This window comes from Neomonachus schauinslandi, unplaced genomic scaffold, assembly GCF_002201575.2.
Source record: "Neomonachus schauinslandi unplaced genomic scaffold, ASM220157v2 HiC_scaffold_568, whole genome shotgun sequence".
Taxonomy (NCBI): Eukaryota; Metazoa; Chordata; class Mammalia; order Carnivora; family Phocidae; genus Neomonachus; species Neomonachus schauinslandi.
The window spans coordinates 1-61687 of NW_025409258.1; the positions used below are offsets into that span (position 1 = coordinate 1).

At 50.7% G+C, this 61687-nt stretch overlaps 2 protein-coding genes and 1 non-coding gene across 4 annotated transcripts; all 3 read left to right on the forward strand.

Annotated features, from left to right (window-relative positions):
* Nucleotides 1–29826: 29826 nt before the first annotated feature.
* Nucleotides 29827–35930, forward strand: LOC123323732 (kallikrein-15-like). 2 transcript variants are annotated; one of them, XM_044912204.1, is made up of 5 exons: nt 29827–29869; nt 33093–33243; nt 33543–33826; nt 33947–34083; nt 35557–35930. In XM_044912204.1, the coding sequence occupies exons 1-5, from the start codon at nt 29827–29829 to the stop codon at nt 35707–35709; spliced, it is 768 nt and encodes a 255-aa protein (XP_044768139.1). In that variant the 3' UTR covers nt 35710–35930. The 2 variants fall into 2 exon arrangements, with proteins under 2 accessions (XP_044768139.1, XP_044768140.1); XM_044912205.1 differs by having other exon boundaries at nt 33096–33243.
* Nucleotides 35931–37647: 1717 nt separating this feature from the next.
* LOC110572972 (kallikrein-1) lies at nt 37648–41981 on the forward strand. The gene is made up of 5 exons (XM_021681426.2): nt 37648–37712; nt 39439–39598; nt 40820–41106; nt 41256–41392; nt 41781–41981. The coding sequence occupies exons 1-5, from the start codon at nt 37667–37669 to the stop codon at nt 41934–41936; spliced, it is 786 nt and encodes a 261-aa protein (XP_021537101.1). The 5' UTR covers nt 37648–37666; the 3' UTR covers nt 41937–41981.
* An 18716-nt stretch (nt 41982–60697) lies between these two features.
* On the forward strand, nt 60698–60789 carry LOC123323733. The gene has a single exon (XR_006539521.1). It is a non-coding gene; the product is annotated as a small nucleolar RNA SNORD88 (small nucleolar RNA).
* Nucleotides 60790–61687: the final 898 nt, after the last annotated feature.

The following is a 61687-nucleotide window of genomic DNA, read 5'->3' on the forward strand; positions in this document are numbered from 1 at the left end:
CATTGACTGAAAGGAAAGAATTTGGGGGCCTTTAAGAATTTGGGGGCCTTTATAGATATCTTCTATGCCTGAGGTGGCATTTGAGGTTCTGAGAAGGTTTCAGTGTTTAGGGGATGGGGCTGAGAGATGACAGCTGGATGGGAAAGGTCACCTGGGGGCTCAGGAGCCAGAGCACTGGACCCTGGAGAACTAGGAGGTAGGACAGGAGGATCAGGGTCCCTGGATCCAGTGAGGAGGGGATGCTGCTTGGAAGAGTTGGGGAACCCCAAAGAGAGAGACAGAGATGGCCCCAGGCTGTGTCTGTCTGGAAACTGCCTGGGGGTCACTGGGAGGAAGCAGGTACCTACTGTGGCAGTGACGACTGTGAGGAAGATGGCAGGGTGAAGAGCTAAAGAAGGTTTTGTGGTGGGGGTGGGAGAGGTAGGAAGAGACTGGGTACCCTGCCCGGGCTGGATTGCGGCCTGGAGGAATAGGGCTGCACAGATGGGGAGAAGGGATGGCCTTGTAGGGGCGGCAGGGTCAGAGCACCATGGGAGTCAGGGTCCCTCTCCCTCTCTCAGATCCACTCTACTCACCAGTCCACCCCAGGGACATTGCCAGGCACAGGACCAGGAACCACATGGTGACAGAGTGTCCAGGAGCTGGCACACAGTGAACTAGGAGCTGGGGAGCAACCCTGGGGAGCCTTTAAAGCCTACAACCCCCATGGCCATGCCCCTGATCTGCTGCCACCAAGAAGCTGGCCAAGGCCTGGTCCTGCTTCTGGATGTGGACAGCCCCCAACCCCCACCCCAGGGCTATGGGAGGGATGGAAGAACAAGCACCTGTTGTTCTTAGGCCCTTAATCATGCTGGATATATTCCGGGGTCTGAGGCCAAATGGGCCAGGGCCTACAGCTCTGTTGCCTTGCTCTTGGTGACACAGGCAGTGAGGGGAAGCCCAAGAATGACAGAATCAACAGCTCTGGAGAATCAGGACGCCTATTACAAAGCCTCCAATGCCTACACTCCAAGAGAGATTTCACACCCCAAAGCCCATCGGACCCTCAAATACATGCACTATGTCCCTGAAGCTCTCTGATCTCTGCACCTCCCTGAGCCAAGATGCCTGTCCCCCAACTTCCAACATCCCTGAAATATGTGAGCTTGGCTTTCAGAACTCCGAGATTCCTGTATTTCCAGATGCAGGAATGAGTTCCCCTACTATAAAGTTCCCATCAAAATGAATTCTTGCGGTGCCAGAACTCCACAAGCCCAGCACTACTGGACCCAGAGATACGAAATTCCAAAGGTATCCTGGAGCGAGTCTCCTAGCATCCCCAAATCCAATGTTCTCCAAAAGTGCAGGGGTCCTGACATAGAGCCTCTCCCAACTCCTCATTCCTCAACCGGGGCATGTGATGACCCAAGACACCCAGATGACCTGCCCTTCCAGGTCAAGAGAATCCTCAACAAATCCAGTGGTCCCACTCCAATGAACATTTAGATCTCGGGGGCCTCGTTAATGCACCTCAGGATTAAGTGGCATTAAGTATCACGTTTTGGACTCCCAGAAGAGATTCAAGAACTAGAGCTTTCGGGCCTCCAGTGTTGACCCACAACGTGTCCTACATGCTGTAGACAGAATGTCTGTGTTCCCCCCAAATTCATATGTTGAACTCCTCTCCCCAGTGTGATGGTTTGGAGGGGTGGGGCCTTTGGGAAGTGATTATGTCACAAAGATGGAGCTCTCATGAATGGAAGGAGTGCACTTAAAAGGGATCCCTTGCCCCTTCTGCCATGTTAAGACACAGAGAGAAAAAAGCCATCTATGAGCCAGGAAGGGGGCTCTCACTTGTGGGAGACATGTCGGTCCAGCCCCTCTCATGTCAAGCACTTGATCAAATCTTTCCCCTCTCTGAGCTGAGCAACATGAGAAGCTCCCAACATAGGAAGTGAGAGAAGTGGTCACAGACACTCACAGTGAAGACCATAAAGACTGGGGTACAAGAATACATTCAGTCAGTGATCTGACCTCCCCCACACACAGATCAGTGTCACCCTGTGGGAGAAATGTGCCTCAGCGTGAGAGGGGAACCCCTGGATACAGTGCCCAATCCCCATTCTAATCCCCATACACAACCTCAACCAAAACCCAGTACAACCCAACCCAACCAACCCAAACCCCAACCCCACACATGTCCAACCCAAGGCATTCAGGTGTGGACCCAGTGGATCCGACTCCAGTACAACACCTGGACATAGAGCTGGCACTGAAGATGACAGAGACATAGCTGGAGATCCAGGCTTCAGGACAGGACATATTTATCCATCTCTACATCAGTCCCCAAGTCAGATGCTTGATGTTCAAGGTCTCTCACTGCATTTCACATATGATGACAAGGTTCACAAGTGCAGGCAAATAGGAGACAGGTAAGGCCTTGCACACTTGCCACACACACACATACACACACACACAGAGCTGCACTGTGCACAAGTACCAAACATGCAGATTTCAAGGTCAAAGAACTGTGAACCTCTACGCTGGGAAACACAGATATCCCCTCAAGGTCAAGCCACATAGACACACACACAGACAGGAGCCAACACTAGGGCAGGATTTGACACAGATCCCACAGATCAAATGACCACACTCTTCCCACTGTTGTTGGGAATTGGGCTGGAACTCTGGTGAGCAGAGGGCATGCAGTTGTGGTGGAGGAAGAGCATGAGGAAAACTGAGTGATGTTACCTTTCCCTTTCTTGGGGGGAAAGGTAGAGGGTGAGTCTGGACTCATGTTGTTAGAAATTCTCCATGGGCATGTCACATGTCTTCAGAGCAAAGGAATTGATACATTTTTTACTCTGGACTGTCTTCCAAGATGTTTGTCTATCATGCAGCCTTTCAAGATGGTATCTCCCTCAGAGAAAGTTTGTTTACTGTCCATGATTTAATAAAAGATAGTATTTGTTTACTGCCAAGGACAATAAAAATTATATGTCCCTCCAGAGCAATTTTGTTTGCAATCCAGAATTATAAAGATCATATCTCAGCCAGAGACTAACTTTGGGCAAACTTGCCAGCAGCCCCCTTATAAGATTAAAGATTCCTAAACTCAGATCCTCAGCTATGGCACAAACCGCTGTGTGCACAGAATCCATCTCTGCTCCTCTGATCACCCCCAGAGGCCTTGGGGAGCCAGGTGAACTGGTGTGGATATAAAACCTATACTGCCTGCTCTGCCATGAGTAGTAAAATCCTGCCTCTGACCCAGGATCTGGTGTGTTCTGCCAGTACCCATGAAACTGGCCAGCTAACATTTGTTTGCAAGGTGGTAAAATCTTAGACTCTTCAGAGTTCTTGACAAATAGCTAGGCACTGAGGCAACACCTGGCCAGATGGAGCTGAGAGTGGGCAGGGGACCCGCTGGGTTCAGCCACATGGTGGAGGACAGACCAGAACTGAGCTGAAGCCTAGGGGAGAGGTGTAAGCAGTGGAGACGCTGGATCCTTCTCCCCCATGGATCCCTCCAGACACAAAGTCATCCCACCTGCTCCTTGAGAAACTTCCTTTTACCACTCATGTCCCTCCCCCTGGCCAACACACTCTTCCTCTTAGGCTCTCCCTCTGGGGAGAGTATACTGTTCCCTGAGGCACCAGGACTGACCCCAGGTGCCTCACAGCCTTTCAGACACGAGCCACTGCATACTTGCTCCCTGGATCTTCTCCATCCCCTAGACCCTGGCTCAGACCACATCTGTATTTGGACCATCTCCACATCATCCTCCCTCTCTTCAGGGACTTCCCATATATCTCCTTTCAAACTGCCAGATGCTCTTCTTTCCCAATCATGCCTTCATTTTAACAGCAGACACCAGCATGTCTGGAAACTCATTTTGCATTGTAATTCAGCCACTCAGAGTGTAAGACTCTAGGTTTGGATTTCAGAAATCTCAGTTCTGTGGCTATAAAAGGTAAATGGTTCTTTCAGGACAGACATAGAATGGTGAAGACTACCAGGAGCAGTTTGCTTGCAGTTCCTAAAGCCAGAAATACACTATACACCAGAAATACATCTTACCTCAGGGATATATGAACTCTCCACTCTTTTTTTTAGATTTTTTTTTTTCTTAGAGAGAGTGCTCATGAGCAGTGGGGCTCTGAGGGTCTAGGCTAAAAGTTGGAGCTGTGCTGTGGAGTTGGAAGGACATGGGGGCACAGGAGCACAGCTCTGGGTCCGGAGAGATGGACAAGCAGTTTGGGAAGGTTCTGGAATTCTGGAGCCATCCCTGGGGTTGTAGATTGGTGGCAGAGACTGGGTGGGGAGACTATGCTGAGAGTAGAGCCAACCACAGGGATCAGGCAGGAGACAAGAAGGCAGCATCTGCAGTAGCATGTGGTGTGGGGGCCAGGTGATTTGAGGAATCACACTGGGGGAAGAGGCTGTGTGGTCTGGGATGTTAAGAGTTTCCAGAACCCCAGCATAAGGATCCCAGAGGGACAGAGGCTGAGAGAGAGAAGTTTTAGTGAGTCCCATGCTGGAGAACCTTCTTAGACCTGTGGTGAGCTTTTGAGGTTGTAAAACATCACTGATTTAGGTAATAGTTCTGGTGGGCTAAGTAGAGCATCTTGGATGGGTTTAGGGTGTTTGGGAGTGAGGGATCCCAGAACTGTGGCTGGAAGCTTTCAGTTTGGCTGAGAGTTGGGAGAACTGGATATTTCCCTGTCACACGGTGACAGAAAGGATGAAGGCCAATGCTAGAAGTGGTCTCTTATGAGCTGTTGGCATTCGAAGAAAGTGGGAGGTCCAGGAACAAGTTTGGGGTCATGGTGGAATGCAAGCAGGGAGAGAGGGGTGAGTGATAGTCATCCTGGGGTGGGGTAAGGGATGGCTCTTTCTGTCTGAAGAGCATGGAAATTATGGTGTGAGGTAACGAGGGGACTTTGGATTCTCTTAGGTGTGGTCTCAGAACCAGAAGGGAAAAGGCAGCAAAGCACTTGAAGGTCTAGGGATCCTGGTTCATCTGACCACCCAAATCAGGAGCATCCTCATGCAAAATCCAGTACTTCCTGCAATGGACTATGTAGGTGTCAGGAGGTAGATTCATGCATCTCAAGTTTCATCTTTGGGGGTCTCAGAGGAGAAAGAGAATGGTTTTCTAGGTTTCCACCATTTTGATTACCAAGGCTGTTCTGAAAAATCAGAGCAACTCATGATGGTCCAGCCTGAGATATGTGTTATAAACTTGATAAGAAATCCTCCTCCTTTCCTATTTGAGTAACTAAAGAAGCTCTTGGTGTATTGAGGGGCACCTGGCTGGGACAGTTGGTAGAGCATGGGACTCTTAATCTCATGGTGGTGGGGTAGGTGAGTTCGAGCCCCACACTGGGGATAGAGTTTACTTTTAAAAAATAATGAAATGTCCTCTTTTAAAAAATAAAATAAGTAAGTAGACATTGTACAACTGAAACTAAAATAGCACAGCATGTTAACTATACAGTAATTTTTTAAAAAGTGGGCAGACGTAAACCCATTTTAAGATCATAAGAACTGGAGTAGAGGAATATAGTCAGTCAGGGGCCAGAAAACCCACATGCAGATCGGGGGTCCCCCAAGTCACCCTGTGGAGAGACCTTCTGGATCCAGCACCCCATCTCCATCCTGACCCTCATCTACAACCCCCCCCAAAAAATACCACCTGACCCACCCAACTCAATCCTAACCCAACCCCATACAACCCCAATTCACTCATTTCAAACCAAACCAATTTCTGGACAATGGCCCTTCCACAATGGAGCCTTGGAGTCCAGGATTCCTGGAGAGATGACATCCAACCTTGCTCATCCGTCTTTCCACCATGGCGGCTCCCTGTGGTCTTGGGCTCCTTATCAGACACCAGGACTCAGCCAGATGCCACCCAGACCCCACCCACAAGGGGGCAGGCGTGGGCAGCACTCTGGGTCGTGCAAGTGGTGGGTGAAGTCACACAGGTGGGGCTAGTTTCAACAACATGACCTCATGGTGATTACCTCGTGTCTCACAGCACTTGCTGGATGATGCCTGAAACAGCCCACAGTTGCCCTTGGGCATTGTGTTTATGCAGACTGTACTCACACCCACATGGAGCTGTGTAGGCAGATGGCTATGCACAGGTTGGGTGTGGGGTAGACAAAAAGACCGAAGTGTAAACAAGGGGGGCTCTCTCAACCCTATGGGATGCTGGAGTTCCACTTACCTGCTCTTAACATCCTAGGGCCCTGCCTCTCAGATTCCTTGCAGTCCTGAGGCAAACACACAGGGGCTCTAGCCCCATGACTCCAGTGCATCCTTCCACATAGGATGGGAGTTGGGGGCGCCTGGGTGGCTCAGTCGGTTAAGCGTCTGCCTTCGGCTCAGGTCATGATCCTGGAGTCCCGGGATCAAGTCCCGCATCGGGCTCCCTGCTCAGCAGGGGGTCTGCTTCTCCCTCTGCCTCAGCCTCTCTCTCTCTGTCTCTCATGAATAAATAAATGAATAAAATCTTTAAAAAAAAAGATAAGTAAGAAGAATAAAAGTCTTCATTCAAATCTACAAGATTGTATATGTAGATAAACTTAAAGCAACAAAAAGATGAGTTTATCAAGATCAATACACACAAATCAGTTGTACCTCAGTATACTAAACAATGAAGAATTATAATTAAAGTTTAAGGATATTATTTATAATAGAATATAAAACATGAAATCATTAGGGATAAACTTTACAAAATATGTACAAGACATTTTATATGCCAAAACTTACAAAGTATTGCTGTGAGAAATTAAAGAACATGTAAATAACACAGAGATGGGGCGCCTGGGTGGTTCAGTCAGTTAAGCGTCTGCCTTCGGCTCAGGTCATGATCCCAGGGTCCTGGGATCGAGCCCCACATCGGGCTCCCTGCTCTACAGGGAGTCTGCTTCTCCCTCTCCCACTCCCCCTGCTTGTGTTCCCTCTCTTGCTGTGTCTCTCTCTGTCAAAATAAATATAATCTTTAAAAAAAAAAAAAAAGAATGGGAGTTGGGAAAGGTCCCTTACCCTGTTCCCCAAACTAGAAGTTCAGGTCCCCTATCTCCCACAACATCCAGGAGCCAACCCCCAGACTTCTCCATCCCCAGATCCAGCTTCATGCCGTTCTGACCTCCCCAGTCAGGCCTCCTCAGGACCCTAAGTCCTGCACCTGACACAGCCTTTGGCAGTGGGCCCCATGCAGCACATCATGTGGGGAGATGAGGGAAGCAACACAGTTAAATGTCCACACATTGAGGGTCATTTGCCAGAGCTGGGAGTGGAGCTCACACTCCTCACCTTCCAGGACCTTGTCACCATCCTGGGTCTCTGGGAAAGTGAGTGGAAAATCCCTCAGGACAGGAGCATTTTCCTATATCGTTACCACTTCCCTGTGCCCTGCTCTACCTACATATTATTCATATATGCTCTTCCTGCAACTTCTCCAGAAGTCTTTTTTTTTTTAAGATTTTATTTATTTATTTGACAGACAGGGCACAAGCACAAGCAGGGGGAGCAGCAGACAGAGGGAGAAGGAGAAGCAGGCTCCCTGCTAGCAAGGAGCCTGATGAGGGGCTCCATCCCAGGACCCTGGGATCATGACCTGAGCCAAAGGCAGACGCTTACCCCACTGAGCCACCCAGGTGCCCCCAGACATCCTTGGTTTTTTTTTTTTTTTTAAGATTTTATTTATTTATTTGAGAGAGAGAGAGAGTGAGAGACAGAGAGCATGAGAGGGGGGAGGGTCAGAGGGAGAAGCAGACTCCCTACCGAGCAGGGAGCCAGATGCGGGACTCGATCCCGGGACTCCAGGATCATGACCTGAGCCAAAGGCAGACGCTTAACCCACTGAGCCACCCACGTGCCCCCAGACATCCTTGGTTTTTTTAAGCAATGCTCTTTCTCTAGGTTGTACAACTGCTGCCTATTTTTCCAGAAATTTCCCCACCTCCTTTGACCTCATTAGCTACAGACTCCTGTGTGTGTGTCTGTGTGTACACGTGGGTGCGTGCACATGTTCAGGTCTTAACTGTCCACATATATGTTGCTAAGGTCAGAGCCATACACACACAGACATGTATGTTAGGGCAGGATTTGCATATCCAGGTCAAATGATCACGTTCTGCCTGGCCAGGCTGGGGAAACATGGATGTGGTCAGCAAGATTTATATGGAAGGAGGAAAAGCTTGTCCTGCAGAAAATGATGGAGGGTATGTTGTAAACAGTGTTGGAATAGAATTCTCCATGGACTCCCATGTTTCTGCATGTTTTCTGAGCGAAGGAATTAACATATTTTGCCTACATAGGAGTTTTGTCTAGCAACCAGTCTTGCAAGATGGTTATTTCCCTCAGAGCAGTTTGTTTACTGTCCAGGACAATAAAGATGTCTCTCAGAAAAAAAAAAATCTGTTTCTTGTCCTAGCTAATAAAGATAACATTCTGCTCTCATAAAGATTTATCTGTTGTCCAAAAAATAAATATGCCTCCAGGACAGATCTGCTTATAGCTCAGATTAATAAAGATAATATCTCTCTCCTGAGCAAGGATTGTGCAGATTTCCTGCTGCCTCTGATGAGATTGTGGATTTCTAAGCTTGTTTTCCTCCATTGAGGTAAAAAAAACACTGTGTCTGCAGCATAAACCTAGAAATGGGGACTCCCTCAACTCCATAAAGAACCTATACAAAAATCTTGCAGATCACATTGGTTAATAGTGAGAAACTAGATTCTTTCCCCCTGTGACTGCAAACAGGGAAAGGGTGTTTTTTCTCATGTCTCTTATTCAACATTACACTGGAAGTCCTAGCTAATGCAATAAGAACCCACCACCAAAAAAAGTAAATTAAAGGTATACTAACTAGAAAGGAAAAACTAAGACGGTCTTTGCTCCCAGATGACATGATTGTCTATCTATAAAGTCACAGAAAAAATTGACAAATGGAATTTGTCATGGAATTAATAAGCAATTACAGCAAGGTTCTATTAACCCTAAAAATAAAACTGTAAATTATTTTACCAGCAACATGGGTTTATTTAGGAATACCAGAGAATTGCAATTTGAGACAAGCAACCTATGGCAAAACCATAGGCAAGTCCAGAGAACACAGGGTAGGAATGCTCTTTTATAGAGGAAAGGAAAGAGTTGGAGGGGCTGTTACGAACAAAAAGTCCACTGGAGTAACTGGGAGTTTGCAGGGCAGTGGCTTCTCATTGGCTGAGTTGTGATGGTCCTTCACTGGTGGGGGTGTTGCCCAGAAAGGAGAAAATCTTTCTTTTTCCTGCTGGGTTAGTAAAATATATGCTTCTTCTTATTGAAAATGTAAGGTATGTCTCTTCTTGTTGGTGTCTGCAACTGACAAATGTTAGAGCATCAGAGCTCCCCCTTCTGGCCCCAGACTCCATTTTAAATTGCCTTTTATTAATTTCTCAGTTGCAAAATGCAAGGCTAGTATCTAGAAGTCAACTGTCTTTTTACATAACAGCAATGAACAGTAGGAATTTGGAATTAAAAACACAATGCCATTTACATTAACACTCACAAAAATGAGATCTTAGGAACTAATCTAATAAAATGTAAGATCTATATAAGGAAACTACCAAACTTGATGAATGAAATCAGAGAAGGTCTAAATAACTGGAGAGAGATTCTATGTTCATGGATAGGGACACTCAATATTTTGAGATGTCAGTTCTTCCCAACTTGATTTATAGATTCAATGAAATCCCAATCAACATCCCAGAAAGTTACCTTATGGACACTGACAAACTGATTTTAAACCTTATATGGAAAGGCAAAAGTCCCAGGACAGCCAGCAAAATCAGGAAAAGAAGAAGAAAGTTGGAGAACTGACACCATGTCAAGACTTACTATAAAACTACAACTATCAAGAGAGAGTTGTGTTAGTGAAAAAATAGATCAGTAGAATGGAATAAAGAGTCAAAAAAAAAAAAAAAGATCCACACAAATATAGTCAGCAGACTTTTGACAAAGGAGCAATGGCAATTCAATGCTGAAAGTCATAGTCCTTTCAACAAATAATTGTGGAAACGTATTAGACATCCACAGGCAAAAAAAAAAAAAGAATCCAGACTAAGATTTTACCTTTTCACAAAAACTGATGCAGAATGGATTATAAATGTAAAACAAAACCATAAAACTGCTAGAAGCTAACACAGAAGAAAATCAAGGTGACTTGGGGGTTTGTGATAAGTTTTCAGATACAATAACGAAACATGTTCCAGGAAAAAAAACCATGATTAAGTTGGACTTTAGGAAAAGTAAAACTTCTGCTCTATGAAAGACACTATCAAGAAAATAAAAAGACAGGGGCGCCAGGGTGGCTCAATCGTTAAGAGTCTGCCTTCGGCTCAGGTCATTGTCCCAGGGTCCTGGGATCGAGCCCCACATCAGGCTCCCAGTTCAGTGGGGAGCCTGCTTCTCCCTCTCCCTCAGCTGCTCCCCCTGCTTGTGTTCCCTCTCTAGCTGTGTCTCTCTCTGTCAATAAATAAATAAAATCTTAAAAAAAAAAAAAAAGACAAACCACAGACAGGGAGAAAATATTTGCAAAACACATATCCGATAAAGGACCTGTATCCAAAATATAGAAAGAACTCTTAAAATATCAACAATAAGAAACAAACAGTCCATTAACAAACAACCAGAAGATCTGAATAGACACCTAACCAAAGAAGATAGAAGACAAATGACAGATACCATATAAGCAAACAAAAAGTTGTTCAATATCATCTGTGTACAGGGTCGAATTGTGTCCCCAAAACAACATGTGTGTAAATTGTAACCCCAGGTACCTGTGAATGTAACCTTATTTGGAAATAGAATCTTGAGACAAAATCAAAGAATACTAAGGATTGCAATCACAAAAAGCTAGGAAGAGACAAGGAAGGATTCTTTCCAGGAGCCTTCAGAGGATCGTGGCCCTGCCAGCAACTTGATTTAAGTCTTCTAACATCCAAACTATGAAAGGAGAAATTTCTGCTGTTTGAAGCCACCCAATTTTTGGTCCTTTCTTATGGCAGCTCCAGGAAACAAACACAAGACTTACTTTGCCTTTCAGTCCTCCTCCATCACCACTGGGAGATTCACTCACTGCAGCAATGGGGCTTCATGGTCTGGGACACAGAACAGAGAGCTCAGAGAAGGCAAATAGAGATAAGATGTTCAGAGGCAGACCCATGGGAGGTCACCCTCCAGCATCTGACCCCATCCATCTGACCATGGATGGATGTCCCAGGGGTCAAACACCAGGAGTTTGTCACGGAAGGTGTTTGACTCTGTGGCTGATGTTTTTGGCTTCATGAGCATGAGAGTGTTGGCTTTTCTAATTCCCCAATTTGTGCACACATGCATGTGTGTGAGCATGCGCGCACACACACACACATATCAGTTATCTCTAACATGGGAAGGTCAGAAGCCAGGCACCAGACCCAAGGCATTCTGTACGTGGTCATCATGTAGGTACCCTGCTAGAAAGATGGGGACTCACCCAAGGACTTTTAGCCCAGGTTCCACAAGTTCTCCTTCTCTCCCCATTCTCCTTCCTCCAGGAAGTCACTGGGCAGGGAGGGTTGTCTGACATTGAAATCATGGCCCAAAGACATGGAATGTAGGAGAACAGCAAGTCAGAGTGTGAGAGGGAGAGAGAGAAAAGGAGAAGAAGCTGGAGAGAGTGACTTCGGCAAGACAGAGCTGGGCACTGGCTCCATTCAGCTCCACATCCAGAATTAGAAGGAGGGGGAGAGATGGACTCAAAAACGGACAGACACAGAGAGAAACAGAGTCAGACATGGAGTCAGAGAGATAGAGAGACTGAGTTAGAGGTGGACACACACAGAGGACCACAGTCCAGGAGGCAGAGAGGGAGGGAAACCTCCAGAGGGTGATGGAGGCACAGGACCTGAGAGACAGAAAGTCCAGTAGATGCACCACAGGGCTGTTCATGGGGCCACCTCTGGACTCCTGGGTCCTATTCTTGGCTGAGCCCCTGCCTTCTGCCTCCTTGGTGGGGCGAGGATTCATTGATGAGCATCTTGGATTGGATATGTCCCCATGGCCAGCAGACACATTCAAGGTGCCATGATTTTTAAGCTAAAGTCTGGGGCTGCTCTGATCCCAGACCCAGGTGAAGGAGCCAGGAGAGAGGTCAAGAGTAGGAACACAAAGAGAGACCCCTGAACCAGTCCCTAAGGCCACTGATCTCTCTCTCTCTCTCTATCATCTATCAATCAATCTATCTTTATCTCTCTTATCTCTTGTTTTCAGTGTCTCTGTTTCTGATCGATTACTTTTGACCTTACAGGAGGGTCATTCCTGCCTCCTCTGCCCTTACCTGCACAGTCCCCCAGTGAGGTGCCAATGCTGCTGAGTGCCCTACTCCCCAGCACCACAGTAGAGAGTGGACATCTTTTACAGATGTAAACTGCGAGAATCATTCTGGGGTATTTGCCTATGATCAGAACCTGTGGCTCTTAGGGCATATGGATACTCAACTTGACTAGTTCTCCAGGTTAGTCTCTACCATGACTGTCCTGGTCCACAGGCTCACTAGCAGCAGATGGAAGGTTCTCTCCATCAGTTCCTGGGGTTACTTAGCTTCTAATGTTGGCAGTCTGTGAGGTGTGAGAGTATGTCTCCCTGTTTTACCTTGCACTTATCTTATGAGTGATTTCGAGCATCTCTCAAATGATTGTTAGCTCTTTCATTTTCCCTCTGTGCACCACTTGTTCATACTGCTGCTCGTTTCTCTATAGGACAAGCCATCCCTTTTCTTGCCCATGTGCAGGAGAGTCTGGTATATTCTAGATATTGATCTCTCATGTGTTGGGGACATAATCACTCTTTCCTTTCATTCTGCCAGCTGCTTATTTACTTAGCCCACCACGTCCTTCCGTGAACAGAAGTTTTTAATTTCAAGATAATGAAATCCATAATGTTTTTGCCTTAAGTCTGTGTCTTTGGCATCATGGCTAATATCCTCCCTTGTCCCTCCTTTACAAAGATATTCCTCTACATTTTCATGCCCTTGCCCTATGTTTGTTTCTGTCTCTTCTGTGTCTCCTGTAAATATCTTTCTCTTTATTTTTTTAAGGATTTTATTTATTTGTTTGAGAGAGAGAGAGAATGAGAGAGAGAGAGAGAGCATGAGAGGGGGGAGGGTCAGAGGGAGAAGCAGACTCCCGGCTGAGCAGGGTGCCCTATGCGGGACTCGATCCTGGGACTCCAGGATCATGACCTGAGCCCAAGGCGGTCGCTTAACAAACCGAGCCACCCAGGCGCCCTATCTTTCTCTTTATGATCTCATTCTCCCTCTTTCCCTCCATGCCTCCCTCATGCCTCTTCTTTCTGCTCATTTCTCCATCTCTTCCTCTCTCTCTTTCTGGGCTTTTTTCCCCCCTTCACTCTTCAATGGTATTGTAGTAAACAGTATGTGATCTGGATTCAGGCTCCCTGGATTCAGCTTGCCACCTGTGTGGTTTGGGATAATATGAAATATTCATGGGAGCCTGCAAAGTTCTAGCACACTGCTTGGCACATACTGGGTGCTTAATAAACAGGAGCTGTGATATGAACCATCAGGGAAGACTCTCTTCCTGTTTCCCTCCATGTCCCCTCTCTCTGTGTCTCTACTGTCTTGTTTAGTCTCTCTCCATCTTTGTTACTTGTATCTCTAACTCAGCTTCTATTTTCCCCTGTGTCCCTGTTTTCTCTGTGTGTGCCTGTTGCTGTCTCTTTTTCTTTCACTGTCTTGCATGAGTTATAATCCTTATTTATTAAACACTTTCCCCATTGGTACGAATATAACCATTATTTATTTTTCCATTCTCCCGGAAATAAGCATGAGTGGCTTCTAGTTTGGGGCCATAATGAATATGCTGCTGTGAACCTTTATGTACAAGATATTTTATGAAAATAGGTAAGTATTTCTGTTGAGTGTATACCTAGGATTGAAATTGACATGGTGTGGCATGTGAATATTTTCAGCTTTAATATATATATAGACATTGCCAAAAAGTTTTCTAAAGTGGTAGAACCAATTTACACTCCCTCCATCACTATATGGAATGGCATATTGTCTAAGAAAGATTTTGGTGCATACGGCCAAATTGTTCACATAAATTAATGTTCTAGGTTCTCAATTCTTTCCCTCCTTTATTTCTGTCATTTGTGTTGCTCTTGAGATATCTGATGCCAGTCAGATCTTATTTCTTTCTATGTGATCTGCTCTTTCTCTCTGGGATATTAAGTACTTATTCTGTGTCAATGATATTTTTAACTTTTTGTTTCTAAGCTTTTCTGTCTGTCTTCTCATTGGTACACTATGGATCCTACCGATCTGAGGTCTTTCAACCATTTTATTTATTTATTTTTTAAGACTTTATTTTTACGCAATCTCTACACCCAGCCTGGGGCTCAAATATACAACCCCGAGATCTAGGGTACCACATGTCACCCACTAAGCCAGCCAGGTGCCCCTCTCTCAACCATTTTAAACCTTATAAACCCTATGTCCCACATTTTCCCACATATTTCCTCTTTTTTATTTCTCTCTTTCTCAGACCTTAATTCAGCATCTGTACTTCCAGTATCCAACTCTCTTAGAATTTCTTTAAACTTTTTCCTTCTCCTTCATTCTACTCTCATAAGTCATTTTTGTGTTCTTCAGTCTAATCAGTTCATTATTGTGTATTCCACGCTGCTACTTTTCTGTAATGATTTTTCACTTTTTACAATGATTACATTTCTCCTACCTAATATTTCTCTTTGGTTTTATTTTATGTTTTCTTGTTCTCCTTCAATATCCTTAATATCTTCTCTTATCTCCAGCAATGTTTGTTAGGCTAATTTTTAATTCAATCTAAAATCCACTGGCTTTTACATTTTTGTAATGATCATGCTCATCAAATGTCCCTTCATGTACATGAAAGTCCTGAAAACAAGATGCAATAGTATGTGCTGTCTTGATATCTTATCACTGCAAGGGCCTCAGAAGATCTAAGCACAGGATCCCCTGCTCTTGCCAGATACGACTCCCACCCAACGGGAAAAGCTGTTCCCCTGGCCAGCTCCTCCGTGTGCTGCATGAGCTGCATTCTAGAAGGTCTTCACCCTAACGTCTTTTACTTCTCTGCCAGCCTGCAACATTAGGAAGTGAGACAATAACATCCTCCCAGGATAACCAGAGTTCACATCACCCTCTTGTTACTACAATGTCTGCTTCCCACAGTCCCTGCTTCTTCCTGCTGATCCTGAGAACAGCACCATGTCACCTGCATGATGTGCAGTGCCCTCTTTCTCCAGGCTGTGAATATATATGGCTGATAAACTACCAACCATCTCATCTGTCCAGTGCTGTGTGTGGTGTGTTCAGCTATCCTCATAACCCTAGGGTAGGAATCTCTCCCTTATCAATGGTGTGAAGAGGAAGTGAAGAGAACAATCACGGTGTCCCCATTGAGCTTGGTGTCTTTCCTCACACCTCCTCCTACTTCTGGCTCCCCATCCTAGGGATGGTTCTACTATGCATTCAATCACCAGTCCAAATGAGATCTCCAAGTGCTTTCCTCACCCCTCCATTTCCTCACCATCTGTGCAGTAAAAGGTTAATTCAGCAGACCTGTGGTGCTCAAACCATGCATAGTCCGAAGAAAGGACTTGCCCTTGAGTGGCTTCTGGAAGATAACATCTGATGTCTTGGAATATTCCACCTGATAAGAGTGCCTTAGCATACCTGGTGTCTTGAGCCATGCCAGATAGTTTATGCTACCAACGTGATTTATGGTGAATGCCTGTTTTTGTACACCTGGGCCTGGGCCATGCTGTATCACTTGGACCTCTGGAGAGACGGGAGATTGAGTGGTCAGGGTCCATCATGCAGGCACTCCATGCCAATTATACTGACCCCCTCTATAACTCTGGACACCAAGGCTGGGATGAGCTTCCCTGGTTAGAAATACTTTGTACTTGTCACACATTGTTGCTGGCAGAATCAAGTGCTGTCCATGCAACTCCACTGGGAGAGACAACTGCAGATTTGTCCCTGAGTTCTCCACATTTCGATTGTTGATTCCTTTGTTGATTTTGATGTGTATCGTCATTGTAATAAAACATATAAACCACAGTATAACATATAAAACACAGTATGACAGTCACTCTAAAAAAACATATAAACCACAGTATAACAGCCTTTCTGAGTTCCTTGAATACTCTAGGAAATCATTGAATCTGAGGGTGTTTGAGGGCACCTCTAACATACCCCCCATAGTAATTCAGCTTCCAGGGACTTCAGTCTCTTCCCTTAGTCTGTCCGCCCACAACACAAAGCTGACCCTACTGCTCCTCTACTAACAATTTCTCTAGGGCTTCCCACGGCCTCCAGGACAAAGTGGGTTGTTCTAAGTTTCATCCTTGCTGTGTTTGTCTGGTATGCCCTGCTTCCAACTTCTGTTCCTTGCTCTGTGGACAGCATCTACCACCTGTCACTGTCCCCTCTCTCAGAGTGGACACACATCCCTCTTCATCTCACCATCACCACAGAGAACATGGACATCCACCTGCTTATGTGTGTCCTTGCAGAACCTATGTGAGATGTCTGCGGACATTGCCAACATTCCTGGGGTGGGAGGGTGCCAAACTGTCCCCATTTGAGAACCACTGGAGTACACCTATCTCTGCCCCTCCCTTTCCCTCCCACTCTTTGGCTCCATATGGGTGGCCTGCTCCCCAGCCCAAGGTCGGCATCCGCATCCCTCCCCAGACCTCTTCCCTCTCTCTGCCCTCCCCCCTCATCTGACCTCCTCCTTCCCTCTCCTGCTCACTCCCCTCCCACCTCCCCCCCCAAACACAACCCCCTTCCTCTTCCCCTCCCCCTCCCTCTCCCGCTACCCCTTCTTCTATGGCCCCCACCAGGCTCTAGCTGAAACCAGCCCTTCCCTGTGTCCCCCTACAGTGGATTATTGTCCTGGAGGGAGGGCTGGGCACATGCGAAGCCCCCCCACACACACACACATGTTCAAGAGATCCTTTCTTTTTCTCTGGGGGCCCCCCTCAGTCTCATCCTGGGGGTGCTCAGCAGCGATGGGGGAGAGGGAGTGAGGCACAGACCCAGAGAGAGATAGCGATGGGGCAGAGAGATGGAGGGTGAGACCTACAGTGACAGGGAGGCAGCAGAGGGACCCAGAGGTGGACAGACACAGGGAGACACACAGAGACACCGAGACCAAACAGAGAGAGAGAGACAGGGATAAATCATACTCAGATAGACAGACACATAACAGAGCCAGTTACTGAGAGACACAGAGACACAGTTACAGGGAGACACAGGAAGACACAGGAGGCTGCCAGGGGAGGGCTTCCCTGGGGTTGTCCCTGCCACTCTCCATGGGACCCAGACCAGTACCATCTTTGTTTCCCTCAGTCCCCCAGCCTCCCCTGAGGTGAACCCAGGGTCGGTGTCCAGTTGTTTATTCCTGTGGGAGCACAGACACCCCCTCCCCACACACCCTGCTCACACTCACTTGTGTGAGCAGTGGGCAGCTGTGAGCACCCATTGTGGGTGCACCAGGATGCCCCCGCAGGCAAGGCTGCCATCATGGTCCACAGCCACCTGCCAGGGTTTGGAATGCTTCTTAAAGTCCCTGCCTCCTGTGATCCGGGGATGGTCCTAGGGCGTAACATCTATGGAAGAGGTACTGGGTCAGGGCAGGTGGGAGGTGGCAATTGGGTTGGGAGGACCTGGGCTAAGAGAGACTCCTGTGCTATGGGGTTGGAGGGACATGGGGGCAGAGGAGCAGGGCTGGGGGTCTTGGGAGATGGGCAAGAGGTATGGAAGGGCCTGGGATTCTGGAGCCATCCCTGGGATTGTAGGCTGGTGGCTGGTCTTGGGTGGGAAAACTTTATGCTGAAATAGAGCCCACCCCAGGAATCAGGGCAAGAGACAAGAAGGCATCTGGAGTAGGCATCAGGTATGGGGGTTGAGTGTGTTGGGATATTTGGGGTCTTTGACTGAGGGAGAGAAGGTGGTGGAAGCTGTGGATTCTGTGAGAATAAGCATTCTCCAAAGCACAGAGAAGAGCCCCATGTAAGAAGGTCTGAGGGTGGGATATGAAGCCCAAGAGGGTAGGGCTCCCAGGCTGAGGAAATGGTTAGAGACTGGCTTAAGCTTTCAAAATTTTGTAAAGGATGCAGATTTAAGGAATCAACTCTGTGGAAGACCTGGCAGTTGTGGTTGGGGGTTCTGCATATTTGTCTAGGGAAAGGCTGAGACAGTGTCTCCAGGGTCTGGTGAAAGGTAACGGGATCTCCAGATTCCCAAAGGGCCAGAGGTCTCCAGGTTGCCCACTGGTTGCTTTCTGTCTTCTCACTCAAGCTTGTGGGTAACCACCTGCCTGCAAGCCTCCAAGCCCGTGCCCCTGGGGGGAGCATAATCTCACAAATGCAATGACCCAAAGCAACAGCAGGCTGCATCAGGCATCAGCCACAACCGTGCTGAGGGGCGCGGTCGCCACCACAACGTCGTTTGGCAGCAAGGAGCCAGTACCAAGTGCCTCACCAATCCCGGGCCTCCTCCTTTAGTGCGGCCCATGCCTGCCCCCTGTGGCTGCCCCCTGCGTGGCACCTGGCTGGGCCCTGGTGTCCCACGAGGAGCCCAAAATCTCAGGGAACCGTGAGTTGGAAGGTGCCTGAGAAGAGCCAGAGGCCCACAGTCCATGAAACCTACACTCTTCGGCTTCTGGGCTGAGGGACATGAACTTATGGGTCCACTCCAAGTCCACCGGCCTCCCCCGTGACTCTCCTCCACCATGGGGCATTATGCCAATGCCACCTCATGGGCTGGGTCATCATCGACCCAAATAATATATGCCAGGACTACTTCATCAAGTGCATCCAGGACATCTGGGTCTGGAGGAGGAGGAGGCTGGGGACTGACACCTCTCGGTCCCAAGGAGGGGGGGACTGAGGAGCCAGATGATGCCGCCCACAGCCGTGTCCCTCCATTGCCCATAGCCAGGAAGCCAAATGATCTCCACTGTATGGACCTCAAACTCTTGTCTAACGACATGTGTGTCAGACATCATGTACAGAGGGTTCTGACTTCATGCTGTGTGCTGGGAACTTGGAGGGCAACAGGGACACCTGCCCGGTGAGCCTACCTCTCCCCCTCAGCCACCTGGCCTGGGGGACGGGACCCAGATTCAGGCCGGGGGTGCGAGGGTTAACCAGGCATCAGTCCCACTGTCCAGCTCTAGCCCTGCCCCCCAGGGCCTCAGGCCTTGCCCTATCCCACACCCCCATCCAGGCACCACCTGCACCTCAGTCTTCCACGTCACAATTCATCCCTTCCTCCAGGCAGCACGTACTTACTGAGCATCTACTGCGTGCCCAACACCAACATAGCCCCTGGGAGACAGCAGTGACCAGACAGAGAGAAGCCCCCCCACTGTGTGAGGGGACACAGACAGAAACAGTGAACGTGACACAGAAGTGACAGTGCATGTTAGGAGGTGCTGGTGCTGTGGGGCAGAAGGAGACATTGTGGGGCCGGGGGAGACAGCCCGTGTGCTGAGGGAGAGGGCAGGGAGGAGGTGGGATTGAACACAGACCCCTGCAGCAGGTGAGGCTGAGCCCAGCGGAACGTGGGGAAAGAGCAGAGAAGAGCAGGTGCAGAGGCCCCGGGGGAAGTGGGCCTGGTGTGTGTGAGGGTCAGCGAGGCCAGTGTGGATGGAGCCCAGTGAGCAAGGGGAGAGGGCGGGAGGTGACACCAGAGGGAAGAAAGGGGCCCATCCTGTGGGGCCTCACCTGGGGGCTCCTCTGAGGGGCCCGGGGGCTGTGGGCAATGCTGAGCAGAAGCAGAATGGGGCCTGAGTTGGGTGTTCACAGGTCCCTCAGGCATCTGTGTGGGGTCAGACCACAAGGGTGAAGGGGGGCAGGGAGGGCCTGGTGTGGAGTGAGGACAGGGGTGGCCAGGGTGGAGTCAGGAAGGGCGAAGGGGTCTACTTCTTATACTTCTAAAGGGAGCCCACAGGGTTTGCTGAGCGACTGGGAGTGAAGAGAGGGGCAGACAAGACCTAGAATGATCTGAATTTTGGCCGTAGTCTCTCAGCTGAGCAGCTTCAAGGAGACGTCTACACTCACAATATTCTACACACACAACACGCAGGTGGGCACCCCAGCCTTTCACCTCCCCAAGGCCCATTTGAGCCCACCGATTTTCCCCAAGCCCGGTCCTCCTCCACCCTTGGGTCTGTAAGTCTCCCACTCCTAATTTCCCCTCCCCCAACCCATCCAACCCCAAGCCTGGCCCCTCCTGCCTCCTGGCTCTCACTGACTGTCCCCTCCTCTGTCCCCTTGCCTCAGCCCAGGTCAGGCCTATTAGCACCTGGTCTCTCACCCCAACCTTCTTCACAGGCCCCCAGCCCCCACTCTCCCCCTCTATCCCATCCCCCTCCTGCCCAGTAGGTCATTCTGAACTCAGAACTGACGTTGCTCCCGGGTGCTCACTTCAGGGCAGCAGTACAAGCCGTGAGCTCTATGACCTTGAGCTCACTCTAAGAACTGCGCTGCAAAAAGTTGTGCCCAACCAGGACGGGGCGGGGCGTGGTCTCTGCGGCTCCTCCGGAAGGACCGGACTGGCCTCAGCTCTGGGGGCTGGGAGGGGGGGGCGGGGCCTAGACTGGATGTTATCTAGGCAGGTCTAGGCTGCGGCTGTGGAATTAAGTTAAATCCCTCTCAGGAGGGGCGCCTGGGTGGCTCAGTCGGTTAAGCGGCTGCCTTCGGCTCAGGTCATGATCCCAGGGTCCTGGGATCGAGTCCCGCATCGGGCTCCCTGCTCAGTGGGGAGCCTGCTTCTCCCTCTCCCTCTGCCTGCCTCTCTGCCTACTTGTACTCTCTCTCTCTAATAAATAAATAAAAATCTTTAAAAAAAAAAAATCTCTCTCAGGAGAGGGCTGGTGGCCTAGCTATGGAGACTTAGCTTGGAGGGATGCTTAGAAGCTGGACAAGAGGACCCAAAGAGTAGGGCAGAGAGTGGAGTCTGTCCGTTGTGAGGGAGACTCCTTCAGTTCTGGGTCCGAATCCCAGCTCAGCCTCTCAGGCAGAGAGTGGGATCAGGCAGGTTGTCTTGGCGCCCATATTCCTCATCCTTGTGGTCCAGGATGGAGATGTCATTGAAGATGCGTGTGGGAGGGAGGGTGGAGCCAGGTTAGCAATGGGGATGGGACCTGATGAAGCAGCTGCTGAAGAGCTCACCTGCCCACCAGTCCTCCTGCTTTGTGCCGCACCAGAGTACCGCTGTCCCCACCACTGTCAACAGCCTGGCGCTGCTCAAGCTGAATGCGGCAACCACCGGCTCCAGCTACATGGACTCCACCAACATCGCCCCAAGTGGACCGGCCCGGGTACCCCCTGCCTTATCTCCGGCTGGGTCTGGAGGAGGAAAAATGAGCCCTATCTTTACGTCTCACTATGTCCCCGTCCTTGACTTTCTCCGCTCTCCTCGTGGTGTGTCCCAAGCCAGTCCCCCAGTGCTGCGGTGTGGCAAGATGCGGGAGGTGACCGAAGAGGTCTGCAAAAGTTGCTGTACCACCCTGCACATTCTGTTCCAGCAGCAGAGGCTGAAAGGCAAAGGGCCCTGCATTTAAGATCTGGGAAAGGCAGGGGAGGAAGGAGGAGACCTGTCCACAGGGAGACAAGAGTGGGGTGGAGAGAAGGAGAGAGTGGATGGAAAGAGACGAAATGTGGAGACACAGGGAGGTAAAACAGAGCAGGAGACAGGCCCCATGCAGAGAGAGGGAGGGAGAAAGAGGAGCTGGGGAACACAGAAGCACACTCCAGTGGGACTGGAGGCGCAAAGAGAACAAAATGGGAGCCGGCGAGACGCGCAGAAAGGAGGGAGGTTGAAGGAAAAGGAGGAAGGAGATGCCCAAATTGAGATGAAGAGAGATGCAGGAAGGGAGGCATTCTGACACAGAGAGGCAGGAAGAAAGAAAGAGAGGGAACCAGAGGGGAGAGAGAGAGAGGGAGAGAGAAAGATGGAGAGAGGCAGGCTGGGGGACCCCCAGAAGAGCAGAAATTGAACTTCAGGACGGAGCAGGCAGAGGGGGCCCCAGGCTGAGACGGCAGCTCCTGGGGAGCGGCTGGGGACGGGGCGGATGGGGGGGGGGGAGGCCTGTCCTGCCCGCCTTTGTCTTTTGTCCTGTTCTGTCTCTCTACTCCTCTTCTCCGTGTCATATTCTCTCTCCCCCAACCCCACTCCCACCAGCTTTGACGTTCTGCTTGACGTTCTGCCTGACTTGGATCTTGGCCCCTCTCCCTCTGTCCCTGAATGACGGCGGGAGCCCTCTGGTCTGGGGTGGAGGGATACTCGCAGGACTTTGTGTCCACGGGAGTCCACCCCTGTGGAAAACCCCAGCACACCAACCAAATACCTACACAAACTTGTGCCCGCTCACTGATTGGATCCAAAAATTCCTGCAGAACAACTAAGGACAAATCCCAGGACGAGTCTCCAACCTCGCCTCTCTGCCGACGCCAAGATCCACCTCCTTGAGTTCCCGAATTCTGCGTGCTTCCCCCAAACCCTCCCCCCTCAGACCCAGCAGCAGACCTCCCGTGGACAAGCGCACATTGGCGCCACCTAGCGGCGGGAGCCTTCCAGGACAAGAAGAAAAGACGCTACGTTTTCAGTCTCGGTTCCCTCCCGCTCCCCCCAGCACAGAATGAGAAATAAAGTCTCAGAGATAACCTAGTAATCCTAGTCCGTACATGAAGCGTTCTCCCTGCTGGATAGAACACTCTCACGCTAGGGCCCCACACATCTGTTTCTTCTTCCTGGGACTCAGTGTCCCAGGAAGTAAAACGGGAGTCTCCATAAAGGAAAGGTGCCGTATCTGAGAGGTGGACAGACTCGGATTCTTCAAGTCCCCGATCTGCCGCTGCCCGACTGTGTCATCTAAGAAAGACCGTACGAGCACCCCTCCCTATGATTTTGTTCCCAGGGGAAACAGGACTGAAAATGATCTGGGATTACTCAGCACTGATTAAATGCCAGGCACGGGTTTCAGGCACTATTGCCTCAAAACACTCCTATGAGGCAGAAGCAATTATTCTCATCTTACAGATGAGGAAACTGAGGCATAAGGAGGCCAAGTGACTTGCCCAAGTTTGCACAGTATTAGGGGTTGAGGCATGATGCCAACCCAGGCCCCTGGCTTTAGAGTCCACATCTGAATCACATCCTGTGTTAACCAGTCTTTTAAGTGCCAGCCTAATTTTATGATTTACACACCTGTTCCATGCATATTACCTCATCCAACCCAGAGACCATCCCCACCCCTTTTCCACTCCTATCCCACACTGAGACCCTGATAACCAGAGAAATGATGCTTTGCACTCAAGGGGTAACAGGACCACTTGGATCATTCTCTTGCCACCCCCTCCCAACTTCTGCAGCCTGGATGACCTTGAACGACTGGGGCCCTCGCCTCCCCACTGTCTGTTCGCTAGTGAAATGGGGTGAAATTAACGGTGCCCTTAGCTCCTTGGGAAACTCTCTGAGGGGATCCTCTGATTATCTGATTTTAAGGATGAGAATCAGAAGCAGAGAAAGGAAGACACACCAGAATCTCCCAAACTAGCAAGTGGTGAAGTGGGGGGTCTGAGCCCAGGTTCTCTGACTCCAGAGCCTGTACCCGGAAACACCACCTTCAACTGGCCCCACATTGAAGGTGGGGGGGTGAAGGGGAGCCTCAGGCACCAGGAGTCCAGTCCCATTCCAGGGTGGGAGGGACACAGTGACTGTCTCCCTGGGGAAAGGGGTTCAAGATGAGGCTTGTTCAGATGGGGGATCCCAGCCTCAAATGCCTCGCTGAAGGCAGGGCCCTTGTCCAGGGGTGATGCAGAGTCACCACTGAAGGGTTGTGAGCAGGGGAGGAAAGAGGTCAACTCTGAGTGTAGAGAGACCTTCTGAGACCACCTGGTTATGGGTGGGAGGAGACAAAATAGAGGACGGGAGGCTAGAGGCGAGGTTCTAGGAGCAGAGGAGGATGCCTGAGCTGCAGCCAGGCCAAAGGAATGGAGAGAAGGGTTGGAGCTGGAGCTGTAGGAGATAAGGAAAAGGAAGGGACGGGGACAGTGCCTTGGGGGACTGACCACAGGACTGGGTGAACAGTAGAGCTGTCCTTGAGATGGGAAACACGGGAGGAGGAGTTTGGGGAGAGAGAAATGAGTTAGGACAAAGTGAGTAAGAAGGGCCTGAGGACAAGGGAAGCAAGGGCAAAAATGAACTTTTGGGACTTCATCAAGATAAAAAGCTTTTGCACAGCAAAAGAAACAGTCAACAAAACCAAAAGACAACCGACAGAATGGGAGAAGATATTTGCAAATGACATATCAGATAAAGGGCTAGTATCCAAAATCTATAAAGAACTTCTTAAACTCAACACCCAAAGAACAAATGATCCAATCAAGAAATGGGCAGAAGACATGAACAGACATTTTTCCAAAGAAGACATCCAACTGGCCAACACACACATGAAAAAGTGCTCAACATCGCTCGGCATCAGAGAAATCCAAATCAAAACCTCAATGAGATATCACCTCACATCAGTCAGAATGGCTAAAATTAACAAGTCAGGAAACGACAGATGTTGGCAGGGATGCGGAGAAAGGGGAGCCCTCCTACACCGCTGGTGGGAATGCAAGCTGGTGCAGCCACTCTGGAAACAGTATGGAGATTCCTCAAAAAGTTGAAAATAGAGCTACCATACGATCCAGCAATTGCACTACTGGGTATATACCCCAAAGATACAAATGTAGGGATCCAAAGGGGTACATGCACCCCGATGTTTATAGCAGCAATGTCCACAATAGCCAAACTGGAAAGAGCCAAGATGTCCATCGACAGATGAATGGATAAAGAAGATGTGGTATATATATACAATGGAATATTATGCAGCCATCAAAAGGAATGAGATCTTGCCATTTGCAACGACATGGATGGAACTGGAGGGTGTTATGCTGAGCAAAATAAGTCAATCAGAGAAAGACATGTATCATATGACCTCACTGATATGAGGAATTCTTAATCTCAGGAAACAAACTGAGGGTTGCTGGAGTGGTGGGGGGTGGGAGGGATGGGGTAGCTGGGTGATAGACATTGGGGAGGGTAAGTGCTATGGTGAGCGCTGTGAATTGTGCAAGACTGTTGAATCTCAGATCTGTACCTCTGAAACAAATAATACAATATATGTTTAAAAAAAAAGAAGATAGCGGAGGGGAAGAATGAAGGGGGGGAAATCGGAGAGAGAGACGAACCATGAGAGAGGATGGACTCTGAAAAACAAACTGAGGGTTCTAGAGGGGAGGGGGTGGAAGGATGGGTTAGCCTGGTGGTGGGTATTAAAGAGGGTCATTCTGCATGGAGCACTGGGTGTTATACACAAACAATGAATCATGGAACACTACATCAAAAACTAATGATGTATGGTGATTAACATAACAATAAAATTTTTTTAAAAAAAGGGCCTGAGGACATTGGGTGTGGGAGGACGTCCAGGAGCAGGTGGCTGCCCGAGGCTGGAGTTCAAGGTCAGATGAGGGAGACCTGCGCTGTTGGTGGTTGAACCACAGGAATTGAGGAAAGAAAGGCTCCAGGCTTCAGGAAGTGTTCGCAGGAGGAGGAGGAGCAAGGCAGACTCAGGCCGCCTGTGGAGGTGAAGGACAACTGGAAAGAGGCCCAGGAGGATGTGGATGGATAGCCCAGGTCTTCGTGGTCCGAGTGGGCGGGAGGAAGGGCGCTGACGTCACCGCGTCCGGGGCGGGGCAGGGTGCCCTCCCACTGAGCCTGTGAGCCTGGGATGAGCTAGTTGTGAGATCCTTCGGTGTCCCCATCTGTGTCACGGGGATGTTTACAACAACTGCCTGCGTGATTTAGTGGGAGGAACACATGCGATCATGATGGAAAGCGCTTAGCCTGGCATCAGGGAAGCTGTCATGATGATTACCCCAGGGGTTCACCTCCTTCCCCTCATCACCACCCAGGTCCAACAGAGGGAGGTGGCTCCCGGAGTTGAGGCAAACGGGCCAACCAGGTGCTCCAAGAGTCAGAACAATGGATTCCTCTGCACCCTCTGTGTGACCAGTGCCTATGACGCCCCTCTCTGGGCTTCAGTTTTCTCTATATTAAGAAGCCAGGGCGCCTGGGTGGCTCAGTCGTTAAGCGTCTGCCTTCAGCTCAGGTCATAATCTCAGGGTCCGGGGATCGAGCCCCTCATCGGGCTCCCTGCTCAGCCTGGAGCCTGCTTCTCCCTCTCCCCCTCCCCCTGCTTCTGTTCCTTCTCTCGCTGTGTCTTTCTCTGTCAAATAAATAAATAAAATCTTTAAAAGAAGAAGAAGGAAGCCATGGTAACCACTTCACAGGGCTATCAGGAGGATAAATGAGGTTCAAGGTACACAGGAACTGTCCAACTGAAGCTGTGGCCCACTGTGAGGCCTAGAGACTATCAGCACGAATTTGTAGCCAGATAAAGAGGCAAAAGAGTTCTAGAATAGTTTCTAGCCTGGGAATCCAGAATGTCTAAATGTCTGGGGGTTCCAGAACATCTGAAGATCTAGGGTTCTAGAATATGTGGAGGTTCATGGTTCTAGACAATTTTAAACTCTTGGGTTCTAAAGTGCTCGAGGACCTAGACTTCCAGGGTACCTTAGGTTCTAGATACTAGATTCTACAATCTGAAGGTCTGGTATTCTAGAGATTTTGAGGGTCTATCGTTCTAGAATAACTGAGACCCTAAGATTCTGGAATAACTGAGGGTCTGTGGTTCACGAATATCTGAAAGACATCTGGTGGCTTAGATGCCATCATTCTCACATATTATCTGTGGGGAAATCAAGGGCCAAGGACCCGTTGGCATTGGCCACTGATCCCCTAAACAGTCAGCTCTGTTCATGCAGCCCCTTCCCATATAGGTGATGGCTTTTCAGATACTGAGAGGGACCATATTTAAAATAGGTCCCATCCTTCACTGGGTGATCTGAGGTCAGTTCCTCCTGCTCTCTGTGCCTCCTCATTAGTTAAACAAGCCAGGAAAGACTCTAGAAAATTGCTGAGGGCCCTCCTATGGTCCTGAGACACCAGAAGACAACTTCAAATTCCCAAAGCTTTGAGTCATTTTAATAATGATCACCAGAAAGCAGAATCCAGATTTCAAGCACCAAAATGCAGAATCAAGACCACAGGATCCAGATTAAGGATTCCAGTCTCCCAGTGTCTAAATTCATACTACAGAGAAGATTCTAGTAATCTCTGACTCATGGAACTCAGGCCCATATCTCCTAGTCCAGCCTTTTAAATGCACAATGCAGGTTTGAAACTCCAGACTTTACACTCCAAAGCTAATCCATGAAATCTTAAAAGTCTAGACCCAGACTCTAGAATCCAGGCCCCAAAACTCAAAATTCAAAATCTACCATTCATGCTCCAGGCCCCAGGCTTCACACAGCAGATGTGAGGATTTCTGACCTCAAGTCCTAGGTTCCAAACACCAAATTCCAGACTCCTAGTCTGGACTCTAGATTCAAAGGCCTTGGATCTAGAATCCAAGACTAAGACCTGTCACTCAAAGACCAGACTCTAAGATCCAGATTCCAGACCCAAACTCCAGAATTCAGACTCCAAACTCCATACTCTATACTTCAGGTCATAAATGTCTGACTCTAGACCTCCAAACTCACAGTCCAGAGTTGGAGATCCACAACAAAAAGTGTAAAACCCAAGATCCAGAATCTAATACCCAGGATCCAGAGTTAGGAGGCCCAGGCACCCAGATCCAGAATCAGAGATCTGAATCCAGAACCCAAAATCCAAAAGTCGAGATCCAGATCCAGAATCCACTGTCCAAAATCAGAGATCCAAGGTTCAGAATCCAGAACTGAGGGGGTCCAGATCCAGGTCCAGAATCCAAGATTCAGAACCCTACTCCAGGCACAAGAAACATGGCTCTAGATTCCAGTTTCCACACTCTAGACCCCAGATTCCAGGTTCCACGTTACAGACTGTTGGTCCCATCTGTTGATTTCCTCTGATTTGGGGCTCTTGCCCTCCTACATCCTCTCCCTTGAGGAACTGTCCCTGGCAGGGAATTCTTCCTTACAGACTCAGACAAAAGCTTCAACCTAATAAATGCTCATTAGGCCTTGTCCCCCACCCCACTAGCTACCTAGGCTTTCCCGCCTGTAAACCTGACTCTCAGCCACCTCCCACCCCACCCTACCCCCTAGACCTGGGTGGGGCCAGGAGCTTATAAATTCAGGTATTCGGGTGCCTGCTCCCCTTCTCTGGTATCCAAGCTGCCCCAGATGAAGCTGGAGGATCTGGAGGGTGTGAGATCTTTGAGACAAGAGCCGGGGGTGGGGGGATTGAGAGACACCCAGGGAGACACAGGTCTGCCCTGGTCTAGGGGAGACACTGGATGCCCTGGTTCCAGGGAGCAGACATGCACTGCCCTGAGGGACTTGAGTTTCAAGGGCACCTGTGTAGGTCCATGTGTCCTTTACTGAGGCCTCAAGTTGGACCTGAACCAAGAAAATGTCCTGGAGATGCAAGAAGGAGCTGCAGCGGGGGAGGGGATGAAGTGAATAAGGAGGATGTCCCCGAAAGCGTTTGTATCAGAGCCAAGAACAAGGTCAGGAGTTATCAGGGGTTCAGGTCAGCTCAGCTCAACCTCCCCAGGTGTCCCAGGTGCCAGGCTCCAGGCTGGGCAATGCTGGGGACACAGAGACGACCTTTCCTGAGTGTTCCTGGGAATCTGTGATGTGATGGAGGCACACCAGGGGCTGTGAGGCCCAGAAAAGATACCTGTTAGGTCTCAGGGCCTCCCAGAAGAGGTGGGAGCTGAGCTGTGGAGGGCAAATATGAATTTGGAAGATGAGGGGAGCTGGGGCCTCCCATGGACTGGACCCTTCACCAGGAATCCAGTGTCCAGTCAGGCCAGGCCTGCCCACAGCAAATTCTCAGTCTGGTGGGGGAGGCAGACACCACTTACTGGAGATGGTCAGAAAATCCCTCAAGGAGGAAGTGGACCCTGAAGGGAATAGCATACCTGGGAGGAGGAACAGCCTGAGCAAAGGCATGGAGACATGGAATCACAGGAAGGAAAATGGGAGAATCAGCTGTGTCTAGAAGGGCAAGGTCATGAGAGATCCGGTCAGAGGGGCTGGTAGAAGGGGAGAAACCACTCATATCCTCGAAAGTGAGGTTGAGGAGCTAGGACTTTACCCTGGGGGTGCTGGGGATCCATGAGGGCTATAAGCAGCAGTGGGACATGGTCAACTCTGGGTGTGGAAAGACCATGCAGGGCCATGTAGGGGAACAGGCTGGGGGAGTGGGAACTTGACTGGGGGACAGATGGCAAGGGGGGGGGGTGGTGGGCACCCAGGAGCCCAGGTAGGAGGCTGGGGTAGGGTCTGGGGGAAAATGTATTCTGAGCCAGAGTCTGGAGCATGGAGAGAGATCCAGGAGCAAGTGGGATGGTGCTGGGATCTGACAGGCTGTGGGGGCACCTGAGGGTTTGTTCTGGTGCCTGGAGGAACAACCCTCAGAGATGGAGAACCTGGGGGAGGGTGGGGGAGGGGGAGAGCAGTCTGTGGCGGGGGTGGGGGCACAAAGATGGTGGAAGAAATTTCTCAAGCGGCAGGTGGGATGAGTTTGTGTCTGGAGGGATCCAGGTTGAGGCACAAGTGTCCCACCTCACCCCGGTTCACTCTCTCCCCTCCCCAGACTTCAACAGAACCCTCGTCCCTGCTCTGCAATGTGGCTTCTCCTCACCTTCTCCTTCCTGCTGATGTCTGCAGGTGAGGTGGGCCCAGGTCAGGTCTGGGTCCATGGGAATGTGGTGCCCCTCCCCCACATCAGGAACAAATCCAGGCCCTGCAGTCTTCCACTACCCCCCATTCCCCCTCCCCGAGTCCTCACCCTACCCCAAGACCGTCAGAGGCCTGGGGCTGCTCTAGAGTCCCCATGCCAACTAGGGCCTTTTGCTGCTCCTGACAACAAGAACACAGACCTGAGTTCGAGTTCTGGGGCTGCCCTTTCCTTGCTGTGTGGCCTTGAGGAAATTACTTCACCTCTCTCTACCTAGAGTGCCTTCTCTAGAAGACAGCACTTACCTATGACGGTAGTGGTGAGGTTTCAATAGCATAATGTAGATAAAGCTCATAATAAGCCTTCAAACAAGTGTTAAGAGGCCAAGAACACAGACTTCTGGGCTCGAATTCCAACTCACCATGTTCTGGTTACTTAACATCTCTGTGGCTCGGGATCCCCAACTGGACCACGGAGATAACAGCAGATGCCTCCAGGGTTGTGAAGATTGAATCTGGTCCCGTGGGTGAGGCACTAGAAGGTACTTGGTCCAGGGCAGTGCCCTGTAAGGACGTGTTGGCATTGCTGAGTGCTGGGTGTATGCCAGACACTCACGTGGATATAGGCCAGAGCTCACCTAATTCTCAAAACATCTCTATGGGGTGAGCTCTACTGGCCTCATCTGACAGGTGAAGGGGCTGAGGCCGGAGGAGAGTGGCCACTAGGTCAAGGTGACCCTGGGAGGCAGGAAAACTCCAGCCCATGTTCAGCTACCACCCATGGAGAATTTAACTGTAACCTGATGCCTCGCCTCTGGGGGCCCCTTGAAGCTCCCCCCTGCTGCCAGCCTTCCCTCAGGCTTTCTCTGTGCTCTCTCCTCCCTGCCTCCCGCCTGCCCACTGCACCCAGCCAGGGCCTCCACCCTCCTCCGGCTTGTACTGGCCAGGGGCAGCCTCAATGCCCAGCTGTTCAGCCCGAACCCTCTGTCCTTCTTTGCAGGACAACAACCCCACCCTTCCCTGTTAAGCCCCCTGTCCACCACATCCGCATTCCCCCAACCTTGCCAGGGCCCTTGGCCCAGTTCCTGACCCTGGCAGGCAGAGGATGGGCATTTGGTCTGGCTGCGCAAATTCCCTTCCCAGGGTGGGTGTCTGTGTGCCTTGCTGTGACCTTCAGGGGTCATATCCCCATTGCCCAGTAGCGGATCATGGTCTTATAACCTTGAAATATCCCTGTTTATATCCTTGTGCATGGTGCAGTGCGTGCGTGTGTGTGTGTTTGTGTGTGTTTGTGTGCGTGTGTGTGTGTGGTGGGTTTTCAAAGCCCTGTGTGTCCACATCCTGCCCACATATGTGAACTGGGTTCCCTATGTGAAACACAATGAGTGACTTTGAACACCAGGTGACTGACTGGGGGGCTCATCTAGAGATGGGAAAATATGTCCTGTCCTATGTCTCTGGCTATGTTTTTGACCTTGGATGCCTAGCCCTGTGTCCATTGTTTCCCTGGGGTCTGATCTAGTGGGTCCACATCTGAGTGTTGGCTCTCTGGGTTCATGTCTCTTACTCTGGATCCCCACAGTGACTTGAAGACGAATCACAATTTTGACCTTGACTATCTTCATCTGAGCCCGATCATATATCTGACTGACTTTGGCTAAATTTCTGTCCAGAACCTAAATATCTACATGTATCTCTGCATAAATAAATCTATGTGTCATTTGTTTAAAATAACTAGTCTTTTTTTTTTTTTTAAAGATTTTATTTATTTATTTGAGAGAGAGAGAATGAGAGAGAGCACATGAGAGGGGGGAGGGTCAGAGGGAGAAGCAGACTCCCCGCTGAGCAGGGAGCCCGATGCGGGACTCGATCCAGGGACTCCAGGATCATGACCCGAGCTGAAGGCAGTTGCTTAACCAACTGAGCCACCCAGGCGCCCTAAAATAACTAGTCTTTATTAAGCAACTATAATAAGCCAGACATCATAGACACACACACTCAGGCACACATAATGTTATTTAATCCTTACAACAATCCCATTTTACAGATGAAGAGACGTAGGCCCAGAGAGGTCAAATAATTTGCTCAGACGCTCACAGATAACATGTTTGGACCCAGGGGCTTTACTCTAACATTCCAGATTCAACCACTATACTTAGACTCGTGTCTGTGAACAAGTCTTTGGAGGCCTGAGTGTATATGTATGTCTCTCCCCGTGTACCCTTATTAAGGACCCCACCTTCTTGTCCAGTCCCTGTGCATTAGTGGGCAAGTCTGTGACTGGTATATTCAGACCCACACTGCAGACTGTAAGTTTATTTTTTTAAAGATTTTATTTATTTATTTATTTGACAGAGAGAGAGAGACAGTGAGAGAGGGAACACAAGCAGGGGGAGTGGGAGAGGGAGAAGCAGGCTCCCCGCTGAGCAGGGAGCCCGATGCGGGGCTCGATCCCAGGACCCTGGGATCATGACCCGCACTGACAGCAGACACTTAACCAACTGCGCCCCTGGAGACTGTAAATTTAGGTGTGAGCTTCTATGTGCAAATCAGTGTCTGTGGATGTGTGTGTGTGTGCTCACATATATATCTCTATATATATATATCTATATATATCTATGAATGTCTGTGCTGTGATTCTTGAAACTGCAACCCAAGTATATACAAGTGAATTTCAGCTTAAAGTGCTCTCTCCCTCAGTTCCTAAGTTTGGAAGACTGGTTGTGCCTATGTTTGCCCATGACCTTGTGTGGCCACATCTGCAATTGCCTGAGATGTCCAGACTCTGGAGCCAAGACTGCGTGTCGTACATATCGAGTGGCCACATCCTTTTGATGTCTGTGACAGCTTGGCGATGACCTTGAATGGCTGGTTCCAAGTGGCCATCTCTCTGGCCCTGTATCCAGTGTCCCTGTCTTCACTCCTAATCTCAGAGGACTTCTTGACTTCTGGTCCTTTCCCACCTCCCTGCTCTCTCAGAATCCTGTAGTAAACGGGTGAGGGCCAAGGGGAGGGGGACAGCTCTGGAGAAAACAAGCAGCAGTTGTAAAAGCCGGAGAGAAGGCTGTGCTAAAAATTCAAGGACAGGGACGTCCTAAGAGATTGGGGGCAAGCAGAAGTGAAAAATACATAGTATGGGCAAGGTGCAGGCAAGGTGTAGGGCCCAAGGAAAGGGAATCTGTCCTCAGGGACTCTCCTCTGCCCCCTCCCCCAGCAGCCCAGGACGACAAGATGCCGGGAGGTGAGGAGTGTGAGCCCCACTCCCAGCCGTGGCAAGTGGCCTTATTTGAGCGTGGGCGCTTCAACTGCGGTGCTTCTCTCATTTCCGCACACTGGGTGCTGTCTGCAGCCCACTGCCAAACCCGGTATGAAGACAGGGCTCTAAGTCCTGAGGGGCATGGCGGCAAAAGTCTACGGATCTGAGAATCTTGGATCCTGAGGAGGAAAGAGCAGGAGCCTGGGGGTTGAGGGGTTGAGTTCGGGGTGGGTGCACCTCCTTGGTCCCTGAGGGGCAGCGGCTGGAGCTATCACTGGCTTCGGCGCCTTGGGCAGAGGGTAATGGCATCTCCAGACGCCCGCAGGGTGGGGGGACCCCAGCTCGCCGCTCTTTGATCTTTCTGCCTACCCCTCGCTCCGCTTGCGGGTGATCACCGGCCCCGCACAGCTTCCTGAGAGTGCGCCTGGGCGAGCACAACCTGCGCAAGCGCGATGGCCCCGAGCAGCTGCGGACTGTGGCTCGCATCCTCCCGCACCCGGGCTACGAAGCACGCAGCCATCGCCACGACATCATGCTGCTCCGTCTAACCCGGCCCGCGCGCCTGTCCCCGCAAGTGCGCCCCGTGGCGCTGCCCACGCGTTGCCCCCAACCGGGTGAGGCCTGCGTGGTGTCTGGCTGGGGCCTGGTGTCTGATGACAAGCCTGGGACCAAAGGGAGCACAGAGTCACAAGGTGCGTGAAAGGATGGTGCTGGGTGTCAGGCCTCCAGGGACCCTATTCTCCAGGGCTCTTGCGCGAAGAAGACAAGGGCCTGAAAATACGGATTCTCTCCAAGTCCACTGTCTTCCCCAGTGAGTCTCCCGGATACGCTGCATTGTGCCAACATCAGTGTTATCCCGGCCACATCTTGTAACAAGGACTACCCAGGGCGCCTGATGGCCTCTATGGTGTGTGCAGGAGTAGAGGGCAGAGGCATGGATTCCTGTGAGGTCAGAGCCATGGGGTAGGGGGACAGGTTTGGGAGTTGGGATGGGATCAGGTTGTGCTTGTTTTGGGCCAGAAAAGATGCTAGGGATAGGTCTGGGGATGGGGAAGGAAGAGCAGTTAGAATGGGGATGAGGTTGGAGATGGATTGGGTTGTGCTTGGGGTGCACGATTTGGTGGTTGGCTTGGAATGGCCTGGGTTTGAGTTAAGAACAGGAATGGGCTTGGGGCACCTGGGTCGCTCAGTCGGTTAAGCGTCTACCTTCGGTTCAGGTCATGATCTCAGGGTCCTGGGATCCAGCCCGATGCCTGGCTCCCTGCTCAGCGGGGCATCTGCTTCTCCCTCTCCCTCTGGCCCTCTGCTCGTGCTCTCTCTCTCTCAAATAAATAAAATATTTTTTAAAAAAAAGAATAGGTGGGCACCTGGGTGGTTCAGTCAGTTAAGCAGCTGCCTTCGGCTCAGGTCATGATCCCAGGGTCCTGGGATGGAGTCTCGCATCAGGCTCTCTGCTCAGTGGAGAGCCTGCTTCTCCTTCTCCCTCTGCCTGCTTCTCTGCCTACTTGTTTTTTTTTTTTAAAGATTTTATTTATTTGACAGAGAGAAACACAGTGAGAGAGGGAACACAAGCAGGGGGAGTGGGAGAGGGAGAAGCAGGCTCCCCACTGAGCAGAGAGCCCGATGTGGGGCTCGATCCCAGGACCCCGGGATCATGACCCGAGCCGAAGGCAGACACCCAACAACTGAGCCACCCAGGCGCCCCTTCTCTGCCTACTTGTACTCTCTCTCTATCTCTCTGTCAAATAAATAAATAAAATCTTTATTAAAAAAAAAAACAGGAATGGGCTTGGTTTAATTTTTTTTTTAAGATGTATTCATTTATTTTAGGGAGAGAGAGAGAGCACGAGGTGGGAAAGGGGCAGAGCGAGAGGGAGAGAGAGAATCTTGAGCAGACTCCCTGCTAAGTACGGAGCCTGCAGCCTGGAGCCCTATGTGGGGCTCCATCTCAGGACCCTGAGCCGAAATCAAGGGTCAGACGCTTAACCGACTGAGCCACCCCAGCACCCAAACCAAACCAAACCAGTGCCCCTGGTTTGATTTTAGATGGAAAATATGTTGGGTTGAATTGGGGATAGGGCAAACTTTGTCTAGGATATGAAAGACATGATGACTGGGATTGGTTGTGTTGGCAGTGAGGATGGGAGTAGGTCTGGTTTGATTCCAAATGGGGAAGATGTAGGTGTTTGATTGGGTTGGGGTTACATGGGAAGGATAGAACATGGGTTGGCCGAGTTGTATTGACTTGTGTTGGGTTGGATTGGTTTGGGTTAAACTGGGTTGTATTGAGTTGAGTTGGGGTGGGATTGCATGGGGTGGGGTTGGATTGGATTTTGATTGAGGTTGTGAATGGTGATTGGGATAGGGATGGGGGCACCGGGATCCAGAAATTTCCCATTCACACTTTCCCTTCTTCCCACAGGGTGACTCCGGGGGACCCCTAGTCTGTGGGGGAGTCCTGCAGGGCATTGTGTCCTGGGGTGATGTCCCCTGTGATGCTACAATGAAGCCTGGAGTCTATACCAAAGTCTGCAGCTACTTGGAGTGGATTAAGGAAACCATGAAGAAGAACTGACCATTTTGGTCTACCACCTATGTCTCTGACTGAACGGAAGCTCCCAGAGCTGACCAGCAGCTGACCTGACCTGGGACAGTGTTGGGCCATCCCTCAAGACCTCATTTGTCCAAGGCACAGATGTTAGCCAAGGACTTGTCCCGTCTCAGGCCAGAGCCGGTGCTCAAGGTCACCTGTTTAAACCCCGAGATAACAAGAGTGCTGATGCAAGTTTCTCTGTAGGAGTTTCTGTGACTTTCTTCTGGGGATGAAGGGAAGTGGGAGCCAGAGACTGGTTGGGGACCCAGAGCTACTGTATATTGTTCCTTTTCGCCCACTGCCCCAATACCTAGGTGAAGAGAAATGGCTTGAAGTAGGGCTCTCTTCATTCACATATGCATAGGATCAGCTGTGTAATCTTGAGGAAAAGACCCAATGCCCCTCAGCTTCGGTTTCCCCATCTGTAAAACAGAGATCATCATACTGCTTACCTCACAGGGTTGTAAGAATTAAATAAGGAGGCTCATATGAACTGATTCAAATAGTGCCTGGCACTGGGGAAATATATCTCTGGACCCCAGTGAAAAGACCCAGCACACACTAGATGATCAAGAATGACCTCATTGTCGGGCGCCTGGGTGGCTCAGTTGGTTAAGCGACTGCCTTCGGCTCAGGTCATGATCCTGGAGTCCCGGGATCGAGTCCCGCATCGGGCTCCCTGCTCGGCAGGGAGTCTGCTTCTCCCTCTGACCCTCCTCCCTCTCATGCTCTCTGTCTCTCATTCTCTCTCTCTCTCTCAAATAAATAAATAAAATCTTTAAAAAAAAAAAAAAAGAATGACCTCATTGTCTTCGCGATTTAGTTGTGGGCTTCCTGGTAGCCAGGCAAAAAGGCAAATGTTCTCCTTTCCTTAGGCACATACAGTGGAGGCTGAGTTATCCTGCGACCTACTTTGATTTTACTGAAGAACCAAGGGAGGGTGTCAGGGGCCTATGAATTTAACACTGAGGCTGCAGAAATCTGCTTCCCAATTCTCAACAGAGATCCCCCCCAAATGTGATCTTCAAGGTCACCCAATGTTGAACTACATGAACCTGGCTCCTGAGACCTAAATATTTTACTGGGGGAAGGGAAATTAGAATTTGTGGAAAGGATGCTCTTGATGGTGGAAGGCAGATTGTCTGGAATTCGTGGGACTTTGGAGGACATAACCTTGAGTATCCAGATCTGGGGAACAAGGAGTAGGTGTGGGGTATAATGGGATCCCAGCATTGTTTGGGGGCAGGGGGACATTGGATTTTGAAATGCTAGGGAACTTATTCAGGGAGACCACTGAAACTTCATATTTCTGGATCTGGGGGCACTAGGACTGTGGTAACCACCACAATTTTATTTGGAGAGAAACAATAGATTGGGGCCTAGATCCTGAGTTCGGGAGTGCCAGAGTCAGGGTGTTCTGAAAGCCAAAGCTATGTTTCGGAGACAGCTGAAGCTGGGAGACTGGCATTTTGGCTCCAAGTGGTGCAGGGAGAAAGGAATCAGAGCCCCACTGCTGGTGTTTGAGGGTGCACTGAGTCCTTGGGGTTCCAGTATATGGGGCTTTGTATTGGAGGTCAGTGATTCCTCCACTCTCCTCTTTCTTCTCCCACTCACCCCCGCACACCTCCCCTCATTGTCTCTGTCTCCCTGAGCAGGGGCCCAGGAGCTCCAGGCCCTGCCCTGTCTGGCCTCAGGCCCCAGGAATGCTTCCAGCACAATCAGGGCCCACAGAATAACAGGTGCTCGCTCTCCCGCCCTTTCCGCAGCTCTGGGGTGGGAGGAGGTGTCCAGCCCCCAGGCAGCAGGGGCAGGGCCTTGGCCAGCATCTGGGTGCCAGCAGGGCAGGGGTGGGGCTGGGGAGGGGGGAGTGAGGGCTTTAAAACACTCCTTGGTGAGGCTTCCAAGCTCCGAGCTCACCACCAGCCTGCCCGTGGTCACCATGTGGTTCCTGGTTCTGTGCCTTGCCCTGTCCCTGGCAGGGACTGGTGAGACAGTGGGGAAGATGTGGGGTGGGGGAGTGGGCCCGACTCTCATGCTTCCCTCACCCCCCATAACTTCTTCCTATCCCACAGTCCACCCCAGACCCAGGTCCCAGGCTCTCTCCCAGGCCCCTAAAGTCCTACTTCAGCCCCTCCTCCTGGTCACAGTCCTCATTCTTGCAATCGGTCCCTGCTCCCTCCCAGGAACCCCCAGAACTTTCTCTTCTTCCCCACTCAGACTCCTGCCCCTCACCAAAGAGGCCAAGCCTGGGCCATCTCTGTCTCTCTCTTTGGGGGACTCCAACTCTTCCAAGGAGTGCTCCCAATCCCAGCAGACCCTGGGACCCTGATCACCCCCACCCACCCCCTTGTTCTCTATGGCTCTGTCTCCTGAGTCCCCAAATCCTTCTACACCCTGGTGATTTTTCCCATCTGGCTGTCAGCTCTCAACTGGGTCCTCTAGTCCCTGACATCTGGTTCCCTCTAAATCTTCCCAGGACCCCCAAATTCCATCAGACACCTACGCTTCTCCCCAAACAGACTTTCTGGGCTGTGACTCCAGGTGGGCCCACCCATCCGGTATGAGGGTCCTACAAATGTCTCTTCTTTACCCAACTCTTTGACCCTGAACCCTGATGCAGCATCCCCCTTTTTTCCCTGAGGAAGAACACCCAGAACCCCCAACTATAGGTTCCTTTCCTTGTGTAATTTCCTTCCTCCCCATGTTCCAGCCCTCCCCAAGTGAATCCCTCCTGTATGGCTCTGGTTTTCTGGGCTTCTCTCCAGGATCCCAAATACCTTCACACCCCGCTGTCCTGCCCTACCTCCCCCAGTACTCCAGCATATGATTCTAAAACTCCACATCAAGTGGGTCCTCCCTGCATTCCTACAGCTGCTTGGCCCCAGTGTGCCTCCATCTTCATTCCTGTCCGGCACCACCCCCGAGAGAACCCCAGATCCCTCCAGTATCCTCAGACTGTGAACCCCATCTCCATGAGAATCACCCAATCCCAGAAGAACTGTCATCCAGCTCTGCCTCCCCCTGAGCCCCCTCCCAGTCCTGACCCCAACTCCAGTTCCACGGCCTCACCCCTCTTACAAAGCCATTCCTGTTCAAGGACCCCAGACCCCCAGAGGACCTTCTCCCAGCCCCAGTCAAGGGACCTCAAGTTACACACAGACTCCTCAGCCCAGATGCTATTCTTGGCCTCTCAGACCGACTTCCCCTGCATCTTTAAAGAACCCCAAAACCCAACCTAGACCCGAACCAATTCTTCAGCCTGGGATCCCTGTAACCCCCCCAAATCCTTCCTTCCCAGCTTTTGAGCCACTCTCTAGGGGCCCTATATTCTCTGTTTCTAGAATCTTTTTTCCCTCTCAGAACTTACAATTTTCTGTTCCCCAGGCCAAGACCCCAAATCACCCCCTTATCACCCAATCCCCATGCCACATGCTACTCACACGCTGCCTTCTTGTCTCCTGCCTGATCCCTGTGGTTGGCTCTGTTCTCAGCATAGTCTCCCCACCCAGGACCCACACCAACCCATAATCCCAAGGATGGCTCCAGAATTCCAGAAACTTCCCACACCCCTTGCCCATCTCCCCAGACCCCCAGCCCTGCTCCTCTGCCCCCATGTCCCTCCAACCCAACATTACAGCTCCCTCTTCTAGCCCAGGACCCCTGGCCCTGCTGCCGCCTCCCACCTGCCCTGACCCAGCACCCCTTCCGCAGGAGCCGCGCCCCCCATCCAGTCCCGGATCATAGGAGGCTGGGACTGTGAGCAGAATTCCCAACCCTGGCAGGCAGCTCTGTACCATTACAGCAAGTTCCAGTGTGGGGGTGTCCTGGTGAACCCACAGTGGGTGCTCACAGCTGCCCACTGCATAAACGAGTGAGTGGGGGCAGGGCGTGTGGGAAGGGGGTGTCTGTGCTCCCACAGGAATGAACAACTGGGCACCGACCCTGGGTTCACCTCAGGGGAGGCTGGGGGACTGAGGGAAACAGATGGTACTGGTCTGGGTCCCATGGAGAGTGGCAGGGACAACCCCAGGGAAGCCCTCTCATGGCAGCCTGTGTCTCTGTCTCTCCGTGTAACTGTGTCTCTGTGTCTCTCAGTAACTGGCTCTGTTATGTGTCTGTCTATCTGAGTATGATTTATCCCTGTCTCTCTCTCTCTGTTTGGTCTCGGTGTCTCTGTGTGTCTCCCTGTGTCTGTCCACCTCTGGGTCCCTCTGCTGCCTCCCTGTCACTGTAGGTCTCACCCTCCATCTCTCTGCCCCATCTCTCTCTCTCTCTCTCTCTGGGTCTCTGCCTCACTCCCTCTCCCCCATCGCTGCTGAGCACCGCCAGGATGGGACTGAGGGGGACCCCCAGAGAAAAAGAAGGGATTATCCTGAGATGTATGTGTGAGAGGGCTTCTCATGTGCCCAGTCCCTCTGTCCAGGACAATGATGCTCTGCAGGGGACACAGGGAAAGGCTGGTTTCAGCTGGAGCCTGGTGGGGGCCCTGGAGGAAGGAGGAGGAGAAAGAGGAGGAGGAAGGGGGAGAAAGTCTGGGGAGGGAGGTGGAGCAGACCTTGGGCTGGGGGCCAGGCCAGCGGCTGCTGGGGAGCCAGCCCCACAACCCCTGCTGCAGCTGAGCTGGTCCCAGGCCCCCTCCCTGCTCCTCCCATCCTCCCTCCCTGTTCTCCCTCCCCGTTCTCTCAGGCTGGGCCCCACCCCCACCGCCTGCACTCCTCACTCTCTCCCTTTGCTTCCTGGCCCTGTCTCACTGAGCCTGCTGCGCCTTCTTCTCCCTTTCTGTTCCTTCCCTCCTGCTCCTTCCCTCCCAGGGACTCTTTCTTCTGTCTCTCTCTCCTTTGTGCTCTGTCTCTCACTGTCCTCCCTCTGCCTCTCATCCACTCTCCCTTTGTGCTCTCTGTTTTTCAGGCTCCCTGTCTTTGACCTTGTCACATCCTTCTGTCACTCACTGTCTTTTCTTCATAGCTCTTTATCTTCCCAACTGTCTCTCCCTCCAAGGTTACTCCTTGTTTCTGTCTTTGGGACGCTCCCTGGCCCCATCTCCCTTTCCCCCTCCTCTCTCCTCATTCCCTGGGGCCCCCTCTCTCCCCAGCAATTACCAGCTCTGGCTGGGTCGCCACAACCTGTTCGAGCATGAAGACACAGCCCAGTTTGTCCAGGTCAGTCGTAGCTTCCCACACCCTGAATTCAAGCTGAACCTCCTAAAGAACCATACCCAGCGCCCCGGAGAGGACTATAGCCATGACCTCATGCTGCTGCGCCTGGCAGAGCCCGCCCAGATTACAGATGCTGTGAGGGTCCTGGACCTGCCCACCCAGGAACCCCAACTGGGGAGCACCTGCTATGCCTCTGGCTGGGGCAGCATTGAACCAGATAAGTGTACGCGGGGGGCTAGACCATGCAGCCTGGAGCCCAGACACTTGGGTGTAGGGAGGAGGGGGCTGGGGACTGGACTCAGGGTCTGAGTGAGGAGGGGCTGAGGAGTCACCGGGGGTCTGGTCACAGCCCTTTTAATCTCTGGTCTGTAGTCATATACCCAGACGATCTCCAGTGTGTGGACCTCAAACTCCTGTCCAATGATGTATGTGCCAAAGCCCACTCCCAGAAGGTGACAGAGTTCATGCTGTGTGCTGGACACTTGGAGGGCGGCAAGGACACCTGTGCGGTGAGCCAGCCGTCCCCCCACCCCCACCCCCAGGCCTCCAGGTGCTGGGGGAGGGGACTCAGGTTCTGGACTGCTGTTGAGAGCTAACCAGGCATCCGTCTCCACTGCTGCCCAACTCCAGCTTCTCCCAACCGAGTCTCAGCGCCCTCCCCCCTGCCCCCTTTCCTTCCCACACCCTCATCCTGGTATCCCACGGATCTCCCTCCTCCACATCAAAGTTCACCTCTGTTGGAATCCCGACGCCCTCTGGCAGTGGACTCTGGAGAGAACTGTGTCTTTTCCCGGAGCACTGTGTGCGCTCTGTGAGCCCAGGTGTTAGAGCTGGTGCTCCACAGGCGGAACCGGGGACCTTGCTGACCTTTCTTTTGCTCTCCCCTTTGTGCTGCAGGGTGACTCGGGGGGTCCACTGATCTGCGATGGTGTGCTTCAAGGAATCACATCCTGGGGCCACATCCCATGTGGCAGCCCCAATATGCCCGCGGTCTACACCAAAGTGATCTCGCACCTGGAGTGGATCAAGGAGACCATGACAGCCAATTCCTGAATGCCCCCACCATGTTCTCTACCCCAGTAAAATCGAATACGCATCAAATTCGCATCACATTTCGTGTCCTCTGGCCTTCCAGACGCTGGGAACCTGGAAGCTGGGAATCCACCCAGCCCAGTCTAGAATCCTCTACAGCCCTCCCAGGCTCCCGGCAGGAGGCGTGCACGAATGAGCTAGGGAAAAGGAAGGAGCAGAAACAGGTGTGTAGATAAACCGGCAGAGAGAAGCTCAGACCCCAAAGGGCAAGCAAGGCAGGGACTCGATACCGGTTCACACGTTTGGACCCGACCCTGCTCTAGGGGAGAGGACGCAACGGAGGGTCGGACTTAAAGGTTGTGAGGCGCCCACGTTTTATTGTGTCGGAAACATCAGTAAGGGGGGGGCGGGTAGGAAATGTTATCACAAGCCGCGCCTTTCGGGGGAGAGGCTGGTTCCCCAGAACCGCGTAGCTACATCAAATACTGGGCAGTTCAGTGTCCCGCCGGGGGCGTCACTGGATATCCAGGGGCGGGACTCGCCCTCGGAAGGGGAGGAGTTCCCAAGTTGGAGTGCAACTTCGGGGCGTGGCCTGAGAGGGCTAGCTTACGGAAAAGCTTACGGGGCGGTGTCGCACTGTAGGGGTGGGGGCAGGATGAGGAGTCAGCGGGCGGGAACAGAGCTGCAAAGGGTAAACCCTAGCTCGAGGGTTGGGGCATGTTCCTTGGGAGTGGGGCCTCGAAGGGAGGTCTAATCTCGGGCACGTGGCCACGATGAAGGGGACGGGCCCGGTATCTGACTGCGGTCACTGGTCAGTATCCTGAGAAGCTCGGGTGCTACTGCTTCGAGAGGCTTGAGGGGGTGAGTGCATTGGGCAGGTCCACGGTGTGCTTCTGGTCGGCGGCGGACTGTTCTTGGGACATGCGTCTCGTGGTGTTCTGCTGCCAGGCCCACCGACGATCCTCACCCGCCGCTCCTTAAAGGACGTCCTTTTGCTCCACATGCCCACATGGTTTAAGTAGCTCAGAGCTCCTGCGGGCGGGAGGGCTAGGGGGCCGTTGAACTCCGAGCCCCGCCCTAGGCCCCGCCCCATCCCTCGAGGGCGCCTCCCCTCGGCTCCGCCCCTATCCGGCCCCAGGCCCGCCTCCAGTTTTCCCCGGGCTCCGCCCCCTGCCCTGCCGAGGCACCGCCCCTTCCTCCCGAGGCACCGCCCTCACCGGCCCACAGCATCAAGGCGCCGGCAGCCCAGCACAGGTAGGTGGTCACCAGGTAGGATACCTGTGGCCTCGGGCGCAACGTCTCGCAGTTGACTACAAAGAGTGTCAGACTGAGAACAATCAGGAGCCCTGCACTGGGGTGGGGCCAGAGATGGACACAAGGCTGGACAGGGACCCCAGGACCCCCCAGAAAAGAGAAGAGAGACACACGGCCTCTCCTCTCCCACTCTCCGCGACGAGCCATTGTGTGTGCGCGCGCGCACACACACATACACTCCCGTGACAGACAGAAAGATACCCTGACGGAAGTGTAAAGAAGGAGAGGGGAAACAGGGAGGAGAGAGAGATACCCGCTACAGTCACCCCGACTGCGAAAGATAAAGTAGAATTGAGATGCACACAGAAAGAGTGGGGCAGAGACCCCAACTGCCGTTCAAAGACCGACCCAGCAGATAGCACCTCTTACCCCAAGCCGACACTTACCAATGCTGAAGCTGAGAGAACTGAAGACAAGGTCAATCTTAGTTAGGCGTCGGAAGACTGGCCGGAAGGAGAGGCCCATGGTGGGGAGGAGGATGAGACACAGGGTCAGGGCCAGCATCATGAAGCCCATGCTCATATGGATGAGAACTAGGGGGAGAAGAGGAAGTGCTCCAGAGTCATCCCCAGACACTCTCCAAGGTCATCCTCCAATCTCATCCCACTGACATCCCCATGAGCAGCCCAATGGACACCCCCAAAGTTTGGCAACAGACACCCCCACGCCCATCACCTAAGTTCCTTCCTAGAAACCCCAAAATGACTCTCACTCTCACAAAGTCACCCAGGCACCTGTAAAGTCAAAATCATCCCCAATTATACCCTCAAATTTGTCCCAAATCACCCCCCCCCACCTACCCAAAAGTCAACCCCAGAACGCTCATAATCAACTCCACCCATACAGATGACCCCTGAGTTACCCCCACTCACATCCTCAAAGTCACCCCACAGAATCATCTCAGCCATTTCTAGAGTCATCCCCACAGACACCTCCAAAGTCATCCCACTCATACTCCCAAAAGGCATCCCACAGCAACTCACATTAATACCCTCAGTATCACACTCAGACACTCCCAATAGCACCCTCAAAATTATCCAAGACACTTTAGTCACCCATAGTCTCCAAAATCACCCTACTTCTGCTAAAGTCTCTCCCATTCACATCCCAAGGTCTCCTAGTTATCCCATTTACACTCCCAGAACCTCCTGAATATCACCTCCATTCACATCCCAGAGCCCCCCACAGACATTCTCCAAATCACCCACCTTGACCCCCAGAGCATATACAGATATGTACACACAAGAAAAACTTCCAAATACCCTAAAACCACATAATCCCACTCAGTCTGAGTTGCTATTTATCCAATATACGTTTCAAAACAAGAATTTTGGCTCCTTCTGAGAATTACATCTCCTTTTAGCCCTTCCCTACTTTGCCCACTTTTGAACAGTGCAAGACGGTTTCAGCCAAATAAGCTAAGACTCCATCTACTTTGTTTCTGGCAAACTGTGTATCTCTAACACGTAACCAGAAACCTAACCAGAAAGAAAGCTTGGTCATATATACAGAATAGCAAGAGTCCTCTGGGGATCAATCACAAAATCCTGGTTGAGGACTTATGATATGCTTTGCCTTCTGGGGCCATAAAAATAGTCATGACTCTGGCTGAACCAATCACAGTGTCCCATACCACAGGCCATGGTGATTGGCCCAAAGATGGGCACATGACCAAAGCCAACTAATCAAGCTCTGCTCTGGGATTTCTCTCTCTCTCTCTCTCTCTCTCTTTTCTTTTCTTTTCTTTTTTTTAGATTTTATTTATTTATTTGAGAGAGAGATAAAGAGCACAAGCAGGGGGAGTGGCATGCAGAGGGAGAAGCAGACTCCCTGCCAAGCAAGCACCCTGGGATCATGACCTGAGCCAAAGGCAGATGCTTAACCAACTGAGCCACCCAGGCGCCCCTGGGACTTTTTCTAACTGAAGCTGTCAAGAGCGCTCTTTCCTCTAGTCAAGAGAATTATGAGCCTGGGGCTGTCTGAGCCTTGGACCCAGTCTCATGAGGGCAGGAGATCTGATAGAGTAAAACTAAGAAAGAAAAGCAGACAAGAGGACAGGAGAAAGAGTTGAGATGACATTCAAGTCCCTGGCTCTTGTCATCCCAGAGACTGGAGTACCTGTGGTTTGGTCAGAAGTAGACATTTGTGGTGTAAGCCTCAAAGTCCATTTCCTACTCTCATCCCCAGTAGGGAATAATTGGCTTATGCCAATCAATGCATTGCATTGCTCTGCTGCTATATTTGTTTTGGGGTGCTCATGTGACCCAGCCACACAAGACTTTTGTAGGAACTTTTTGTGTTCTTTTTCCTGCCAGACTTGAGGCCACATTGTTAGTATTTCTGCCAGTTGTCTGTCTGTCTGCTCTCAGATCCATTCCCCACCCTTCCCTGTTCTGTATTGCAAGGACTACATTTCTGAGCCTCCTTTGCTCATTGGCTTATCAGTATGTTTGGCTTATGGGCAGCACCAGCAGAAGACTAGCTCTGGAAGGAGAGGACAAGCCAGTGTATTTATTTCCCTCTCCCCAACCCCCACCTCAGCTGGTGTCTTTATTAGCAGTAGCTGCATTTTTTTTTTCCTGTGATTCTAGTCACCTCTAAGCAAATCCCACCATGAGTCTATGCCTTCCAGATGGCTCCAGCTTCCAGGCTCTGGTAAGACCACCACCTCCCTTTCTTCTGTCCCTATATTTACCCCCTCTGAAGCATCTAGAATGATTTATTTTCCTAACTAGATCCTGACTTATCACTATGTGGAGCCTTGAGAATGAGGCCAATTTAAGTACCCAAGAAAGAGACAGATAGTAATGTCTGATGCTCTCACTTGGACTCTTGAATTCAGCCATGCCTGAAAGCATTCCTATTCCCACTCTTTTTCATTTAGGTGAGACCATAAACTCCTTCACTCAAGCTATTTCAAGTCAGAGTTTCTGTTACTTATGATCCCAAAGATTCCTGACTAATTCAAATCCTTTCTGTAAGTTGGCAAGGAGCACAGGATTCAATGCTGCCTGCATACCACACACTAAAATCACAGTCAAACCCTAACACACACACACACACACACACACACACACACACACACAACCAGAATTGCATTTTCACCAAAAATCTAGAGGGAGAAGAACTCCCCAAAGCTGAGAAGCAATTGGTAAAATCTCAGAGGCAAAAGTGGGGAAATTAGAACATAAAAATTCTAAGTTTCTACACCTTAAAAAAAGCCCTCATAACCTATATGTTATGTCTTTATGCCAACCATAAAGCATTGTACATTCTTAGCATTCAATAAATGATGATTTACTTTTAAAAAGAGAGCTGTAATACTGCCTTGTGTGTTTTTTAAGTGATAAACATATACATTATATAGAGAGACATACTTATATGTGTGGGTGTGTATGTATGTGTTTGTAGATAAACATAGCTATATTCTCATATGTGCAGAAAATAAGACTAGAAGAACACACAAGAGCTTAAAAACGGCTTAGTAGCATCAGTTGCCCCCAGGAAGGGGAATGGGTGGGATGGGAGACAGAAATGCGAGGGAGACTCTTGCACTTGTTAAAATGTTGAACTGTGTAAATATATTGCCTGTTCAAATAAAAGTAACCTAAATTTTAAAATAAAAAAAAACTTTAGGGGCACCTGGGTGGCTCGGTCGTTAAGCGTCTGCCTTCGGCTCAGGTCATGATCCCAGGATCCTGGGATCGAGCCCCGCATCGGGCTCCCTGCTCAGTGGGAAGCCTGCTTCTACCTCTCCCACTCCCCCTGCTTGTGTTCCCTCTCTCACTGTGTCTCTCTCTCAAATAAATAATAAAATCTTTTAAAAAAACTTTAAAATCACCCAAAGTGGTGATTAACATAACAATAAAAATAAAATCACCCAAAGGTAATGTGTTAGAGCAAAAGGGGAATGAAATGAACATTCACCACTCTTTTTTGTCTTCCCAGCACCTCTGAACACCAGTCCACATTTGGAGAATTTTCCCCAACATATGCATCCACACTTTCCAGGAAGGAAACCAGCCTCCCATAGAGGTAAGACCTCAGCACATGACAAGGCTCCGCCAATAAAGAGCCACACTAGACTTGGAATCAGCAGCTAAGAGTGGGCATGGACTCTATTCTGGTAGGTGTGGCCACAGCCACCTCCAGGGTCCCAGGGCAGCAGAGAAAGAGGTTCCCCAGTGGAGTCCAGGCCTGGAGAGACTGGGGTGCACAGAGCAAGTTGCAGTGTGTGCATCCAACCAGCCAGTCCTCCGGGGGCTCTTTGGGCACGGTCCTGATCACTTGGCGCCTGGAGCCCAATTCTCTGGCCCTGCAGGGATTCTGCAAACTCCCCAACATCCTGTATAAATCTATTTTCTGCTTAAACTAGCTTTAATTGTTTTCTGTTGCTTGTCATGAGAATCCTGACTTCTCTAGGGAGTGTATATCAAAGTCTTTGAAAGTCTCCTCAGCTCTTCTGAAGGACTGCTATTCCACGCTTGGGAATCTACCCCCCAGGGTAACTGTGCTCCAGTAAAGTACCATCAATATGGAAGGAAGTAGGGAACCATTGTTTTTGTCCACCCAGCATCCATTCCCATTCTTCTGGCAACAACAGCTTGACTTTGTTCAGAGGAACTCTCTGCCCACCTTTGGTCCTTGTGCTTCTGACAGAAATGACCCCTCCATTGACTCGTAAGAAAAGCGTGTGATCCAGACCCAGCTAATCACAGCAAGACATCTCCCTGACCACAGCAACTGGGTGCAGAGAGGAGAGAGAAATCCCAGGGAAGTAAATCTGATCCTATCAGAGCTAATACTGAGATCTTTGTTTGAGGGCTACAGAAGACAACTTACTCTCTTTTCCGCCATGGTTGTTCACAGAAAGGACAGAATCTGGGTGCTGATGATGGGCCCCATTACCACTGCCTAGGCATAGCTTGCCTACGAGGAAGCCTTCACAGAGAGGTGGCAAGAGACAGATTCCCTAATGACACCCTTTAAGTGCCTGGATCCAGCAGTACCTGAACCTGGAATAGATCTATGCCTCTGTACTTTTCCATAACTTGAAACCATATTTGTCTTACTTACATCAACTTGAGCTTGGGAGGTATACACGAAAGAGATATCCGAAATAAATAAATAAGAATAATATCACAGAATGTTCTGGAAGTTTCATAAACTTATTTGAGATCTGAAACGAAGGTAGGTGCATTGGCTGGAAAAAAAAAAATCCCTTATAATAATAATAGCTAAAGCTGGTGTAGTGCTTAATATGAGCCAGGCACTGTTTTAATTCCTCTGCTTGTTTTAACTTGCTAATTCTTCAAACAATGCATGAATAGAGACCACTACCACTACCATTTTAGAAATGAGGAAACTGAGCCACAGAGAGGCCAAAGAAGGTGCCCAAGATCACCCAGCCAACAAGTGATTGAGCCAGGATCCAAACCCAGGCACTCTGACTCCAGGTTCTGGGTTGTCTCCTGTTGCAGTGTTCAAAATCACTGGAAACACACAGAGACCTACAAGGAAGCAAAATGTTTCTGAAGGAGCTGGAAATCATCTTTTTTTTAATCGTCTTTTTAAAAAAAAACAACAACACTGTTTTAAAAAATGAGGGAGAGGGGCGCCTGGGTGGTTCAGTCATTTGAACGTCTGATTCTAGGTTTCAGCTCAGGTCAGGATCTCCGGGTCCTGAGATCAAGCCCCACCTCAGGCTCAGCGCAGAGTCTGCTTGGGACTCTCTCTGCCTCTCCCTCTGCCCCTCCCCCCTGCTCTCTCTCTCTCGCTCTCTCTCTCTCGCTCTCAAATAAATAAATAAATCTTTTTTTTTTAAAGTGAGGGAGAGAATGAGGGCATCTTTAGCCATCTAATGATGAGGCAGATTGGTTTTCGGTCAATTTTAGGGCTCTTCCCATGCACCAGGACAGTCCTGTTTCCCTGTTTCCTCAAAAGCTCTATGTAACTCCAGGAGACTCCTTCACAAGGCCTTCAGAGAATCTCCAGAGACCCTCCTGAGAATTCCAAACATTCCCCCCAAGAACATCCAAAGAGATTCCCCCAGAGATTCCTGCCCCTGATAACCTCCTGAGACACCCCCTCCTTCGAGGATCCCATAGCCTGTCCAGGCTCCTACTGACCGGTGACTTGGCCCAGGCTGGCACACTTGTGCTTTCTGCAGTCTGTCCAGATGCCCAGGTAGCCAGTATAAGAGCCCTGCAAGTAGGCCAGACGTCCATCTGCCACGCTGAGCACCATCAGGGTTGCAAGGATGTTGAAGACGAGAGACCAGCCCCGCAGGATGAACTTGCGGTCCCCATCCCAGGAAGAGACCACGTCGGCTGGGAAAGAAGAGAGTTCTGGGGGCCAGGATCCACCTGCAACCCACTGCTGCATGCTAGTCTCCATTTCTGACCACGGCCACATCTCCATCCCCACCCAGACCTTGCCTTTTACCCCATTTTCAACCCCCCTCCTCCAGCCATCTCCCCACCCCCACCCAAACCCCAATACCCACCTCTGCCCCATCTCTGATTCCAAATGCATCCTCATTCTCATCTCTAACCCTAATGCCCACCTCAGCCCCCATCCACAACCCCATTCGAAGCCCAAACCTACTTGTTTTATCTCCAACCCCATCCTCCAGTTCCTGTTCCCCAAACCCCAGCTCCATCACTGCTCTCAACCTCATCCCCTTATCTAGACCCCTGTCACAAATCCCAATCCAGGACACGTACAGCTACTACAGAGGCTCCAAAGTGTGTTCACGAGGCTGAGACCCATGGTGTCGCCTACACCCCACATTCACCACGCCCCTGTGATCCTGCAACCTTCCCAACATGCAGGGACTCCTATCCCCACTCCCTTGCTCACTCACCTCCAGCCACACTAGACTTCACAGGGTCCCACTCACACTGAGAGCTTTCCTACCTCAGCACCTCCACACACAGTTCAGGCTGCTCCTTCTGCCTGGAACACTCTTCTTCCACCCGTGCCCAGAATGCCCTAACCACCCTCCCATGCCCCTCCTTCCACATCTCCTTTCCTGAGCCACCCAGCCCAGCCCAGCCTCAATTCTTGGGTGAGGTCACCCACCAAATGCTCCCACAGTGCGACGTGCAACTTGTCTTCACTGGTATCCCACAGACTTGTGATTCCCCTTGTTTCACTACTTTTTTCCCTATCAGTCTTCCCCAATGGACCTCCTTGAGGATAGGGAACAAATCTCTTCTGGTTCCCACTGCGCCCTCATCAGCTGGTATAGAGCTTTTGCTATTTGTTCAATGAAAAGGGTCATGACTGAATGCAAGAATAAATGAACTGGTGGGGGCATCCATGGTATCTAGTTAGAGTAATACCTTCCTGTCCTTCTGTGGCACCTCTCAATGTGGATTTCAGAAGAAGTTGGATATACAGGTCTTGGACTTGGGAAGGAGCTCGGCGCGGGGCGGGGGGGGGGGACAAAGTTACTTGGAGCATCAAAATCAACATCTGTGAAGTGTAAAAAACTCCAACAGGTTTTGATTACAATGGGTTCCATGTGCTTTTACATGTTATTAACCCACTTCATCCTTAAGAAAACCCTCTAAAGTATCATTATCTCCTTGGACAAATGAGGAAGCTAAGGCGCAGAGGAGTTGGATATTCATGTGATTAAAGACATGAAAGTTTGTGGATTTTTCTTTTTACTTTCTTTCTTTCTTTCTTTTCCCCCCCAAAAGGTTACCACAAAAGCCAAAAGGAGGGATGGGGGAAAGGCAAGTTTGAAATATCTCCACTCCTGGGCGCCTGGGTGGCTCAGTTGGTTAAGCAACTGCCTTCGGCTCAGGTCATGATCCTGGAGTCCCTGGATCGAGTCCCGCATCGGGCTCCCGGCTCAGTGGGGAGCCTGCTTCTCCCTCTGACCCTATCCCCTCTCATGCTGTTTCTCTCTCTCTCTCTCAAATAAATAAATAAATAAAATCTTAAAAAAAAAAAAAGAAAAAGAAATATCTCCACTCCTGACTGACAAGGCTGCACACACTCGGAGTACCTGCATTCCCACTAACCTCTTTTGAGCCCTTCTCAAGCTGTGGCTCTTCTGCCTCCCCTCCCAAGCCCGGACTGCAGGTCTCTGAGGGCAGTGAATGGGTCCAACCTTCTCTCGGTCCCCAAGGCCTCAGGAGAAAGTAAAGAAAGACAGAGACAGAGGAGAAAGAGAGCAAGGAGAGACACCGAACTTGAAAAGGGAATACAAGGAGGAAATTAATTCAGGGAAGGCCCTGGGAGTGGGGCGGGATAGGGGCAGGTAGGAGGAGGGACTTACAAATTCGGATCTCAAGCCCTCCAGAAACTGTAAGAACTGACCTCAGAGTTGCTGGTGCCCTAGTGCTGTCTCAGCCCTGCCCAGCCCTGACCCTACTCTGGCCCCTCTCTGATTCTGCTCTGTCTGGTCACTCCCTCCCCACTGCCCCCCACCCCTGCCCAGTCCTGACATCTCTCAGACCCATCCATGACCTCTTCTTGACCCAATCCTGACCCTGCCCATATCCCACATGGAACCCACCCTGACCCAACCTCAGCCCAGCCCCCATGTCACTCACACAGGGTAGAGTATGAATCCATGGCCAACTTCCTAACCTCCCAGAATCTCTCCAACTGTCATGGAACCTCCCCCCCTGCCCCCAGCTGCAGGCCAGACTGAAGCCCTGAGGCCTGCCCCTGGACAGCAGGAGAGACCAGAGAACACAGAAGAAGGGTCAGAGAGATCCAAACCACAAAGGACAGAGCCTGAACCTGGGAAAGAGACCAAGAGACCCCTAGGTGGCCATGAAGGTGCTTGGAAGGAGGGGCTAAAGCAGTTGGCAGGCTGTTTAGTTCATCTGGGAACTGGCCTTGCTCTGCATTTCCACATGTCCCAGAGGCCCCAACCTCACCACAAGAGCACCCAGCCAGATGTCCTTCCAGCAGCTCCCGGTAATACCCAAAAGGAGACCCCAAGCTCTCCGTCCATTCTCCACAGTCACCGGGTCAGCACCCAAGAACCCCTGCCCACTCTCCATAATCGCCAGGTCAGCATCCAAGAGCCCCTGCCCATTATCCACAATCGCCGGGTCAGCATCCAAGAATCCCCACTGGTCAGCAGTCGCTGGGGCAGTATCCAAGACACACCGTCCATTATCAACAGTCGCCGGGTCAGTACTGAGAACACACCAGCCATTACTGGCAGTCGCCGGGTCAGTATCCAAGATGCACCATCAGTTACCTACAGTCGCCGTTTCAATACCCGAGATGTTCCACCCATTTTCCAAACTCGCTACTTCAGCATTCAAAATTCTCCGTTAATTACTCACAACTCCCTGACCAATATAGAGTCAGTTACCTACAGCAGCAGTCAAGCCAGTAGCAATAACCGTCGGCCAACAAGCTGGAGTCCACGCTCAAGTATTCAAGGCCTCACATCACCAATCCGGGCCAAAGTCGATGTCCCCCCTTCAATTACTCACAGCCCCACGGCCAGTATCGAAAGGGTCGATTCAACCATCTGGACCTCGCAGGAGAGTTTCAGAGGCTCTGTGGACAGCGCCCAATTCAACCAAAGTACTCTCGACAACAATATCCAGAGCATACAGTCAAGCAGATCCAATGAGATCAATTCTGGCGGGTGAGAGGCAGGGGTCCAGGCAGTGGGCCAGGTTCTGGGCTAGAATTCTGGGGGAGGGGCAGCACTCAAAGGTCAGGGACCAGAACTAAAACCAATATACTGGAGGCTGGAGGTTGGACCCAGGTGTGGCAGGAAGCTGAATCTGAAGGTTGGCTCTGGGTGGTGCTTGGCATAAAGGCTGGATCTGTGATTGATTCAACCTAGGAATGGAATGTAGGGGTGGCAGGGTCTGGAAGCTAGATCTGGAGGCAAGGGAGCCTAGAGGCCGAATGTGGGTGAGCAGGTTCTAGAGGCAGGACCTGGGGGATACAGGGCATGGAGGATCGACATAGAGACAAGAAAGTCTGAAGGCTAGACTGCATGGGACAGGGTCTGGCAGATGGACCTGGGGTGGCTGAGCTGGGTGGCTGGACTCAGTGCTGACACTGGTGGTGGGCAATCTGCTACAGGTTTCAGAACAAGGGTAGACACAGCCATTCACAGCTGCCCATAGGCTGGCGGCTGCTGCATGGAGCCAAGAAGATCAGCCGCCAGCTGAGCCTAGCACTGAGCCTGGTTGGCATGATGATCATCGGTCTCATCTCTCTGGGCCAGCCCTGGATCCACTTCCAGGTGCCACTCAGACCTCCTGGCCACCCTGATGGCTCCTTGACCATCCCCATCAACACCATCCTCTTTGTGCAGTGCCCTGACATCTCCTGCCTACATGAGTACGACCAGAATGCTTGTAAGGCCTGCTCTATACTCACCATTTGTGGGACTCATCCCTCCTCTTTGTCCCAGGGACCCTTCTCTGCCTTCCCTGGGAGGGTCTTCCCTTCTCTTGATAGTTCTCACTACCCCCCAGATAGTCATCCCTTCCCCCAGATGATCCTTACTGCCTCAGAACCATCCTCATTGCCCTATGCCCATCTTCACCTCCATGACTCCCAACCTCACAGTCCTCATAACCCTAGGATCTTACACATTATCCTGAGGTTTTTTCACCCCAGGGAACATGCCCTCATAACACAGACCTGGTTCCTCAATGCTCATCCCACCTCTCCCTGCCCAATAACCTGTTCTCATTGACCCAGAGGTGTTCCCTCCATGCTAAAGGCATCTGCCTTAATATCCCTTCTCTAGAGCCCAATTTCAATTTTCTTAAAATGAGGATGAAGAATCTGCAAGGGAGAGGGTTCATGAATACTCCCAACCTCACTGGGGACCCTCTCCCCCATGCTCAGGGCCCAAGTGCCTCTTTTAGTGTTCCTGGTTTTCTTCCTTCCCCAGATTTGTTGGACTTTGCCTGGGCCTTTTTCCTCCTTGCCAGCATCGCCAGCTTCTGCCTCTGCATTTTACTCATAAACATCGTCTTCTTCACCAGCTCCAACTTGCCCTTGCTGGACTTCTCCAATGTCATCATCAGCATCCTGGCAGGCACGGCACTGAGCTTTTTCCCTCTGGAACCGAGGCGAGAAGTACCTTGCCTAGCGCCCATCGTAATATCCAGTCCCCTCCCCCACCACATTCCAATCCCATCCCCATCCTCACTTTCATCACCAATCCCAATCCTGTGTCCCTCCAAATCTCCAATCCATCCCCATAAAAAATATGAACTTCCAACACAACCCCATCTCTAGCCCCAATACCAGCTTCCACTTCGCCTCCCATCTCTATCACCAACAAATCTCAAACTCACCCATTTCCCCCTTGGGGATGCCCATCCCCATCCCAAACTGCATTCCAATTCTATCTACTTTTCAATCTCCAAACCATCCCCATCACCATCTCCAACCCCTTTCCAAATCTCAACACCCAATTCAACCCCATACCTAACCCTCCTCAACACTCGTTCCAAACTCAACCCAACCCTATCACCTGTGAACCTCATTTCAAACTCAACCACAACCCACCCCCAACCCCATCCTCCATCCTTATCACTTAAACTTCAACCTCTACCCAATTACCCATTTCCAGTTCCAACCCCATCCCAAATCCTGTCTCACCACCACCACCTTCTCTGATTGTGTTCAAGCTACTTAGTCTTTCTGAGCCAGTTTTCTCATCTGTAGGATGGAGATAAAATTTCCTACCACATGAAGGTGTAGTGAGGATTGAATTAGAAAATGTTGGTACTTGATGGTAGCTATTTAACTTTGCCCAAGTCCTTACCATGATAATTCTCCCACCTGACTCAAATAACTCAAAGTTGATACTCTGATTAGAATAGTCTAGTTTAAAAAGAAGAAAGAAGGGGGAGGAGGAGGAGGAGGGTCTAGTTTTCCATTTGCGTGCCAAATACACTTTTTAGAAAAGGAGGTGGGGCACCATTTTAATTTGGAAATGAAGGATATTATGTTCCTGTCATTTGTAGTAATTGACTACAACTTTTATTTGTATCAGGAAAACATTCTTAGAGAGTGATAGCAAAGCCAAGAATAGGAAACACTCAACTTCCTGTTTCCTTGTGTGCAAAAAGTATTTATCCAATTTGTCTGGTAGCTCTTCCCAATTGTTGAAATATAAGGTACAAAGGGTAGAAAACACCTCAGTTTTATGTCATCTAATATAAGACATTTTTCGACAAAAAAAAAAAAAACATTTCTGCCCATTCCTTTTAATTAAATGGAAAACACCTCCTATATTATCTTTCAATACATAAATTTAAAAATTACCCAGGACTTCAGTACCCAAAATTTTAAAAGTTGAAATATCCAGAATGAGTGGGTTTCTTGTTCCCTTCTTCAGAGAAGCCCAAAATTAAAGACCCAATACAATGATCACAATCAAGCTCAATTCTGGGCTCACTGTGTGTCAGGAAATGTGCCAGTCTCAACAACTCCTCATGATAGCCCAAGGAGATGAGTTCTATGATTACATGCACTTTACAGAGGAGGGAAATGAGGCTCAGAGAGATGGAGTGGTTGCCCTAAGGTGGGAGGGAGAGGCAGGACAAGAGCTCTGGTCTGTTGGCCCCAAAGCCTATGGTTTTAGACACCACCATGGCCTGGTTAAAGACTAAGACTTGTGCTTCCAATGTGCTCTACCATGACATTGGGAAGGAACTTCCTTTCCCACCTGTGCACAGAGGTACAGGGAGGCGACAGAAAGAGGGAGAATACTGAGCAAGGGGTAGGCAGCCACACAACTATGGGCAGGGGTCTGCACACACCTGATGCTCAGCTTCCTAATACCTGTACTCATGCAGGGACCAGCATCATCTTGGGTATCCTGTTCTACCTGATGCAGGCCAGTGGGTACCTGCAGGAAGGCATGACCTACAGGCTGGGGAACAGCTTCTACCTGGCATGGATCGGTGTCTTTCTCTTCCTGATGACTGGTCTGGGCTTGGATGGGGTTTGGTTTGGGCATGGGTTTTCAGGAAGACAGACAGGGACTGAGTGGGATAGAGTTTGGGATGGGGATGGGTTGTGGACAGGCCTAGATAAGATGGGATAGCGGTGGGAAACAAGATTGGGGAGATGAGGGTGGGGATGGGTGGGCATAGGGCTGGATGTGGGGATGGGGTTGGGTTTGGGTTTGGAAATGGATTGGGGACAGCGTAGGGGTGTGATTGGGCTTGGGGAGGGAATTGGGATCAGGGGTGAGCTGTGAACCCTGCTTCTCACTCCCTCTGCTCTCTTCCTTCTCCAGGTTTCTTTTCCTATCTGAACTACATGAATTTCTGGTCCATCCTGGCGCTCCAAGCCATCTGGACTTAGGACATGGGAATGACTCCAACTCTCCAGGCCTGTTCCCATGGTTCCCTGCCAAGTACCTGACAACCCTGCTCTCTAGTTGAGAGTCTTGCCCTTTTCAGTCCCCTCTGAATCCCCCCACTCAGATTAATAATTAGTATATTTAAATAATCTGTATTTTTTGCCCAGAATATTCTCTTAGCTCAGTACGTCGTTAAGGGTTCTGTGGAAATGCCATCTCTCCATGGGCCCATCCCTTGGGCCCTCTGGGGTAGAGGGATAGGTAAGGGAAGGAACTCAGGAGAAAGAGATGAAAGGCACAAGGTCAACAAAGGGACTGAGCCAGCGGTTCCTGGCATACATACAGATGGTGCCAATCAATATTTGTTGAGTAGCTGAGTCTCTCCAGGCCCTCAAGCCTTTATCTTTTACTTTCATGACCCCCAGTAATGTGCCCCTTCTGAGGCAAATTCTCCCTGCACCTACACTTCGCCTCCTGCCTTTGCCAGCAACCCTTATCACCACTTCCTCTTCTCCCCTAAAGGTCCCCCGACACAGGACTGTTCTTTTCAAAAATTATCTGTTTATTTCTCTACCTATCTTTAAGGCTGTTCGATGTAGCATATTTTTGCTATTAGAGTCATTTGCTGAGCAGGGCAGGGTTGAAACTCGAGTACAAATTTTATCTTCTTGCCTGGGTCCCCCTGCAGGGTCTTGACCTGGGGGTCCCCTCTACCTCCCTCTCGCACAGTGGTTAAGCTGGAAGGGTTGAGTCTCGGCTCTGCCACTTTATTGGCTCTGTGACCTGTGTCCAGGTGTTGAACTATCGGGTCTGTTTCCTCATCTGTAAAATGGGGGCAATGATAGTACTTCAACCTAGATGGAGTTTAACGTAACACCTAGTCCATAGTTTGTGCTCTTTAAGGGTTGCTAAAATAATCCTGCCCCTTCTCCCCCACAAAAGGTTCTCAAATTTCTTCTTCATCTTTAATGAAAATTGAGCTGCAACTATGTGGCAGACACTAGATCGATAGCAGTGATCAAACTAGACACAAATCCTTGTTTTTATGGCTTGACATTTTGGCAGCGGGGCAAAAATATATGCCCACAAACAAAGAGATATGTTAGGGATAAATGCTATGAGGAAAAATAAAGGAGGGGAAGAGAGACGGGTCTGGGAAGGAGTGGGGGCTCCCTGCCAAGGTGACATCTGAGCAGACACATGACTGAAGAGAGGGGAGCCATGGGGAGAGATTGGGGGACAGGATTCCTGGCAGAGGGAACAGCAAGTGCAAAGGTCCTGAGGTACAAATGTCCTTCCTTGGCAGGTTCCAAGAAGACTAGGGAAGCCAAAGTGCTAATGCAGCCTGAGCAAGGGAGAGGGGGGCAGGGGCAGAGTGGGAACAGGGGCCAGGTCACTCTGGGCTTTGTGGGCCACGGTGAGGGCTTTGCTTTACTCTGAGTGAGGCAAAAGCCAGTGAAGGAAATGTCTCATTTTCTTTTTAACAGAAGGGTATAGGTCTCTTACTTCAGACCATAAGCTTCATGGGAGGCATCTCCTCACTAGAAGTAAGAAAACAATCCACATGACAAGGGAGACCAGCTAAACAATGTGTGTTCCACTCACAGAAGGGAATACTTTGCCACTGTTTAAGGAATGAAGTCACTCTGTAGGTACTGATGGAGGGGAAGACTATTTATGGGACAAAGTGGAGTGGGGGGGGCGGAGCATACGTGTATGCGTGTGTATAGCCATAAAGTAAAAAGTCTACACCACATCGACAGTGGCGACTCTGGTGAGTGGGTCTGAAGTGGAGAAGTTTCATTTTTTATCTTCGGAAAAAAAAAAAAGTTTACAATCATGTCAGTTGAAAGACACTCCTTAGAGCTCTGATCCTACCAAGAATCCAAGCCCCCAGGTCTTAGACCGGGAGGGGGGGTGAGGGCAGGAGATCCAGCCCTCGCTCAGCCCAGGAGTCCTGGCCCCCAGCCCCCTCCTCCCTTAGATCCAGAAGGCCAGCCTTCCAGCCCCCGCGTCCAGGCACCGACCCCTCCTCTAGCTGCTCGGGACCGGCCTCTCATTCTGCGCCACGCGAGCACCGCTCCAGAACGCCCCCTGTCAATCTCCGCGCTGGCCCCGCCCCCACCCTGCGCCTGGACTCCGTCTGGCTCGGCCCCGCCTCTAGCCCCACCCTCTCGCCGCTGCCGCGCTGGCAATTCCACTTGCCTCGGGTCTGGCTCCGTCCTCATTCGGGGTCCTGCCCCTTTTCAGCCCGCCTTTGGTGCTGTCCTCAGAATAGCCTGACGCTCATGACAGGACAACGGGGCCCGATATCCCACTGCTCCTTTTATCCGACCCCAGCGACAACATCGTATGGTCTGTTCAGGAAGATTTTAGCGAGAACAGGCATTATTCGCTTCCCCAAGCGCCAAAGTTGGGTTCCCGACACCGGCGCGCGTGCTGGGGGCCTCGGGGCGGAGCCCGGGCTGGCGCGTGCGGCGGGGCCCCTGCGAGCGGCGCGCACTATAAAGTGGGACGCGGGGCCACGCGCGCACGCTGTGGAGAGCGTGAGGGCTGGGTGAGCTCTTCTCGGCTTTTTGGCTCCATTGCGTTCGCGCGGCTGGGCGTTGGGATCTGGGTCGCTCTTGTCATGAGGTGCCCCGGGGCTGCGGCGGGGCGGCCAGGTCGTCGCGTGGACGGGGTCAGGGCCCTTGGTGAGACCCCGGCGTGCTCTCCGACGCGGGGCGGGCACCCTTTGGAAAGGGCGCTCGGGCTGGGGAGGACTCCCGCCGCCGGAGCGAAGGAGGGCTTCCAGAGCTAGCGCGCCTTTGCACCGCAGGCCGGCTGCGCCATCTCTGCTTCCCACGTCGCAGGCCTCCGCCATCTTGTCCATTTTTCTTGGGGGGCTGGGGGGGGGTCTGTCTTTGTGGAGAGCGCGTGTGACACTGAGTTTTTCTTTCTGAGGTTTCCCACTCCCGTGCTAGCTACACGTGTCTTCCTTAGGCATTCGCTGTTGTTTTTTCGATTGCACGTGGCTGGCATTTTATACAACCTAGAACAGAGGTTATGGGGGGGGCGGATAGAGGCAGGATCTCAGGGCTTTCTAAGGAATGAGGGGGGAGCGGAGTCTCGAAATGAATTACTGGGTTGTTTCTGAGAACCACGTGGGTGTTCTTTTAGATGAAAGCAGATGGGGCCTTTGTTTCCCCCAGGAATCATTCTGATACGGTCCCTGCAGATATCAGTTTTGTGTTCATTCCATGCATCAGTTTTGTGAAACGTTACTTCTGGGCTAATTGGTCCTTGGGGTCTTGGACATCCATCCGTTTCCTGATTGCCGAGGAGACCCAGCCCCGGGGCAGCTGGCTGATTTTCTTTCTGCCCACCACGACCCAGCAAGAATCCCCTCTCGCTGAGTTTCTTCTCTCTTCCGGCAGCCCCCTGGAAAATCTTTGATCCTAACTGTGGCCGTGTCACGAGAGAGAGGATTTTTCTCCTCCATTCATCACTGGCGCGCCCTCTGTCGCTATGTCCGATGTGTTCCTTTCACTTTTTATCATTAAAATCCTCAAGTGTGCTGGGAACTCGACAGAAGTTTAAGTTGTAACATTTTGCCATGGTTGCTTGCTTCCTGTTTTGAAGGCATGTTTTTAATTTCATCGAAAATAGGTAACACTTTATTGTATTTGTGGTTCCGGAGTCCTCTCCAAAATGTCTTCCTCAGCTGATTTACTCCAAAATGGTGCAGTAAAGGCTCTCTGGTCATTGCATATGCTGCTTATATCTTAGGGGTTTTTTTTCTAGACTAGCTCCCTCCTTTTATCTGCCAGTAGGTTCTTCCAAGGGATAGATGTGTATCCTAGCAGCTTTCACTGTTTCGGGTTACTAACAAGTATAGCCAATGCTGAAAATCTGTAAAACTGGGCAAGGGCTGATAGACACTGGGGTTTCTCCGTGTAGTGGGTTTGAGGACAGTCCCCTGTGGACCTGTGACACTGGGGAGGGTGGGGTATCAGTGATGTCTCATGGGAGACATCACTGGGGGGCTTTCATACCTTCCTGGTGGGTTTTGTGTTTCCCAGTCTCTTAAGTGCAGTTAATTTGGCCTCTGTTCCTGAAGGTGAGTGGCCTTGGGATCTGGTTGCAGTGGGGACCAGGGCTCCCATGATGTCCAGCACTGGGCTCCGATCACCCCTGAGGATGCAGTGCTCTTCCAGGACCTTTGACACCTGGGGATCTGAGAGGCCCTGGTTTTGATGTCTCTGGATCCCCCCCCACCACCACCAGACTGTTTTCTTTCTCCACCCTCACCACGTCCTTCCTGTGTTACAGGTGTATCTTCAAGCTGAGGGACCACTTACTATGACCCCACATTGGTGAGAACCCTTGCTTCCAGTCCCTGACCCACACGCTTCCCCCCCATCTAAAATACCTTCATTTGGGGTGACTTCACATCAGATATCTGGTGTGCCAACGTTTGGGGGGGGATGTACATGCAATTCCCTTTTCATTTATAGCAGTGGGAATGTAGCCAGAATGGGCCTGGGTCCAAATCCCAGCTCTGCTGTTCATGGGCTTGGAGAACTAGACAAGTGATTGGTCTCCTGAGCCTCAGTTTCTAAATCTGTAGAGTAGGCACAACACATTAGGAGCATATGGGCCTGAATCCTCTGCACAGTTGGGGACCGGGTGGGGGCAGCAGTGATGTTTCCCATCTTCAAACGTAAGGGTTGAATTAGATGGAGAATACATAGATTGTGGAAGAAAAACATGTATTTGGGTTTCAAGGAAAAGGACTACTCAGAAATCTAATTTCCAAAGTCAGCAGAACAAAAGAAACAAGCTGGCAACATTTATGACTGTTAATACTGAGGGTTTTATAGATTGAATACCTTACACTTTTAAGCAGAGCTTAGCTTCCCAAGAATCCTGTATATATAAACTGATGCAGTTATTAAAGTTACCCTTGATTTACACAGTAACCATTGTTTAAAGGGACCGTTTATCTGGGGAATGTTGCACAAGTGTTTCAAAGAGCTAAATCAAAATGGCTGTAGAGACCTGTTACCTGAAAAGAAACAAGTGTTCTCTGCTCTAGAAGGCTTTTTTCTGTTGGGAACAGAACTGCAAGTGTATTCTCTGGCGT

What these genes read in the sequence shown, in the direction of transcription:
- LOC123323732 (XM_044912204.1), top strand. Translation starts at nt 29,827, where the DNA reads ATGTGGCTTCTCCTCACCTTCTCCTTCCTGCTGATGTCTGCAG. An exon ending in CTTCCTGCTGATGTCTGCAG is followed by an intron (nt 29,870 to 33,092) that starts GTGAGGTGGGCC and finishes CCCCTCCCCCAG; the next exon opens with CAGCCCAGGACGACAAGATG. An exon ending in AGGGAGCACAGAGTCACAAG is followed by an intron (nt 33,827 to 33,946) that starts GTGCGTGAAAGG and finishes TGTCTTCCCCAG; the next exon opens with TGAGTCTCCCGGATACGCTG.
- LOC110572972 (XM_021681426.2), top strand. Translation starts at nt 37,667, where the DNA reads ATGTGGTTCCTGGTTCTGTGCCTTGCCCTGTCCCTGGCAGGGACTG. An exon ending in CCTGTCCCTGGCAGGGACTG is followed by an intron (nt 37,713 to 39,438) that starts GTGAGACAGTGG and finishes CCCCTTCCGCAG; the next exon opens with GAGCCGCGCCCCCCATCCAG. An exon ending in GCTGCCCACTGCATAAACGA is followed by an intron (nt 39,599 to 40,819) that starts GTGAGTGGGGGC and finishes CTCTCTCCCCAG; the next exon opens with CAATTACCAGCTCTGGCTGG.